The sequence below is a fragment of the Aplidium turbinatum genome, chromosome 10, assembly GCF_918807975.1.
Source record: "Aplidium turbinatum chromosome 10, kaAplTurb1.1, whole genome shotgun sequence".
In the NCBI taxonomy this organism is placed as follows: Eukaryota; Metazoa; Chordata; class Ascidiacea; order Aplousobranchia; family Polyclinidae; genus Aplidium; species Aplidium turbinatum.
Genome location: NC_137481.1, coordinates 14,017,364 through 14,089,452, shown reverse-complemented (window position 1 = coordinate 14,089,452; position 72,089 = coordinate 14,017,364). Strand labels below are relative to the sequence as shown.

Below are 72,089 nucleotides of genomic sequence, written 5' to 3'. Positions count from 1 at the left end.
ACATTTCCTGTTTGGGAAATACATTGAGCTTGGAGAACTTGAAGGTAATTGCAGTTGGTTCAAAAATTAACTGGTTAGTGTATTTCTTATGGTTATAGGCGGTCTTCTCTGCAATCTCAGATATTTAGTGTTACGTAAAATAATAGTTTTTTTTTTTTTTTTTGACACTTCCCTATAGTGAATTCTTCTCAAGAGTTCATTTGCAAAAAACCAAAGACTCGACGAAAGCCTTGCCCCGCGCTTGTCACGTGACATTTGTACAGTGATGAAAGCTCACTGCAGTCATGCAGTGAATACTCTGCGAAGAAACTACCAGTAGCCTAAAGTGATGGCTCAGTTCCCTTGGTTGCAGTTTTGAGTGTTTTTGCGGCAAAAACTTTGACAATCGTCATGTCAGCCATTGATGTAATGAATAGCCATCGAGAAAAAGTCATTTCAATGATGATTATTTTTTTGGATGCTCAGATTTGTCTTTAACTCATCAATTAAGTTTGATTTTCATCCAGCAGCATTTACAAAATTTCAGACAATGAAAAAACAATCTTGTTTATAATCTTCTCGACGACGCATTAATCTTGTTTGCAACTTGCAGATATTCAACTTTGTTGGTTCAACATCAAGCGACGGGGAAGCTTCATATCCACTTCTTAACCCATTGTTTTCATATCTTATAAATGTAACTGGAAACCTTAATAATCACGGCATATATAACATAAATCCCTACATGTTCACTTATCGAGTAGTGGCAGTATCCAGCAATTGCGAGTGGGATGTTGCAGATGGATACCTGTCTGAACTTATTACTCAAACTGTCAAACCGCAAGCTGTTGAGCATATCACAAAGCAATTTCCTTTCACACCTGACGAATGCGTTTGCGACAACGTTCCATCCGAAACATCTTTTGTCGCTTTACAATTTTCTGTTTCTCAAACACACCATCTCTCGGTATCTTACACTCCTTTGAGCGGCAGTTTTTGGCTGAAAGTTAATTGCGCGCTTTTTCCTTCACTTCCTGCCGTCGCTTTTTATATACGACCATTCAGTATCGGAATAAGTTCTTTATGCGTTTTGCCATCTTTGACGGCCGAGTGCAACGAATCGCAACACTCCACTATCAGGAAAGACATTTCATTTGACTCTGGCCTGTATGTTTATGCAAAAACCGAGTTGACCATCCCAGTGGTTGAAGAACTTCCCCAAAAATACAAACATTTTAACATTACATGGTATCCGGATCCTTCCTACGCTTTCTTTCTGGAAGCAAATGGCATTGGAGAAGTTGATAATCTTTCACTTGGGATCCATAACATTAATCGAATCGAAGGCTGGAGGACAACATCACAGAGTGGATTTAGGTTTGTGTTGTCTTGATTGTTTGGAATTTTATGTTTTTGTTAAAGTGTAAGCCTTTATATTTTCAGTTTTACAAAAACGTTTTCTTTTTTTTTTAATGAATTCAGTCAAGCTTGGCGATGCACTTTGAAACCGATGATTGGGTAAAACATTTAATTGAATTACACTTTAGGTTTTTTAACCTTTTAATAAGACATGATTCAAGTAGTAACTAGCCTATATATTTTCTAAAGATGATCTTTTTCAAATGTTTTAAGTCTCAAAGGTTTTTGCATTAAACTTGTTTTTGGCTTTTTTCAGTCAAGCCGCGCAATTTCAACTCTTCTTGGATTTGAAATCGACAAGTTTTGCGAAATTTTGTGGTCGCCCTTCACGCTTGAGAGTTACCGCTAATCTAACCGCTGGTCAGAATAAAAATGATGACTATTTGTTGATGGAAGTGACCAAACAAGCTGAAAGAAACCCAACGCTGGTGCGACTGCAGTGTCCTAGTGACGTTCTTGCTTTGTACAATTTACGCTTAACTTTGGAAATCACGGATGAAAAAACGGTTGTGATTCCCGACCGCATCAATTCAAACTTCAATATATGGATTTCACTTTACAACAACCGTTTCAATGTGCAATCTTTCGATGCATGGGCCATCAAGGATGCTTCTTATTTTCGCGTCTACTTGTCTGAAGATCAGTATTTGCAGCCGGATGAAGATTTTGTCCTTTCTCAGGAAGACAAAGTCTTTTTATCGATTTTAGGTAAAGTATTTTCAGTTGAATGTTTTCAACTGAATATTTTATCGAATAATACGTGGAAAAACGAAAATAATTTCATATTTCATTGTATTATTTTAAGATAATATTAACTGGTAGCAAGGCCTAGTTTTGAAAGCGTCGGACGAACTTCAAAAAGGCTCGCGTGACGACTAGGCTACTGGATCTTTGAAACAATCTAAAAAGAATGTAATTTGACTGGTAAACGGAAAACATGAATATTGCCTTCTTTGTACATCTACTTAATCCAAATTTTAATCACCATCCTCACGTCATAACAATAAAAATAGGCTTGCTGTGTCTCTGTAGCACCAGTATATGATAAGTACCGTAGTGAGATTTTTAACCTACAACGTGTTTTTAATGTTCGGTATATAGAAAGCAGCAGATCAGCGGAAATAACATTGAAACTTGAATTGTATCCGAACCCAATTGACATGTCTGTGTGTTGTCGAACAAATTATCTGATTGTGACATGGGTGCCATCTTTGGTTTGGAAAAGCAACAATTATCCTGACGATCTTGTGCTTGACAATGACGTCACATCAATTCCTATCTCCTGTGCTTGCACTGGATTTGACTTGTCGCTGAGAAAAGTAAATCAAGAAAGTAACGCAATCCGCATTGAGCCTGGGATTCCGTTTAGTCAAGATTTACAGGTGGGGTGTTTTTTTTATCTTAAAATTTCTGTGTGGAAATGCTGGCCTATAGTATAAAGTTATTTATAATAATGTTGTTGTCTCGGTTATTAGTTGGTTTGTGTCAGCTTGATGAGACACTGCATATTCACTAACTGTAACTTGTCTCCGATATTATCGCACCAACTGCTGAAATGCTGCATTCATCTGATGTACAGTTGCAAGAGAGACATACATGCTTACGTAAAATGGCTGAGTGGATATCTAAAGTAGGCTACACTGTAAGGACCTTTTTGAAATTTTGTTTCTTCGATGTAATGTGGCCAGGAGATTTGTCAAACGAAGATTTGTTGCATGTTTAAAAATTGCTTGATTGGGTCACAGTGTTCTTTGAATAGCCAACATTATATGCTATTTTTAAGCTTGACGTGATCACGGATTTAAAAATTGGGCACTTTAAAATATAGTTTATCTCATCGTTGTATGTTGATTTATTTTTGTTCATCACTCCAAGGTCTGTGTGAAATCTAACGCTTCTCTGCAAGCTCTCGTTGTGCCAGTCTCTATCAAAACTTCATTAGTTCGATATGGTGCCGGTTTGCGATGGTCAATGGACATAGGCGTTCATGTGATCAACTTGGATCAAATCGAGTTTTCTGCAGACGATCAAAATCGCTCGTTTGTTTCTTACACCAGTGAAATTACAATCAGTCACAGGTACATGGCGCTTCTAAGAAAATTGTGATCTGAAGTAGTTTGTTACTGAAATCAAACAATCGATTGGTCAACTTAATTTTGTCGTAATTCTATTGGAAATTGAAAACATATTTGTGTTGTTTTTGTTTTGGCGTAATGACGAACAAGTAGGCTATGATATAAATATTTACCAGAAGACTACTTCTTCATTCTTATGATGGTATAATGTCTATTGCTTTTGTTATAAACTCGAACTAAGTACCATCAGGCGACACTGAGTAGCAAAAGTAACATTTATTGTTTAATTGGGGAATATCAATTTTAAGCACCAATTGATCGTGCAAAGTAAAAGAACCAACCACACCCAAACTGCTTGACGTCAAAAATAATCTCAAAGCTTGAAGTTGAAGAACGAGATGAACTCATTTTGATCTTGTTTCATTTTTCAGTGCTATTACACCTATGACGCGTGCATGCGGAGTGGTGGGTTTGCACAATGAAATCAATTCGATAGAAGTTTATGAGGAATTCTCTAAACTCAATAACGATTTGGAAACACAGGTCGTTATGTTAAATACACTAAAACTTTGTATTATAACATTTTACTTCTCGATGACTAAAAAAAGAGAAGTCATTGCCAACTGTCATTTCTGTTTAAATAGAAATATTGATCGGTCATTTACGTTAGATGAGAAAAACATCAAATTTTTAGTACGGTACGATATTCATTGTTCATATAACATATAACTTCAGGTTTTTGTACGCTGTTCTGGCGATGTCTATGACGTATCAATGACCTATTCGAAACTAACTTTGGAGCGAGATGGGGAAAGTGATGTACTTGTGGCGGATATTCAACTGAAGGTTTGCTTAGGATGAACGAGACTAAGATTTTGTGCAAAGTTTTTCAAGCCAATGTGACTATATCGGGTTGTTTATGCAATGCACACTTGCACAGGTTATGAATGTACTGGAAGAGAGAATCAGCTCTCCTACACTAATGTTAAAGCTGTACTTGCACGATGAAAGAGATCTAGATATTTCCACCGCGATTGACATTGGAGCCAAAACCTACAGGTAGCTTTTGGCAAAGCGGAAAGTTGTTAACAATATCATAAGCTTCTTTTAAAAATTTCAAAAGTAAAGCACGTGTAAAATAGTTGCAGTAAGTATTAGAAACGTCCAGAGAAGCAAAGTGACTATTCGGGATCGGTATTGCCAATTGGACTGTAGAGGACTCTTAGCGTATTTATAAATACGTTATTGAATTAACGCTTTTTGTAATCTTTAATTAATGAGGTGAAAGTGAAATTGCACTCCGATTACAGTAATCGTATATGACTTGTATTGTCTCCGTAAATAGTGATATAAAATAACTGTCATGTCCCATTCGAAAAAAATTTGAATAAAAGTTTTTTTAATATGGCTTTCCAGTGACTTTCGTTTGACAATCAATTCAGAGAGTGAAATAACTTCTCTTTCGAGCCCTTTGGAATCTGACGACCACCGTACGTTCAATCACACGTTCAAGGTATTGCAAAGCTATTTACAAATAGAAATCAATGAGTTTTTTTTTATCATTTCTGCTCAATTATTGTGCTAATTCTAAAAAAATTGTTGTTTTTAAACGACAAAATGCTGTTTGATAATATACTACAGCGCTCATCGAATGGCAGTAGTCAATCGCTTTTGAAATTGTCTTTACAGTAGTCAATTCTCTCGACAGTCAAAAATTTTCTTTCATCAACTCGTTCCCTTGATCACCATCACTTTTTCTCAGTGTTTTTGTAACCAGCTGGTTAGGGATCTCTGCTCTATATTCAAGAAGATTTGGTGTGTTTTCTTCTAGCATGTTTATTGTTTATATGAAGAACCACCGTAAAGACATAATGCATTCACATTTTTGTAAATTATTTATCAATACTTTGTAAAACCCCAACCATAATTTTCTATCACAAAACCATTTTTTTGCATTTATGATAACAATTTAATTTTGGCAATGAAGGAATGCAATCAGTAAATTGAAGCAGCTAGTGTGAAAACTTGTTCTCAATCCCTCCTTTTATTTTGAGATGAAAGCCGATACCTTCTATCCCAACAGCTTACCAGGAAAGAAATCATGAGTTTTCTTTTCACCTTCATATAAAACAGTTACAGTTGTTGTGTTGTACCAATAATATTTTTCCCTATCTTTTATAGATATCACCGTCACGCCAATTATGTTCAAGGCAATTTGGTTTTGGCTCGGTTGTGTTGGATGATGTATCGTTATCACCTAAAGAAAGTGTCACAGAAAACAACATAGCAGTTTTTTCAATATCTTCTGAATGGTGGACGAAGCTTTGTATGAGTCTACTTGCAGACGATGACTATGGCATATGGTTTTCCATTGACAAACTGTCTATGACAGAAGACCAAGGTTCAATAGTAATAGATTGTTTTGGTAATACTTTTTGTTTTAAAAAATAAGATGCCTTGAAACGAAGTGTTCAACACTTTAACTCATCGAATGCAAAAAATCTCGTTCGCTTTATGCACGCAGAGGTGTACCCATGGATTTCCACCTTGCAAACTCGTAAACACTTCTTTTACAGCCATGAAAAAAGTTTACGTTGCTTTTGCAGACGACAAAGGAAAGTTTCTCGATTTTCACCTTGACATCGACATTGTTCGCGACGATGAAATTCTTCTTCAACTTCAAAATTTAAATCTTGAAGCTTCAAGTGCAGACATTGTGTATTATCTTTCCTCTGACCAGAGCGATGTAAAATTTGAAATATCAAGATATTCAATCGGTCTACTTGACTTTGTCTACAGTAAGTCTTCATATAGGAGAGGTTTCATTTAAAATTTATTGAAACGTATAGTGGGGTTAGGGGTATAGAACGAAAACAATTTAAATTTCATCATCTTTATTGTGAGACACATGGGACAATTGTGATTAATTATATTGATGTGACATTTTAAATCTAATCATATATACATGGCTTATAGAGGGTAATTTTAGTTAGCTAGTGCCACCCTTTAAAACGATTACTTCGTATTATTGCTCACCAATCAAAACGTGATACGTGTCAGTGAGCGTCGCAGGCATTTACAGAAGCGTGATGTTGCTTTTTTTTATTGTGAAAGGTCATGCTGAGTGAAAGAGCAATAGGGAGTAGTTCGTGTGTGTTCTTCGTTGGGAAACTGGTGCAAATTGCAACATTTTCACTCTCGTTTTAACACTCTCCCCTTTCGCAAAACAATAAAAATGATAAAGGCAAAAGAAAAACTTCCACAGAAAAAATTAAGGATGTCGAGTCACGATAATGTCGAGTCACAGTAATGTCGAGTCACAGCAATGTCGAGTCACAGTAATGTTGAGTCACAGTATTGTCGAGTCACAGTAATGTCGAATCACAGTAATGTTGAGTCACAGCAATGTCGAGTCACAGTAATGTTGAGTCACAGTATTGTCGAGTCACAATAATGTCTAATCACAGTAATGTTGAGTCACAGTATTGTCGAGTCACAGTAATGTCGAGTCACAGTAATGTTGAGTTACAGTAATGTTCGTATCAATTTGTTGTTACTACTGTTTATTTTGCGAATATTTGCTTCTACAATTTATGGCTCAAAAATAAAGTAAATGCTTCTGTGTTTCTGACTCGATTTTATCAAATAAAAGTTTTAATTTTGGTGTTTCTGGATTTGAGATTTTGTATTGTGTACCAGTACTGTATTTTTTTTTTACAGATAATCAAGAAGTTCACTACCAGAATGGGTATGACTACTTCTATTCACAGCAAACCACTTCATTCGATGGTGCCCAACAGCAGTGCAGGTGCCTGTTAACGATCTGGCTCTTTTATTTTTTTGTGCTTAAAATTGTTTTTGATACCATAGTAGAATTTGCTAAATGAAATCCACTAAATCGTTAATTTAATGTTTTTATTAAAATTTAAAAGTTTTCCCTTTTTCTTATGAGATTGTATATTGGATACATTGCCGGATGGAAAATTATTTGTCATAATCTGTTTGTTCATTTAAGGCAACTGCATTTTTAATTGAGGTTTGTTAGAAAATTGTTGTGATTTTAAAGTCATTCGACTTTTCGTTTGTTACATACATATATCATACAAAAACTTAACAATTGGTACCTACGAATTAAATTAGCATAGTTCTAAATTTCGAGGTGGTTTAATTACAATAGTTAAACAATTCTTGTAATGCTTTCATCAGTTATTGAAATATCTATCCGCGTTGCGACTTTCGAGATATAATAAGAAAAAAGAGATTTTGATTCTGAGGTCGAAGTTAAATAAAGCCACTATATAAAACACAACTGCTAGCACAGGATTTCTCAGTGAATGAGTTCTTTGTTGCAGAGAACTTGGCTATAGATTGGCTGTGTTGAAACACCCTGCGGCTAAACAGTTTCTCACAAGCATGGCCCAAGCGCAAGATTTCGAAGACCTAGTCTGGATTGGTAAAGTTAATTTTGTTTATCTACAATACTTACTAATTCTGTACAGTGCTAATCATTTAATAATACGACATAGTTTGTATTTTTATTACATTGTCCAACTAATGCAGCTAAGATACAAGAATATTATTTTTTGCACTGTGCAGTGCACACTTGTTGCTTTGTCGCAGTAAAGTTTACACGTTTAAAGGCTCACAAAGTTGCTTTCGATAGCTTATATACGATTGACCTGTAAGCCGGTGAGGGTTGAACCTCTTTTATTGAAATACAAGATTTCGGCTATATGAGCAATATCATAACAGGCATTTAGTTACTTAGGGTGATAACACATAAATTAGACGACTGATTGCTATGGCTAAAACAGCTGTAACATCAACGGTGTGAAAACAGATGTAAATTGGCAGAAAAAAATGAAGATTATTGTGTACACTCATGTTCCCAATTGCTACATATGGATGCGAAATTTGGGCATACAAATATCGTAATCTTAAAACGTTTTGAAATGTTCTGTCACATGAGTGTACTGCGGATTGGCTGGAAAGAAAGAAAAATAAACTACAGTAATTTGTTACCAAATAAAAAGATGATAACTGGGTTCCAGTTAACAGCATCTGTCGAACAAGCTAAGATACTTTGGTCACATTACAAAAATCAGCTTATTAGAAACTGAAATTTTGATTGGGTGGTGCAAAGCAAATGAACAAAACGACGACAAAAATGAAATAGTTTGACAACATTCAAGCGAGTTACGGGACTGAAAAGCATGCTTGAATTGAGAACAAAAACGAAGCATAGAACAAAACGGAGGGACTTTATACGGGAAATCAGTGATCAAGCATGATTAGTCTGTTACAGAAGAAGAAGTGAAGCATTTCAGATTTTGAATATTTCATTTACTGAATATAGTGAAGATGTTTGACTCCCGTGGGCACTTTATGTGGAGAAGTCACACTGAAGCCCATCTCGTTAAATGCCTCTTTCGATACGAATTGTTCTTTTCATTCAACTTCGCCGAAGTCAACAAAAAACCATACATTGAATGGAGCTATGATATAGCTCACTAACGTCTGAGTTGTATGACTGTAAGTTTTAAATGTTGTTTTATACATCTTTAAGCCATTTAGTTGCGCCCAGTCTGTTTTTGTTTTCTTGACTAAATGTTGCGTTTGGTTTAAGGAATGAGCGATACCACGTCAGATGGAACATGGATATGGGTGGACGGTACCGTCGCTCAACTAGCAAGACCTAAATCCCACCCACAAGGTGAAAAGAATGTGTCTATTATTCAGTGGCGTATCCTGGTTAATTTTCGTAGGCATGCAATAGAAGGAGGGTCATAGCCAGTGTAGGGGGGTCTGAGGGCATGCTCCCCCAGGAAAATTTTGCAAATTTACCGTAGGTTTTATAGCTTTTCCTGCAATTTGAGCCTTAGCCTACTTAGCTGATAATTGTTTGAGCTGTTTTGCAAAAAAATGAGGTTTGGAACGCACCATGAATCCAATGTCTTAATTTTATATCTTTATCCTGCATTGCAGGAAAGCGGACTTGAAGCGCTATGTAGCGGTGTATGGCCTTCAGCATACACTCGACCCGTTTTCTTGATGATCTTTTAAACTACTGTGTTTAGGTCTCAAGTAGGCTATGTCATACTATCTACAGTAGAAAACCGCAAGGACTTAAACTATGAGTTCCAAAAGAAAAAAGGCCAAACAAATGCCAATCGGAAAACTAAAAAAGACCAAGCGTCCAAACAAAAACAGTCCGGCCAAACACTTTTTAAAAACCCCAAATTTCTGAAATTTTGCCTTAAAAAGACCAATCTGGCAACTTTGTCTTGAGATCGTGATTTTTGTTTTGCATGCAATTTCAAATCTGCATGGCTTGGTTCCATTTGCACCACGCTGTTGTAAAAGAGCGGCGAATAGGCAAATTGTAGTATCAACGCATGGCTGAGCTCCTCTCAGCATGCAGAGTTGCCAGGTCACCAAAGTTTCCAAATTTTGAAAACGAACAGTTGTTTCGAATATTGAAATTAAGAGAGCGAGATGGTTCTGCTATTAACCTTTTCAATTTCTGCGCATAAATTCGTGGTTTCTGAAAGATTTCTGATTTCATCAGAATTGCAAGGCATGCAGTGCATGCCTTGCATGCATGGAGAATACGCCACTGCTATTAGTTCTGAAAACTTTTCTATGTTGCTGTGTTTAAATTTTTTATAAACTTGTGAGTTTTGTTTAAATCGGATGCTTTTCTTCTTACTTAGGTGATTGAGTATCGCTCTCGTTGATATCACGAAAACTGTGCGATATATTCCAATACCAGTTAATCAAAGATTTAAATCTTTTGTTTTAGAAAAATATTTTGAGGTGTGGCGAGCAACAGAACCGAGGAGTGACGGTGGCTTGTGTTGTGCAATGAATCGAATACTTGAAGAAGATGTGGAAACCATTTCTAGAGATTGCTCAAACCAATTTCGTGCGTTATGCCAAGGTCCTATGTTTGGTGAGTTGCTCTAGCTGCAGTGTTGCGTAAAAAGTTTGTGACAAGTCGTATAAAGCCAAATGTGTGCTGTCCGGACGTGTTAGTATTAACGCTTGTATTGTGGGCCGTCAAAATAAAGAAAGGTGACATTAGAGTACTTGTTACCTTGCACATTATGATACTATGCAAATGGTAGTAGCCTACATACATCTACGAATAGGATTATTTCGGTGAACAACTTGAAATGAAGTGATAAATGCACTGAGTACTTTAATCAAATATAGTTATTCCTCTCTACTAGCCTACTTATATATATATGAAGCATCAGCTTGTACACTATTCAGATAAACATGTAAACTTTTAGCGTTAACGAAGAAAACACAAGGAAAGAAGACTATTTTGTTCTTACCATTACCAAGATATTGCCATTTCCACAAATAACCATAACCACTTGATTTATGTTGTAGGAACTGTGACACATCGAGCTTATCTTTACGCTGATAAAGTTGTAGAATTTTGTGGCCACCAACAGTTTTTTGTCACTACGATCATGGAAAACAAAAATGGCAGAAAGTCAGGCCTTGTTACTTCTCAAGTCATTGAAATGGAGGGTGACGTTGGAAACTATTGCAGAAGTATTTGATTATATCATTCATTTAATGAACGAAACGTGATCTCTATTTGTAGATATGCTGATGAGGCTAATGTTCTTTTTGTGGTGAAGCACGATCAAGGACTATTGTACTCCGCAAGCCAACACATAAAAATCTAACCAGAGTTGCTGTGTTCATTTAATAAATGAGTTAGTAAAAGCAAAAACGTGTAGCCTAAGTTGTTGTGTTGCTTCACTGGCGTTTCCGCATTATAACATGGTGTCAGTGAAACAACAATAGAACTCTAATGGTTGCGAGTTTTCATATAAACATTGCAGTTCTTGCTAGAGAAGTAGCCTATATTATTCCGATAACCATTCGAACTTTTCAATGAACAAAGTTGCACAAGTTAATTTTTACCGGATTTTCTTGTTTTATTGAAGTATGAGTGATTGTAAAATGCATCGATACTTGTAAAAGTGGTGTTGTTATTATTGCTTTGAAACTGATTTATGGAATTGGGTGTTTTAGTGTTGATTGCTTGTAGTCTAACTGCTTTGCACTTTTAAGGCTTACTTCTTTATTGTTAATCGTGTATCAAAACTATCTTTTCTATCCACCTGTTGTAGATTTCTGCGACTTGAGGGTCACCAACTGGATTGTAAATACTAAGCAATTGACTCCAAAAATGTCCATAAACTTTAACCTGTTGGCTGACTTCGTGTTTACAAAAAGTGTAAGTAATGTAGTGTATGCAATGTCTGTTCCGTTCACTACTGATATTAATACTATTTGGTTTACATCATACCTAACAACTGCCTTTGGTGGTTGACCCTACCGCGTGATTACTTGGGCTACTTTCCTTTTGATACTTGGTTGTTTAACTTACATTGTTATGCATGCAATTTTGACAGGTTGGTTTTTAACTTCCAAATTTCAGATTCCGTTCAACGTCAAAGCACGCAATGTTGAACTGCAATTTTTCATTTCCGATCACGCTCCACCTATGGTCGAAGTAGCAGAACAACTCAACAACATGACGTGGCGTTCTGATCTTCCAGAAGAGATTTTAACTGGGGTGTTCTATTTGCCCGTGAATCTTGATTCAAGGTTGGATTTTTTGTTGCGGAAAGAATATACCGCTGATGTCGAAGGCGCTGCTTTTAAACGAACTATCGATCTGAGTGGAACCATCCAATTACAGGTCGGGAGTTTTCTATAGGCTGTCTGTGATATAGTAATGCACTGATTTAAGATCTTTTTGTTTTTATTTTCACCTATGTAACCACGTTCATGAAACCACCAAACATTAACTTTGAACAATTATCCCTTTGTCACAAGTGCGCACAAACCAATGATTTTTTGCTATCAGATTTCTTCTTCGATGATGTATTTATGTGGCTCAAATGTGTACCTTGGAGCCACCATTCTTCCAAACCGAGACTATCTGTTTTGGGATTCTGACATTGGAAGTAGCAGCATCATCGACAACGTTGCAACAACAAAGCTACTTCTTGTTTGTACTCAAAACGATTTTACGCTTCTGGCAAACAATTCTTCTCAAAAATTCATTGTGTCTGAGGTAAGAACAGTTCAGAAAGTTATGCTCGAACGATTTGTAGGTTGGATTTTTTTTTGCTTTAGGCAAGCCAACCGTTTTTCCTCCATTAGCATACATTTCACATTAAAAAAAACTTAAAAACAAAGAAAGGCTCATTTAATGTTGCACTTAATATGTTGCAGGAGCTTTCGCATGTTGGCTTTGCAATTACGGTTTCTAATTCTATCGACAGTGGATCCGATTTTCCTTTGTTCAGCAGCGTACGGTCTGAGTTTTCTATTGCTATGGTGATGCAGGAGGATGCAGATGTATTTAAGTAGGTTACTTGTAAAATCGATTTGATTTCTTCCCTTTTGTTGCCACAAACATACAATGACACCAGTAGAACGTATGACGTTATTTAACTAAATGGTGAACAGCCTCATTCAATTTATAGCATATGTACTATGTACGCTAACTTACTTACTGAAAGTCATAAGCCTACAACTTGTTTTTATTTTTTTGCATCTGTTTTAGAATAACGTGCAACGAGGTGACCAGAAACAGCCTTCCAGGTTTACACCCTTGCGCATATGTTGTCTTGAATCCTGACCTAAAATCCAATGAGATTCCTGTTCCAGCTGCTGATGGAACACGGTTTTATGACGTGGTTGCAAATTTTTTTGTGCACGAAAAAGAATGTCAGTCATCTACTCACTTGTGTTATCTTCCGATTCAATACGATTCTAAATCTACTTCTGTAAGATCACTGAATGAAAATCAATGCTTATCTGTGACCAACATTGACCCAGATAGCATAAATTTTAATGAGAAAGATTCTGAAATGAATTGCAAGCAATTCAACGACGGAGAGTTGTGTCTGATTAGCAAGAACGCTATGACGTCGCACGAACGTCACACTTTTCATAAACTTTGTGGCCGTAAATTACTTTTGAACAGCAAGTCTTTTCAGTGGAAGCCAAGAAAGTCAAATAAACTTTTTATTAAAGAAAGTCTCGAAATTGTGGTGAATGCTTCTTTGGTGAACGTTGGAAAACCAATGAAGTTGAAAAATGCGTCTTTTTTCTTTCAACTATTGATGATGGATGTTTTCCCAAGCAGCAGCACAAACTCGACACTCAACAAAAATGTTTTAAATGCCTCAAAGTTGGTAGAATTGGACTTTTCTGCATTTGATCAAAATGCTAAACTCGAGCCTGGAGATATTGTAAATTTGGTTAACGTTCGGTTTAAACTGTCATTGAACGATTATGGATTGTGTTCTAGTGTGCGTTATTTTTGGCTTGTGTTCTTTGATAGGTCTAATAATCTAAACACAACCTTCGACAGTTTTGACCATTCCCTATGGTTGACAGTGCAGCCTTCATCCGTTGAGTGCAATTGCATTGGCACAGATTATAACTTGGAGAGTTTTTCTGTCGATGATTATCTTGTACCTTACAATACCAGCAGTTTAATGTTTCACGCTGTCGTGACGTTTTTAACAAAAACTCCCTACTTGGAGGACGATGAATCATTCAGGAATAAGAAGTTGACAGTGATGTCTAAGTCACTGCTTCCTCCATACCGAGGTTCACAAGTTGAAATAGGCGATGCTGAAATAACAGAAGAATTTTTTGACGTGATTGAAAAAAGCCATGGCAACAAGGAATCATCGTATTTCTGCAACGAGAAGTTTGGTACTTTGCATCTGTCAGGTATTTTACATTTATCAAGTTCGGTGCCTAGCAAGGAAACAGTTTTGATTTCTGGAAAGTATGTTCTTACTGCTACTTTTGGTGGAGCAGACATCAAATATGAAATGGATGACAGTAACAATTCAAAAGAAAGCGAAGTAGTTTTTTTGGAAAATGACAATGACATCGTTCAGTTGATTTCTGCGAAAGCCTTTTTCAATCATTTGGAAGATGGTCTTGTGACAATTAATGTATTCACAGAAGCGCAATATTCCGGTTTAAACAGGATTAATAGATTGGCTGGTTACGATTTTGCTCAAATCAACGCTTATTTTGGAGATGTAAACGCTTCTTCTACTCACGTCCATGCGGGTGGCCAATTTAACTTTTCTTCTAACGTGCTAAAGTTACACTCTTCAGCTGAATGCGAAATGTCTTCTCAAAGTTTTCATAACAATGCAATTCGCCCTGGAGAAGTTATGCAACTAAAGCACAGTTTCTTTGCTTCATTAAGTGACATTTCCAGCTTGTTTTGTGACGGATATTCCAACTTAGTAGTTTATGTTACGTTGTTTGACATATATTTGCCAATTCGGGAAACATATCTTTTCAACAACATAAAAGAGGTGTCTTATACTTCAAACGTACAACTGTGTCAGGATAATTTAAGTCCACAGCAACAGCGTCTAACCGATGCACGTACTGTCCCTTTGATACTTTCTCTGGACTTCATACAACTTCCTGACTTCTTTTTAGCAGATGACTTTTACGAAAACAAAATTGCCAGCAGGTTAACCGCTAAGCGTGCAGCTCCAGTCAATCCTGAACTTTTGGATCTGTACTTGAGTACTCAACCGGACAATAATATACTGCACGTGTCAGCTGTGCTTCAACTTTCTGCTCCATGTCTTGTCAAGCCTTGCGAGGCGTATGAAATAGCCACGATCAACTTTATGTACCATTCCAACCTCCTATTAAATAACGATAAGGGGATTGAATTGTTCCGTTACTTTTCTGTTATTCTGGGGCAGAATTCGAAAGGTTTTTGCGGCTGGAGAAAGTTGTCGTGGAATTTCTCAGTTTTCTCTACCAATAGGCGAGTAATAGTATTTGAAGAGAAAAAGAGAACTTGTCCTGAACTAGAACGAGACATATTTATATATTGTCAAGAAAATGGTTTATCTGTGAAGTCGTTTCAACAAACGTTCATGGAGATACGTGCAACTGACGAAAAAGAAGAACCACTTTCACAATTCTCTGGAGTCGGTTTTCCTCAAGCAATGGTTTGCAGTTTTGAATTTTCGGCTGTAATGAGTCACTTTGTGCAGGCGAGCAACGCTGCAAGTTTATCAATCAGCATTTGCCAACATTCTGCATGTCACGAAACAACGCAAACCAACGAAGTTGCGTACACTCTTGCAGAATACTCTATCTCAAATGCCCTCTTTCCAAAATTCAGCAAACTATCAAAGAACAAACCAGGTCTTCATCAGCAGGTTAAAGTTACCGGGAAGTTAACAGTGACTCCTTTTGAAACATTGCAAAACGAACGCCTGGCAGTGCCAATTTTCATTGGTAGCGAGGAAATTCCATTTGTTTTTCTTGGTAACTTGTCCATAGATCTTGGCGAACCTTTACACAAGGACTACATTGGAACCAATTTGTTTCGTGTTAAAAAGTTTGAATTTCTTCGAGGCCCTCTTATTAAAAAGACATTGTCAAGTATGTTGATGTTCTTGCTACTTTTTAGTTCGAAATTATAATTTTCATAGAAATGAGCTTGAAAACTCTAATACAGTTGGCTATTTAAGTAGATATTGTTTATAACTAACAGCTAGATTTTGGGGCCATAAGTACTAGTTTCTAATATGTACTATCCCTTATATATTACGTTTTCTAAAAATCTTGTGACTGAACTGAAGCATTTATCTCTGTCTCAATCTTGACCATGACATAAAACTAAACGTTCAGTTACTAATGATAGAAAAATTTTTGTGCATATACAGGTGCATTATAATGCATAAAAATACTAAATCTTACAATTGCATGCCAGTCTAATAAATCTTAATGCAAGCAGAAAAGATTGAAAATGTGTGTTTTTAAACTTCTACTTGTCTGCAGGTTTTGGTTCTTTGCATCCGTTCATGTCAGAATCAGATTTTGAAACTGAATACACAAATGAACAGTACTTGCTTGAAGTAGTTTATACTGGAAACTCCTTGTCTGCTGTGCCACACGTTGCCAACATCACTAACGCTGGAATCCGTTATTTTATTGAACATAAAGACACCTTCAGCAGACAATCCGACATCTTACTAGAGTTAAAAACACTTCAACTCCCGTCATTTCAGCGGGAAAAATTACGGAATGCAATCAAAAGTGGAGATACGCTACTGCTTAGTGACCTAACAGTTGGAATGAGTAAGTGATTTTGGATGAAAAAGATGCAGTTAATTAAAGAGTGGTCAGTGCAGGTTAATTTGTATGTTTTGCACATAATCACGTTAGTGCATTCCCAAGTCTTTTATTTTGATGTTCTCGACAATAAATAGACGAAAAGCTATAGGACGTAGAAATAAATGTAGGCTACATTTTCATAATGAGCTTTAGCATAGAACTAATTGTAGCATATAAAACTATGTAAATACAAATGATAAAGTTTAGTAGAAATAATATACACATTATAGCTTGCCATCGTGAAGCAATACTGGGCTTAAGATAAGAAAAATGACTACGGTAATTCTTTATTTTCAGAAATTCCAGCAAATGTATGTGGCCAGGTTGTGATTGGGGTTATTGTTGACTATTCTCATTCGCCTGTTAATCGCCGACCATTTGTGAGAAAAAGAGAAATTGTACAAAATGCAAAGTTGACCGAAGTGAAATTTGACTGCGACTTTGACTTTGTTAGCCTGGCCGCTAATGATTACGTGATATTCCCGGAGTTGACATCGCCTTACGATCCACTTGCATCGGAAGGTTTTGTCCAAACAAGACTAGCCTTGATAAAGCCTGGACAACGTTTCCGTTTGGAAGCATGGTTAACCGTGCTTAACCAGAGCAACTTAGCTTTGAACCTAGAAAAGCAACCGGAACAATATCGATGGTTTGCTGTTACGACGTTGCTAAGTACACTGAGTAGCCTTTACGTTCCGATTGATTTGATTGATACAAAAGTGTCTGTTTTGTCCAATCGTTCCCAACTGTTTCTATCGACAAGCTTTCTCTTGCCTTATCAATCAAGGCTCCGATTTGCTTTTGACTCAAATGAATTTTCTTGCCTCGACGGGATTCATCTGCTTATAGGCTTAAATTTAGATCACCACGATAAACTTCTGTACAACAACATGGTGTCTTACCCTTTAAAGTTTGATTGTTCAGCAAGTGCCGCTATATTCCAGTTGACTAATATCGAAGTGCCCCATCTCAAGTCTTCTGAGCAGTGTGATTCAACTGAAGAACAATGCTTTCAGTTCAAAACTATCAGTTGGAATGATTTGATAGTCGGCGTGTCTTTTGAAGCGACTGTAGTTATAAGAGCACCGCTTTACGTTTCTTTTCCTGCGTTAAGCAGCGAGAATTTCAAGTTGGTCATTCAAGCTTCTAAAAGGTCCGAAGAGTCGTCTTTGGCTCCGGATGCTCTTGAACTTGAAACAAATAGCTTGAGTATAACAGGTTTGCAACTTTTGATCTTTTACCGTACACTCTTACAGAAAAATTATTGTGACAATGATAGAGTTGCTTTCAACTGCTTGTTGACAACATATTACCACAAACTTTGGTAACTCAGTTATACATTAGTTTTTCATTTCCAAACACGTGTAGTTTGTGTACTCATAGGTTGTAGGCACTTTGTGATAATGTGCTTTTAACGTAGTTATCAAGGCATTTAAAGAGTTGGTTGGTGGTACAGAACTTAAAAATAGCGAGAAGGTTGCTCGTAGCTCGAAGCTGCAGGTTTTCGTCTGGCTCTCTTCAAGAGAAAAGCTGACTTTCCGAAAATCTATGAGCAACCTTATACTCGCTAATATCAAAGCATTGTTCGTTTCAGATACTAGAAGTAGAGAAATTGTACACAACTTTGAAACGACTTACAGCGTTTCTGGCAAGTTTTCTCCAGCAAACTTGTCGCAGCATGAAACTAATTGTCACGTAAACACTCTGGTTGGATACGCAAGCTTCTCACCTGATTTGGACAAAAACCTCTATTCTTCTTTGACTGTCTTGCCACAAATCCGTTTTCTCTGTTCCAAAGATATTCTTTTTAACGTAATTGATTTAAAGGTAAATTGACATAGGTTTTAAAAAAGGTGCGACTATATTCATTTTTATGTTAAGCGTAAAGTGCTTTCAAAAGTTAGATTTGTGGTAGAATTAAAATACAACGTAATGATGACAGGTAGCAATGACAGGTGACCAACACTAGTCCCCTAGATCGTGGTGAGTGGAGACTGAGTATGTGCCTTGCTAGACCCGTCCTACCCCGACATCCGGAAAATGAGACGTAAAACAGGAAGAAGAACGTGACCTCACTATTGGTGTTTAGAATTTGTTGAAAACTATTTACTTTAACTTTCAGGTAACAACTTCTCAAGATTCCATTTGGCGTGATCGCCTCTCTCCTATGCGTATAGAGTTTACTGTTGCATGTCAGCTCTCTTCAGAAGCTTGTGCAACTTTAGTGAACACAAACTCTCTCTACGAACACTTCAGGTTTGTGAGAAACTTTAACGTTAACAAATGCTATGTGAAAAATGGTTAAAATAATTAATCAATTTGAAATTTTAGAGTTGTATAGTGTGGTACACAGGTTGATCTTGAAAATAACGTATTTCTTACCAGTGCAATGCCAGAATGAGGTATAAGCTCTCCATTGGCTGACCGGTGTCCGGTTACTGATTCTCCTATGCTTGAATCGATTCTAGGTCGGCCCATAGCCGACCAACCACTTTGAAGACAGTAGGCTACCGACCGCGGTCCTGTGAAAACAGCAGCAGCGCATGCTTAGTGATAATAATGAGTGTAGGCTGATTATTAAACTTGAATTTAGCGATGACACTAAAATAAGAAGCACAAACGAAGACTCGCCCAAAAATTTAACAAACAAATCAACCACTGAAGTTGCGATACGTTTAGTTGCGAAATCGATGTTTAGTTGTTCAATGCCTAACATTTGGATAATTTTTTTGTTTCATTAAAAAGGTTGGAAACACACATAACCTAGGTTTAATATAACGAACTGTTGCTAGTGTACGGATGTGGGCTAGTGACTCCGACAGCGCAGAAGGAAGAAAAGTACCCCTGCAACCCCATCACGTGACCTCGATTCAAATTCCTGGTAATGACGAGTCTGATACGCAAGCAGTGTGGCCTGCAGTCATGGAAAAAATGCTAATAGTGGAGCCACCAAATAAATTTGGAGCAGCATTTAGCGCACCAAATTTTGTTAATCACTACATCATGGATGGAAATGTTATCGTTAGGAATTCGTCGATTTCTTGCAGTAGCTTGAGGTATTTTCATAAATTTTTGCTTATTCTACTGAAATATTCTTGTGAAGGCTATACTATGTACAAGAAAAAACATTGGTTATTTTTTTATATAAAAATTTGTTTAACTTTTTCTCCGTGATTTGAATGTGTTTTTAACAGGACATTTGATGACGTGCTTGAAGATGGACACGGTCATTTACTTCCTTGGGTTTATGTCCACTGAATATAAATATTCTACCACAGGGCGAAGCCTTGATAGTCGCTGTTCATCAATATTTGTTTTGTTTTTCTATTCAGGCATGTTGGTATTGAAATTGTAACTGGAAATAGCGTTCCTATTGTCCAGCTTTTCGGTGGGTCTGCTAGGAACGAGTTTGGAGTTTACTGGACGAAAGCAAGTTGGTTGTGTGATCAACCCACTATGTCTGCAGGAGAAGTTGCTGCTGTTGATTTGGCAGCTATTGATTTTAGTGTCACAACCATGAAGTTAGATCTACCGTCCAATGATGACATCGCTTTCAGAGCCACAATAGGCGTATCTAGTAATTGGGAAAGTGGAGATTTATCTTTGTTGAAACTAGTTCCCAAGAATCGTTTTGATGAGCGTCGGTTTGAGTATTCGATTTGGGCTTCTCCCGATAACCATCTGTCCGATGACGACGTCAAATTACCGTTGAAAGAAGTTGATTTTCTGTTTGAATCGATTGCTTCAGAAAGTAGCGATACTGGGTAAGTGGTTTTAAACGTATCGAGTTTTTGTTCCTTAGACATGGTCAATGCGAGTGCTAACACTTTAGCTAAAAAGCGCTATAGACATAGAATACATGATCGCATCATCACAAGCGATTTCTTTCTATTCAAATAAGTACGTCTTTTTATAATATGGTTTAGCTTACAGTACTTCTATAAACTGTTTCAAGATATTCTGATTGCGTTAATTTTTTTTTCATACTCATTTTAGCCCTTTTCAAATTACCAATTAACTGATGTTCTTCATAAATTAAAATTACAAAACTGATGTAAGTTACATACGTAAAAATCGAAAAAAGAAACGCATAAGAATGAAACGGTAATGCAGAGGAGAGGCAAAATCACATGACGCTTTATTGCCTACGAAGACATTTCGCAGATAGGAGGCGCCTGCGGCAAACAAATGCCTATTGAGGCGAGGATTGCAAGATTTTATGATCATCAGTCATCATTTGCAAGAACATCAGTCAGTTGGTTATTTGAAAAGGGCTAACATGAGTATGGCCGAAAACGTTTGTAATTTTTAGTGTATTTTCATGTTATTATGTTAAATGCCGTCTGGTTGTTAGGTTTTATTTGTATATGGTTCAAAAAAATCACCTCTTTACCAAAATTGTAGTTCTGCAATAAGTTACCAAGATAGTTTTTTACAATTTTTAGAAGCATTCTGCAGCCTACGTTTTTACACAATGGACTTTTAATTGTAAACGGAATCATAACGATGAATATGAACATCACAACAAAGATATGTTGCTTGAAGGCGTCTTACAATACTTCCTTGCTTTACTTAATTCTTCACGTTGACAGCAGACATTCTGCCAATCGTGCGATTGCAGGTATTCACCATTTTTCTTGTTCAATAAGATTGTAAAAATATCGGATTAAAATAACAGCTCCATCAAGTTGGCTTTGGTTTGCACCTGGGCTCGTGAACATCTGAGCACGATTAAGTGGCTGTCTGTGAACCAATCGAAAAAATATCAAATTGATTTTTGTATTGTGCCCAATCAATGATACTTTCACCAGGCTTGATGCAGGAAGTTGTAGCCTAAGCACGTTACCTAGTTTAGTGTGTTTGGTATACACAAATTTCGTCAAGCACTTGGCAGTGGTTTGCAGGAGTAATCACATAATGGAGTCCATCGTCTTCACGAATTAACTAGGCAGTTGTATGGCTTCTAATTGTTTTTCTAGCAAAAGCTTTCTATCAAAGTAAAACTTAACTTATTGAGCGAACGCAAGCAACATGTTTTGTTGATGGAAATTCATTTGGATTGTAATTTTTTTACAGGAGATGTTGATGAAGTGGATGAAATTCGAAACAACTTCTTTTCGTTACTTCTTGAAAGTTGGTCGTGTGATCAGTCACCACGGCTGTACACAGAAATCACAGAGGCACGTTTGCTTGCAGGTTCAGTCATGGCTGTTAACAAAAAAAGACAGCTGCGCCTAACATTAAAAGAGTATTATCAATCTCAAACTTCTGAAGCAAACCAAATCACCTCTGAACTGCGACTATCCGCTGCTTTCGTGTCTCCTGATGTGAAACATTCCAACTTGAACTCTGGCTTAAAATACGTTCTGTTTGAAACAAATCTCCGACAGGATAAGCTTGCCACCACGAAGATGGTTCAATCAAAGTACGGCCAATACTTGCATAGACGAAGCCATTGTTGGCCAACTGAAATTCCGGTCTTGACTCCGGAATGTTCATGGTCATGGGATACTGTTTGGTTTCTTTATCCGTCAGATGGTTATTTGTGCAATCGCTATTGGAATTTAGAATTGCAACTTCTTACCACCTATTCAAGCAACACTGACATGACCAGTTTGTCTACATATGTGCTTCAAAGTATCTTTGTGCTCTGTTCAGACGAACATCTTGGAGTGTATGTTTTTCAACCACCTTTTTATCCGAAAATGTTGATTCCTGGGAAAGCAGATGACTTCACGTTCGAAATGTTTATTGAAGACTCTTATCCTAATCATTTGCAACTTAGTTTCGAAGATTTCTACAATGTCAAAATGCATTTTGTTGATTGTCAATTGGAATGGAACAGTGACACCAGTTCTTCCAACGCACTAAATTCAACCTCTTATTGTCAAATCACAGAGCGAAGTAAGTGGAATGTAAGAGTATTGTTTTGTTTATTAAATTTTTTTAAAGGGATACTAAAGGAAAAACCTGACTTGGTGTCTTTCCACGTTCTTTGTGTTTAACATGCTACCATGAAACGATTTTCAATAAAATTTTGCCCCATTGCGGTCTGATTAGCATTCCGCGCATGCTTTTGTCAGAACTTTCAAAACGGGAATGGGTGTGAGCAGCGAAGCGTGCGACTGTGCAGCTTCGTCACTATAGACTAGCAATCGGCTGATCGCGCAATAGTTGTTACTGCGGGCGATTTAACTGTAGGCTATGTGTGTATGTACATCAAAACATCAGATCTGATGTTAAAACATCAGATGTGGTAACGTGGCTTTTGTTATTGCTGTCGATAGTGACGTGTTCTCGAGCAGTTTTCCACTTTTTGGTCATTTTGAAAAAAATGAAAAATAAATGAAACATTGGACTTTGGGCCTTGCCAGTGCTATTGAAAACAAATTTTATTCGGTATTTTTTTGTGAAATGTATTCTTGAATGTTCAGTTTACGCACTTTAATGCTTAATTCCCGTTTGAAAGTTTCATTTAGTATGCCTTTAAGATATTGCATGTATCGCAGTGAAAGAAACTGAAGCGGAACAAAAATTGGTCATTAAAATTGAGTTCTTTCCTGTGTCGTGAGCGGATAACATTTACTCGATCTATTTCTAACTGTAAAGCATGGAAAGCACTTGTGAATTTTATATTTATTTATTTTACAGAAGTCAGCAACGTGGGGTCAAAAAATCTCTTGTTGTGTCACAGTGCTTTATCAGTTCCGCCTGACATTTGTTCACTGGAATTTCAAACTTGCTTGCAATACCTCACTGGTACAGGTCAGGGAAAGAGGACAACTTTGTGATTTTAGTTATGTTGTGTTAAATTTCATTCGAAGTTTAGGCTAATGAAAAAATACTGTGAGGTTTTTGTAGAACGTCACGAAACATCAACCAATTTTCTAAGAAATGCTAAAAACAATTTTTTCAGTATACTTTGTTCAGAAACTTAGCTTTCATAGTGTTGCAATGTTAGTTTGTTAAATGTCTTCTGCACACCAGCAATGTTGGTGCCTAATGTAGTAGTAGTAGTAGTCCAGTTTTAATTCGGTGATGTCCCCGTTACCGAAGGTGGCCGGATTCACCTCAAACTGCCGCAATCGCCTTCACACCCTGCCTCCACATCGATCTGTCTAACGCGTCCTCTCTTGTCAAGCCCACCTTGCTGCTTTCTTCCTCAACTTGCCTTTTCCACGTTTTCTTGGGTCTTCCTTGTTTTCTACGACCCTCCACTTGTAACTCCAGCGCTCTTCTCAAAACATCATTTTCATCCCTTCTCAAAACATGCCCATTCCACCTCACTCCATTCGCTTTTGCCAACTTATCAACATTCTCATTCAATCCAAGCAAGTTCATAAGTTCTTCGGTATTTCTTTTGTCCATCAGCTTCACACCATACAGTTTAATGTGTTTATTTGTAATAATGTGTAAGTTATTCACTAATAAATTATAAAATACCTTTTGGGATTTTTTGCCATAAAGCTTGAACAATTTTCACGCCGCAACCATTTTATATGAATTTTTAGGCACAAGTGTACCTGAGGTCTCAAATTATATGCGCTTTGACGAAGACGTTTTTGAGTGTGATGTGAATCGATTGGCCTATGTGGATTATTCACTGTCCCTGAGCACTTCTGGAAGCGTCATTGTTATTGAAGAAAGCAAACAAACCGAAATAACGGTCCAAATTACAACGGAGCTCTTTCATCCAGAATTAAATGTACAAAAACTTGGAAGAGATTATCGACTAAACTTCTGGCTAAGTTTGTCACCCAACTCCAGCTATCCGATGTAAGTGGCTATTTGTTAAGACATAGACCAGAACTAGCAGCAGAAAGAGTAATCTCTTAAGAGTCTCTTTTTTTGAACTTTTCTTCTTTGAAGCCAATCTAGGGTGTGCTTTCTTACAAGAATACTAATCATCGTAGTAGAAGAAAATCCACTTTTTCTTTGTAGGCTAGGCTATATATTTAAGTGCAAAATTTGTGCTTGAGACTTCATCACCGCATAAATTTGAAGTATTGAAAGACCTGTTTGTTTATCTTATGCAATGCAAGTAGCCTATCTTTTAAAAAATTCTGGTTTCAATAGAAATTCTATTGTTTTGTTTAGTCTGTACTTTTGCAATTACAGGAGAAAAGTACATGCGACCGCCGCTCGTTTGCCTGGAGTCACTCATTTCTTGTCATTTGGTGATAACTCGAGTTCTTTGCAAGTATCTTCCTCTGTGCCTTTCAACACAAGTTATGGATGGAACGGGTTGTTTTGTGGAAGGGCTTTCTTGATAATTGAAGTTGATGTCGTTGCCCCAAACACAGACGACAGTAAGCCTCTGGACAACGTGTTATCACATCCTGCACAAGTGCTTTGTGCTGGTCAGTTTGCTTTCTATTTTAACATTTTCTCAACTGTAATATTTTTCACCTTTTTCAGTTACCACCAATATTTTTTACCTAATGCTCTGAGTTCTAGGTCGGTATCTTGAATGTATAACCGTAAATCTTCCAGATTGGATAGTTTTTGTTCCATACAAACCTGGGTTAACTCGCTCTTTAGTGTGTTCATACCTAGAGCCACTCACACTCCCAAACACTGTACAGGAACACTTTGTTTATATGAAAGATACTGGAAGCAAGAGGATGTGAACTCATTCGGCTGCGATGATGACTCAAGTAATTCAATGCTTATCATTTATAGATGATTGGCTGGTTGTGGAAGGTTTTGTTTTGCAACCGATATACCCGGATACAAGGATCGTTACCGGAAGAACACAAACTGTCGCCATGACGTTTCAAGTGGCGAGCAACGATCGAAGTCGAGACATCTATAACCTTTTGTACTTCAGAAATCGTTTCATTGGAGGCGTTCAAGCTTATATATCAAACGACCCTTTGTTTACAAGTTTAGAAGACATAGAATTTCATATCATTGTTACAAAGGTGGAAACAGTAATATCAAACTCCTCAAGCAACAGGTACAAAGAAAACTTGAACAACAGGTTTCCTTTATTAGCTTACTGAAGTTCAGTGGTTTTTCTTTTTTGATGAAAATCTACACAGTGATATTTAATTTTGTCAGTAAAACTTTAAACAACTGCCTAAGAACTTACTATTACGGATTGAAAACGTGTAGACAAAATGCTCCATTGATAATAAATTTTTTTTAGTCAAGTGTTACGTGTCGAGGCAAATCTCCATGTTCCAGAGTTCGCCTGCAACCAAAAACCAAGCTATCTATTGTTCATCTTGCAAGGTATTTCAAACAGTCACAGGGTGGCTTATCATCAACAATGTGTGTTCACCAATTGTGGTGAAGTTAAAACGCGTAAGCCTATGAAAAACGTAAACGTAGCAGTCATGATGTTTTGAAATAATACGGAAACTTAATGTTTATTTTAAATGAACTGTTTTACAACAAGTTTTCTATAATTTGATCTACTACATTTCTCATGAGATTTTGTACTTTAGTCTTTAGTACATAGAGATTTTGTACGTTTCCCAATGTTTTGGCGTTTTTTTAAAAATACATACATGTATTGATTTTGCAAATATCCAGAAATGCTTTCAAAAATAGTTGCATTGCAGGATCACCATACGTAAGGCAAAGAGAGTTGCTGCTGGCTAACAACTATATGCCAATGGATGTTCGTAGCAGTCCGATGCTTCGGTGTGGTTCAGAGAATGAGATTGACCTCAAACTTCGTATTCAATCTTTCAAAGTCGAGATAGAAAATTCATTGGAATTGAAAAGGAATCACTCATTTACTGCTGCCATTTCCTGTGACAAAAACAGGTGACCTCGGAAAATGGCTGTTTAGTTACAAAATTATTTTTTGTATGATTGTATCAAATATTTTATTTTAATGCTGTGTCTTTTTATCATCATCATTATCATCCAACTTCGGTTTTGTCCCCACTGGTTTCTTGGGTTGTTTTTACCCATTTCACTAAATAAGTTATGTAGGCTATTGCATTATTTTTCTCTATCACAAAATGATCTCTCAGAAACTTGTTACTGAAAAATGAACCAATTTTAACCAGTAAAACAATATGGTTGTAGCTACAGAAGCTTCAAAATCAACTATGTAAGAAGCAAAACAGAAAAGAACAGAAATTGGAATTCTAAATCGGTCACATAGAAATATTTTGTCGTTGACATCGTTTTGTCATAAAAAACATGCCAAAAACTTTTTTGATTCTTTTCACAATAAAAACTGAAACTTATTGTTATTTCAAGTGTTAGACACTATAACAGACTTTTGACAACACCTAAAAAAAGTTAACTTTCTCATTCATTTTTTCAGTTTTGATAGCTCCTGATAGCAATAAACAGCTAAAGAAAGTGTTTTTTTGTTTATCTAATGTTATTATCTTGAACACTAAAATCTGTACGGACCTGAAGGTGGTTATGGTTGTGGTTGTTTATGTTTCCACTATCGCTGTTATGCATCAAATATGTTTTGTTATAAGTATGTTTCTTTATATTTTGCAGTGCTGCTTTAATAAATTTTGCATCTCAGCTGCAGAATTTATGGTTATCGATTTATATCAAAAGCCGCATGGATCAATCCAAAAAAGCGTTGATTTTTGAAAGTTCTATCAAAGCCCTTGCACCCGCAACAGAATCTGACTCGGACAAAAGCCGGATTGTTAACATTGGGCTAAACGGAAACTTTGTAGTGCCCGCTCGATTAGCCACAGCAGAATGGCAAGCATGTGGATTTGTTGAAGTACTGGCGTTGTTAGATGAAAAGAATGCCTTCAATGATTTTGACAGAAGAGATAACATAAAAGTTTTTTCCACGTTTCTGTCCTGTCCCGGTGACTTTATAGCAATTAGTGACACACAAATATTTTATGCGAAGTTTCTTCTTCGCTCAGTGTCGGAATATGAAAATATTAATTTTGTTAGTAATGAAGACGACACTTTCACTATCAAACCATCTGTGTCAAATCTTTTCTTGATCAAATATAACATGAAAACTGTTAGAACAGCAACAGCGAACCAAGAAGTTATTTTGGCAGTCGATCACATCAAAACAAGTGACAATGACATCATCACAAGTGACGAGATAAAATTTCTCGTTGAAACAGTTAGCTTCACCACTCAAGATATGGTCATGGCAACGGCTGCAAGAGTAGAAGTGTTGATTGATTTAAAAGTTGGAGTTGATATCTGTACGTTGCTTGCAGACAAAAAACCTTTCCTTAAGGACGATCATTTTCGCTCAGTGGCGAGAAATGTTATGTTGTATATGAAAGTGTCCAACAGTCAAGCTTTTAACGACACTGTCTCATATAACCACCACTTTGAATTTATTTGTGATGTGATATGTGGGGGAGAATTGGACGTAATTGTGCCACATTTACCAAACAATGGCGAATTATCGATTCCTTCTGGCGACAACTCTGTTTATTTGGAAAAGCCTGTATCACTACATATCCAGTTTGAAATGCACTTTCAAGACAGTTTGGCACGAAATCGTCTTTGTGATTTCACTTGGGGTAATTCGACTATTGAACAAACAAGTTATGCATTAAGTACGACAACTTACGTTGCTCCAACGGAAAGCAACGTAAGTCATGAGGACTCAGTTGCCAATCCATCAACCAACAGTAGCAATTTTGATCAATCTAATCCTGGAGGTTCTGATGAGTTCAAATCTGAAGAGAATAAACCGATAAAAGATTTAGACTTTCAACGTTTGGTTTGTGAAAGTAAACCTTTTCAGCAAAACCTTAAGTTGTTCGTGTCTGCCGCGCTTGTCATTCCTGCAAACAACGACTTCATAGAAATGCGGCCTGTTTATAATAGAGTTGCGGAGTTACATGACATTGAAGTGCATCAAGTCGCGAAAAAAGAAAGTTCAACTCGATTGGCGCTGATTTATGATCTCAAGAAAATTATTTTCGACGATGACAATGATTTGTTTTTCGTTTGTTTTTCAAACGAAGGTTTCGCAGATGTTCAGGTAAGCCTACGCAATAAGGATAGTTTTGAGGTGAACCATGGCAATTTGTATGAGTTTTTCTAGTGTACTTTTTTTCTGTTATAACTTGACTTCAATTCGCTTCGTAAGCTTTTTGTTTAGTTTTGTTTCATTTTGCAGGTTTCTTTGTACATTATAAACACAGCAAGCGGGGAGGATTACACAGTTCTGGATGAAAGCAACTTGCATGACAACACGGGACATCTAGAAACTAAATTGGTCGGCTGCCCTATTGACACGAAGTGAGTGAACTTTTTAAACGTTTTTTAAATTCGTTCTTTTCATACTGTTTGTTAAAGTGGTCGTCGTATGAGCTTCTGGCTAGGAGGGTCTATTCTTTTACTACCCCAGATACACAATGTTCCCGGACTACACTGGAATGCTACTAGAGAGCAGCTAGTGTTTGGTTTCGTCATTCAAGACACGCAGACCTTCCACTCCGCTAGGTAGGTTGAAGGTGATACAATCGTTGATGATGTGGTCTGCGGTCTGATCCTCGGGACCGCATTCACAAGAAGAGGAAGATACCATTCTCCATTGGAGCATGGTTGAGTTGGTTAAAGTGATATTACTTTAATCAGTAACATATCAATACTGACACCTATTTTGTTTAGATTGATGATTGACCACTTCAATCTTTCAAAGGAAGATGTGATTACTGGTGCAGCTTTTTCCATCCCGTATAGCTTGTCTGCAACCGTTTACAATTCCGGTTCCTTTGTTGACAATGCGCGCATCAGAATGTCGATCCACATTTGTGTCACCGATACCATGCCACGGTTACATCTTTTGAAAAAAATAGCACTTCGTGATTATCAAGCTTTAATGCTTGAGCACTCCTGCTTAGAATTAAGTTTTCCCTTAACCGAAAAGCAATTTATGGAGACGTCTTCGCCACTTCATACAAAGCTTCTCAAAGTGGATCTCAGTGATACGGAAAGTGGTATAATAAACTCTAATCTATGCATTTTAAGTACGGTAGCCAATAAAACATGTTTTCAATATAATTGTGAATATAGCGTCATCATTAGGACAACTTTTTATTGACCTAATACAATTGACTGTATTGACATAACAAAATTTGACTGAGTGAACTTTAAGTTTCTGTCCTTGGCCAGAAGTTTGTGAAGCATCAAAAACCTTTTTTTTACAGAAGCAAACGTGGGAATAAGTTGTTAAAATATCAGTTATTCTTAGCATTTTAAAGGAAATATTTGGACTGGTCCTGTCAATTAGCCTACGTAGGCTACAATTGACCAAACGATAAAAAATTGATATTTTATTGACCTATCAAATCACGATTTTGAAACTTAGGCTACTTCTTGTGTCTGGAACTCTTAAAACCACACCGCAATAACTTGTTTAAAAAAAATTGGCTTTACTTGCTCTAGTCATCATATTTGAGCGGCCTCTGACAGCTATTGTATTGTCCGCGAAAATGATTTTTCTGAAGCCCGACTAAAAGACCTTGTGCTTTATTGAGGTCATCACCTATTTTGCTGCAGGTCTTATATCAATCATTATCTCAAAGCTCATTTTAATCCCATTCAGCTTTTTTAATTATCCAAAACAACTGACGCAGTCCGTTCTAATAACATCATATGTTAAAGCAAACTTTAGAAGTGCTCACGCATGTTTGCATCTTGGTAAAACACAAATTACACACAATGGTTAGCGTGCAGAAAGTCTTTAACCATAATGGTTGAAAGTCTTTAACCATAATGGTTAAAGAAAGAAAGTCTTTATGGTTGAAGAAAGTCACCTCTTTACCAAAATTGTATTAGAAAGTCTTAGCACTTTCGTACGTTAGAAAATATCGAGATTCGTGACATTACACATAGATTAAGTTACTACATGTTTCAAAAGGGTGCGAAAGTGTGACTCTCGCAACATCTTTGCTGATGCGCTGCTGACGGGAAGCATTGGCCTACGATCATAGTAAAGAACCTACATCCATAGACTACTCAACACTCATCAGCAGTAGCCTACCGTTGATAAGGGGTCCAGGATGTACTGTCGGCCGGCATGATTTTAGGGGCCCGTGGACAAACTTTTCCAAGGGACCCAGAAACTTAAAGAAATCACCGCATATTCTTTGGATATGATGCTTTTTTTCAGAAATGTATTGATTTGGGGTCGGAGAATCTCATAGGCTACCTGGCACAAATTATCCGCTCAATAATCCTGCTCATCAGATACAAATAGTGATGGAATAGGTTAATGTACCTCTTCACCAAAATCTTAAAAATACAGCGCTGTAGTGAAAGCGGGAGATTAGTTAACACTTTTTTAAACAACCCTCCCTTTCTCAGGTAGCGTACTTACATGGGGTAGTTGTATCTACAACATGAACTCCATCCACTCCAGTCAAAGTTGCAGCATGGTCCTAGTGCAGCATAAAAATTGTGTCAGGTTTGCCTTATTAGGTAAAGCCCGTAGTCTACAGATTGTAGAGTATAGCCTAGAGGAGTCTACTGTCTGCACTAGCAAATTAATTCAAAATGTTTATGTTCTTGCACTTGGTAATATGCTAAATTTTGTGAATTTTTTACCGTAGACTACTATAGTGATGATCGACAAAAACGTAGGCTAATTGGGCTGAACAACATTATTCGTACCGGTACTGCAACAAAATCAATAAACTATTTAAGAATGAACGTTTTCGAGGCAGTAGGCTTACAGTGCTTTCCATAAAAAATATTAATCATCTACAATTAACAAAATGACAAGAATAAACAAACTGTTTTGAGAGATGTAAGCCTACATTTAAATTAAATCTTATAACAAGCTGGCCAAAACTATTAGAACCTGTATGAAAGCTTTAAAGACTTCTATATTTTTGCTTTTGTTATAGTTTGAACAATGTTAAAGCAACCCAATTACTTCGTTGTCAAACGTGTGTTTAATGTGAAGTAAAACTTCTTCAAAAACTTTCTACCCACTTGTGTCAGTTTTTCAGTAGGCTATCAGTAGTATAGAAAGTATGATCCAACAAGTAAATGTATTAACCCTCGGTATTAACCTGCCACAAGCACATTTGATTTTATACCACATTTATATAGTTATGAATATGAATGGTCTTGTAAATGTATTAACCCAAAGTGGTGACGCACATTTGATTTTATGTGAGAAACGTCAGAGTAAAAAAATACTAGAGTGATGTCATGCGATCAACAAATGATAAATCGAGTTCCAACAGCAATGATATTTTATCTGCTCACTTTTTATAGAACACAATGCTTTGTTCTGCCAACCTCTATATAAAATCTCTGTTTTATGTATGTTATGAGCATTTTTCAATTCCCAGCTTATTTCATAATATGGTGCCTTTTTATCAGTATCCTTGTAGCACATAATTCGGACTTTGTACTTTGCGATTTACCTTTCTCACATAAAATCAAATGTGCGTCACCACTTTGGGTTAATACATTTACAAGACCATTCATATTCATAACTATATAAATGTGGTATAAAATCAAATGTGGTATAAAATCAAATGTGCTTCACCACTTTGGGTTAATACATTTACAAGACCATTCATATTCATAACTATATAAATGTGGTATAAAATCAAATGTGCTTGTGGCAGGTTAATACCGAGGGTTAATACATTTACTTGTTGGATCATACTTTCTATACTACTGATATCTTCCTTTAACAAAAATTAAAAACGTTTGAAAGAATTTTCAAACTAAAAGTGAGGTTTAAGATCATATAAACTGCTGTGTGTGGCTATTTAAATTCTTGCAGCTAAACTAGTAGCCTACTAGCCTATCTCTTACCTGCGGTGCAATCTTCTTGATCTATAGCTCCAACAATTGTTGTGAAGCAAAAACCGGTTCCAGGCAAACCACCTTGGCACTGTCGCGATCGACTCTAGAACATTGATTTGTGATTATATATTTGCTGTTCCAAGTCACATAAACCAATTCGAATGTCTTTTACTTTGTAATACAAGTGCTACTTAACTGAAATCAGAGATGAGCTGATGGCTGTGGCAATTTAATTGATTAAGATTTATTTGACTATATTACGACTGTGATCATGATAATTCAAATTTTCAAAATTGTTATGATTACAAATTATTCGGAAAGAATACAATAGAAACAATATGAGCTCACATATAGGCTAAATAGTTTTTGATACAGTCTTGATCATGTGTGTTTAAAATGTGAGTGCACGAATTATGAAAGATAGCATATCACCTACAGAAACACAGATTTCTTGATTTTAAAACCGGGTTTCAGAAAGCAAAAAAGACAAAAATCAGGGTTTCGGTTCGAAGCAAACCCGGGTGGAAAACACTGTTAGGAACAACAAGGTACAATAATAGTTTTCATCGGTTTCAAGGTTGTTGTCGTTAATTGCACTATCATGTTGACGTGAGTTGATAACACAATTCATATTTTTTAGCAAAGAAAAAACATTATTCTTGGCTGACATTAAAGTTGTCAAGTGTAATGTTATCGAACGCTACATAGCCTGAGTGGTGAGAGCACTGGAACGGCACTCAAAATGGCGCCGGTTTGACAACGCTCAAGAGCATGGCAAGACACTTAAAAGCACGCTTGAAGGTGGACACGAAAAATAGCTTCCATGTCTTACCGTCCACTTAATCTTCAACCACCCGGAGTAAGCCTGGATACAACAAAAAATAATCGAACGTTTAAAATTTTATTTGTGATAATTTGGTATAAAAGACTTTTTTTCATACTCACACGTGATCCAGGTCCACATGACGTACTGCATGGGCCCCAAGTGGCCCATCCACCCCATATGGCACATGGATTAAGTCGACAACTGCGTGATTCGGTTTGTCTCTCTCCTGTGCAAGATTGAGTTCTTTCTCGAGAGTTGAAACCGTTGCCGCAGGTTGCGCTGCAATCGGACCATTGTGTGAAACGTGACCAAGAGCCTGAAAGTTGAGCAAATACAAATCAAAGATTGCTCATACAGTTCTTGTACAACTGATTCCGCTAAATTGGCCCAACGTTTAATGGCACCGCCACTTCTTCAGACCGTTTTTTTCCTGTTCCAAATTTTTAACTCCGTTGTTTGCACATTTTTCTTGTCTATCTCGACCAGTCGCATAGTCAAACCGATTTGGATAAGTCTCGATCGGAGATTGATCATTCACATGACTTCAATTGAGTTTTATTTTTACAATTAAGTTTTTTAATCGCAATTATTTCACTCTAAAAAACAAATTACGTTTGCAAATAGCCTACAATCACTATAGGGATTCTAAAGGAAAAACCTGACTAGGCGATTGTACACGTTCTTTGTGTTTAACATGCTACCATAAAACGATTTTCAATAAAATTTTGCCCCATTGCGGTCTGATCAGCATTCCGCGCGTGCTTTTGTCAGAGCTTTCAAAACGGGAATGGTCGTGAGCAGCGAAGCCTGACTGTACAGTCTACGTCACTATCGACTAGCAATCAGCTGATCGGACAATACTTTTTACTGCGGGCGAGTTAACTTTAGGCTATGTATGTATGTACATCAAAACATCAGATTTCAACATCAAAACATCAGACAGTTTGCTCAAAAAATCAGATCTGATGTTAAAACATCAGATGTGGTAACGTGGCTTTTGTTATTGCTGTCGATAGTGACGTATTGTAGAGCAGTGTTTTCACTTTTTGGTCATTTTGAAAATTTAAAATAAATGAGACATTGGACTTTGGACCTTGCCAATGCCATTGAAAACAATTTTTTTTTGGTAATTTTTTTTTAAATGTAGGCTATTCTTGAATGTTCAGTTTACGCATTTTAATGCTTAATTCCCGTTTGAAAATTTCATTTAGTACCGTATGCCTTTTAATAAATATAGGTTAGGCTGATACTTTACGAGTCCAACACGTTGTTTTTTTTTGTTTTTTTACAAAATAGCGCAACATTACATCGATATTCTAATAAGTGTAGTCATGAGTTCATCTTGTGCCTTTATTAGCCAATTGGGAGCATCATTTTCAAGTTCTTTGTGGCCATAGGTCTACTTATAGCCATGCTACGCGCATTTTTAGAGATGAATGAAAACCGTCTTTCACTTTGCTACAAATTTTTAATAAAAAAAATTTTTAAAATGTAACATGTAAAATGTATTCAAAACGACAATTGTAATTAGTAGCCTACAAGTAAACAAAATCAAAAACTTTGAATTACAATCAGGCTTACAACAAAAGATGCAATTACTGACATTTCACCAAACTACAAATTTGACAGTAGTTGGTCTCGATGTGGTTCAATTGTATTTTAATGACCTTCTTTAACGCTTTATTTGTAAAAAACTTAACCATTGTCAGTCACTGAATATTATAACGTCATTAACAAAAAAATATATTTGTAGCGATTAATCTCTATTTTCTACATTTACGTTTTAAGCTTAAAACATTCAAACGCATTCTCAGCTAATGTTTGTTTAAGTGACATTGCTATTCAAGCAGCTTGGCATTAGTTTGGTAAAGATAATTAAAAAATAGGTTATTAAAAAGTTTTTTATTTTATACTGTAGCCTTTCACCTGGATCGGTATTACAAGCTCGGGTTTCAAACTCATCATCAAGATCACAAGTGTGTGTGCGTCGTCTTGATTGCTGGCCTCCCCCACACGAGACGGGGCATGCCGTCCACTGTTCCCATTGCTCCCACTGACCAGCTTGTGTATTGCATGTAATGGTATCGCGCTGGGGTGCTGGTTCGCAGGGGTTGGTTCTTTGTCTTTAGAAATTAAAAAAAGTAATTTGCTGTCTTTTGCTACACATTCTGCCATATGCTCAGCAATTGTAGTGTAGTTTAAATTGCATAGGATTATACTGTATTTGGTCTGACGATACAATGACTATTACCATGTGGTATGAGACTCAAAGAAGTACAGTACATTTATTGAACTACATACAGACACGAATCCTGACGAACATAATGGGAAGATTTCAGCTATGGGCAGAAAAGGATAAACTTTTTTATCATAAATTATTGCAAAATGTTAGTCTACTTAAGCGTCTGACAAATTCTTTAAAAGAATGATAATTACTAAATGATAAACAAGAACAGAAAGATTTTAAACTTACCTGGTCATGAAACCTCCGCTGCAAGTTCTTGAACAAGGAGAAAATTCTGACCACTCAGACACATCACCTTGTCCTGCATCACAACTGATTTGTTCAAAAAAATCTCCTGGGCAGCCGGATGCACCTGGTCTGTCACCTTGACAGATTCTTGTGCGTGAACGGGTACCAATGCCACAGCTGACAGAGCAATCGGTGTACGGAGTCCAGGGCGTCCAAACTGGACAAACTCCCGTGCCACAGTCCTTTAAAACAATGAATTCTATTATTTGTTTTGTTGAGTTCTCCCATCAAAAATATAGTGAATGTATTTAGCAGTGAGTTTAGCCTAAGAAAACTTAATTGAACCAGGCTTGCGAATTCGTCGCCTGCTTTAAATTAAACTCAAACAATGTGGTCGATTTGCTAAACTTAAAAATGAAAGTTTATGAACTCAATAAACGTTTTATTGCCACCAATTGACAGTTCCAATACTAGGCCAATCTCTAATCAGTACAGCATATTGTTCGGCTGAACACAAACTTAAAATTGTTGAAAAATTATCGAATTTGGTTTTGCAAATACGAAATCAAAAAATTCAATTTCATCTCAGATTTGCAAATACCTAGCAAATCCGAATTTAATAATCATGCAAAAGTCTGTGAAATTGTGACGTGCATATTAGTAGGCTACTATTAGCCTACACTCAGTGTTTCAACCTTGCACGTCTCATCGCTTTGGCACTAAACAGCTAAATCCACATAAAAATCTAATGAAATGAACAAAGTAGCTTTAAGTTTAAGACCAGTTCACTCTGAATGATACGTTAACAATAGTATTCTAAGCAAAGCCTTAGACTTGCAGAGTTGAGGAGTTTTAGTTTGGGCTTGCTGTTTTATCATGTAATTTAGGCCAATTGGTCTAAGTTTCAGAAAATTTAAGGACCTTAAAAACGTTACTTAGATCAACTGACTGTTTTCGAATAAATGCCTGCAAACCACTCGGAAAGAAACTGCTGATTGCATGCTTCAGTCAGAGCTTCAATCATGTAAACTCCGATGTTGTTGACCAAGTAGATTATTGATGTTACTAAACTTATAATGCAGCTTACTTCAACTTCCTGCTGGTCTCCAAGTCCGCAAGAGTGAGTTCGGAGTCTGCTACGAGTGCTTCCGCCGCACGTTACAGAACAAGTGGTCCATTGACTCCAAAGAGAATAGCCGCCTTGGAATGTGTTACATGGCGCAGTTTCTTCTTGGTCTGGTAAACCGCAAGTATGAGTTCGTCTCTAAAATAATAAAATTGTGATATGAAATGTTTTTTAACGTTAATGATTATTACCACAGACCATCAGATTCAAAAGCATTAAAACTTTCCTCTTACAAGAATGTAAGCTAATTTGTGTTGGGTACAGCTTAAGCTTAGCCGTTGCAGAGACTCTGTGAAGGTGTTTTACATCATTTTCCTATTCAGCTAAACCTCACAGTCTTGAACCAAACGCATCAAGCATACGCTAGCAACAATCAAAACGAAATATCGCCAATGAGTTCTTGCATTGCAACAGGCGAACTAACTCGTGTGTAAGTTCCTCCTCCACAAGATCTTGTGCAAGGTGACCAGGCGCTCCATACGTTGTATTGACCAGCGAAATCATTGCACGTCTCTGCTGCGTTGTCGACAACTCCAGTGCAAGTGTGAATACGACTTCGACTTCTTGTACCTCCGCCACAACTTCTTGTACATGGTGACCATAACGCCCATGGCCCAAAGCCGCCTGAAAACGCAAACGGTCTTTATGTGGTTTTTGATACGCATGGTAGGCCTACATGTTACATACAGACAACAAAATGCAAGATTTCTCAAATCTATTTGTACAACTGTATAATTATTAACTAAAATCGGGGCTCTTTTGGTTCAAAGTCTTTTGTTATAAACATGGCAGTTACTTCACAAAAGTGGCCTGCGGGCACGTTTTACCTACAGTAGACTTGCCTTCTGGGAATAAACAATGCGCATGGCCCATGAGCATGCTGTAGCCTACATGGCAATTTTGTCTGAGGTTACATACCTAGATCTGTATTACAGGCTGCTGTTTCTTCTTCTGGGTCCAGTCCACACGAGTTGATACGTGTACGAGTATACAATCCTCCACCACAACTGACCTAAAGGCGTAAAATCACAACTTGTCAATTAAACTAGAATGTCTTTTGGCTTTAATTTTAAGCAAAAAATGAAGCAGGGCATTGGTACGTTCGTATCTACAGAAAATTGTATTTACCGAGCACAGTCCCCAAGGTCCCCAGTTTTGCCAAGTGCCATCTCCAAAGCTACATGGAAGAGTTTGCTCGGCTTCTCCAATACAATTGACTCCAACTACTCCCAAAACACATTCCCTTCTTCGGGTACGAGTGCCTGTAACAAGTACCAATAACTAAAAATAGAGATTGGCATGCAATTGCTGTAAAACTACTGAAAGAATTTTTCGCAAGCGCATAAATAAAGTCTTTCTTCAGCCTCTTATACAAGCGCATGACTAAATGAAGCATCGCAAATAAATTAGTGTGCCTCTCTTAACTTATACAAGTAGGCCTACTCTATTCTAAAAAAGAACGAGTTGGTCGCTTGCAAACACAGCCGAAATCATAAACAATTGAAGTGTCCACAGAAAATAATTTGACAAAGTTGTAAAAGTTCTTGTAGGGTACAACCATGGATGCAAATACAACGCTATCTCTTTTTAGACCTTTGCTATGTTGACATGCTTTCCGTTCGCTATGAAGGTCAGAAATAAATTGAACTGAACGCTCAAAAGAACGCCGAGATAATTAGTTGAACTAATTTATTAACTGAATGACTTATTAAATAGACTGCTAATTACCTGGAGTAAAAAGCTCGCAAACATTGGGTGTCAAAGGCTTTTTAAAACAGTAAAACAGATACAATTGTTTATTGAGCAAAAGTTTTCTCATAAATCATGTGGTGAATTGTAAATTTTCATATTTTTTTTAAATGACTTGGCACAGAATGATGTCCATATAACTTTTAACATTTAAAAATAAAAATATTTTCCTACTGCTGCGATTTACAAATTTCAAAAGCTGTTAAATACTTGGTTGCTGTAAAAATGCTTGATCCAACTATAGGAGTTGGACTAAGGACTCAACAAGACTGCAGTCTCAAGCCAAACAAAAAGCCGCATAAAACACAAAACAACACCATTCGTCATAGCACATGACTAGGGAACAGTTTTCTGAAAGCTAGTGCAATTCGCTATTACCACAGCGAACTCGCAGCATCAGGCTAAAACAGGATCATGCTGCTAAAAGAGAAACTCGATCTATTGCATAGGAGTAAAACTTGACCAAAGTTCACAAGTGGTATCGAATCTGTTGCTGACCTTCGAAGCAGCTGACACTGCAAGCAGTCCAGGCGGACCAATCCGAGAAAAATGGACATCGATTGTTATTGCAGGTTCTTGATACAATTTGAGGTTGAGAGGCGCAAGTGTTGGTTCGTCTTCGTGTTTGGTCACCACCGTTACACGTCTCAGTGCAGGTAGTCCACAACGTCCATTGCGATGTTCTTCCATCTAAATTGTTGTACTTTAGTTTAGTAAACAGTTTAGCTTTTTTAAGTGGTTGTAGGCTACTGTGTGCTTTCTTAAGTGGCTATACAAGTTGTGGCATTTGGTTTTTCTCAAATTTTCTACACACAAGGAAGGTTTTAAGTCGGAGCATATACTAATCAACCTCACTTATACAGTAGGCCTACTACAATGTTTACTATTCATCAATACAAAAAATAACACATTAAGTTTAATAATTAAATATATCCAACACTCTTCGTATCTCATTATTATTGGACACTCACTGCAAGAAAATGTAGTAGGCTACGGTCAAGTATATAAAATTTCAAAAGAAATAGTCGTCTTATTGAACACTAGTACGGAGTTATTGATATTACAGACATTATTTTAACATTCACATGAGCTAAACGTGTTTTGTATCCTTTCTTGCAACTTTACGTCTTGTTAATTTGATTACTAGTTTGTTCGGTTTATTTTCTAGGACTATTATTTGCTTACTTCCAGCATTGCAAGACCGGACTTGATTGTCAACAGGTTGGTTGAGCGAGCAGTTACTGAATCGTTGGCGACCTTGCTGTCCAATTCCGCAGCTAACTGGACATGCTGTCCATTGTGTCCAGGGTTGCACAAAGCAGCATCGTGCAGTGCCACAAGCCCGAGGCTTTGCAGAGTAACAAAAAAAAAAAAAGTTTTAAAACGTTTATAAATACCTGTTACCGTTTATCGACTGTTGCCTTGGTTTAGATCAGACAACTTCAAATAAAGTTTATTTTATCTTATTGACTGTTTTTTTTTTTGGGAAAAGTGAAATTGGTGACATAAAAGAAATCGGCTTTCTTTATGTAATCGTTGTGTATTATTCGATCAAAACATTTGTTTTATCACTGCACAAGTTTGGTTTGCAACTGAACAAAATATTTATCACTGCCCCTTAGAATTAGCTATGGCTAACGAGCCACGTTGAGCGCGTCAGACTGACACTCCCTCAACGAAAGAGTGGACTTGATCTTCGACTTTCAAAATGCTTTGAAGTATCTTAACAAGACAGTTAAAATTGGCTTCCATGCTTTTCCGTTTACTTTGATGTAAATATTTAAATGCTTTGGACTTCGATTGGCCCTCAATCACTAAATGTTTTAGAAAATTAATAATTTTATAAGCTACAAAAATTCATTAAAAAAAAGAGGCGATCACTTTAAACCCGTACCAACGTATAGTTAATCGGGGATCCGCGTAAAACAGAAAAAACAAAAAAATTCTCAAATACAAATATTCAGTTTGGGTCTTTTCAAAAAGTGTACTATCTATAGAAAAGTTTTAGCTTTGCTTACTCGCGCAGGAGGTTTTAAAGAAAACAACATATTTTAATTTTTTTTTGAATAATCACGGTGTTTAGTAGTTCTTAAAACAGCATCCACCTGAGACTGATCTTGAAATCCACAAAACCCTTGTCGTCTTCTAACTTGCGATCCTCCGCCACAGGTTTGAGAGCAGGGTCCATAAAGACCCCAGTTTCCAAAGTATCCAGTTCTTCCGCACTGTTCAGAATCGGTATTAACGTCGCGATTGCAGGAATGAATTCGTCGTCGTACTCGAGAGCCTGTTGACCAAAGTAATGTTACAACTATATCGTAACATGGGCTATACCAGTATACCTACTGTGCAACAACAAGCAAAAAGTATAAGTAAGCTTGCATTAACGGTATCAATTTTAGTGTGAGAAATTATGCTATGTTGATAAGTCACTACAACTACACTTTAGTTGATCCAGTCAGAGATCCGAGGTCTATCAGCTAAGCCGTCAAAAAAGTAGAAAAACACTCGAAAGTTACGTGGAGCGGGTACAAGTTTTTTCAAGCTAACACTTAATTTTTCACTAAAGCAAAAACAAAATAAAGAAAAAAGATACTAAAAAGCATTAGGCTACCGTGCTGCAATGTCACGCAAGGAGTAGGCTTTTTTATACTACGCTTAGCAAGTTATTTTTATAAGCATTTTTTACCACGACCTATCCTGGCGAGTTCATTTTTTAACTTTTCTATCGTACAGATACATTGGGAGTGCTAGAGTTAGATTTTGTCTTTATTGAAACAAAATTTTATTAAACTCAGATTTCTTTCCGTTTTTTTTTAAACAGTATCTTTTATGAAAGCTTTTATTGGTACCATGGCTGGGCTATCTACTGTAATGATACGGCCTGATTTGTTACATTTGGCAGACTTTTCCAAATTTTGCCAGCATTTGGTAATTGTCGTTTGAAAATTTTAAAAAGTAGTGTTTTAACGTCTTTTTTACTGTATTCTCCAGGTGACAAATTAGGTTTTGACATCATAAGGTTTTGAAAAAAAAGAAAATTTGATTCCGAAAATTTCATTGAGATTGTTAATCGCTTTTTAACTAATAAATGGTTTTTCAATTTACATTTTTTTATTTTTGACTGCTTTCTCAAGGCAACAAAAGCTTTTATATCATTACAAGTCACTAAAAAGTAAAAAGATGTTATAAAATGTCACTCAAACAATAGCAGTAGCTGTAGTCAAAATCCACAAAATGTGAAAATTCAGGCCGCATCTCCAGGCAGCCATGTTGGAAAATATGTGAGTAATATTCAAAACCTGTTTTTAGTTAAAAATAAGTTATCTGCTATGATTAGATGTATTATTTACAAAAACGTTGATCTTACCTCCTGCACACAGAGATGAACAAGTGCTCCATCGTCCCCAAGGTCCGTAACCTCCGGGGCTTCCACAAGGCTCACTATCGGTGTTAAATTCAGATGTGCATTGATGACGTTGGAAACGATTCTAGAAAGACGTAAGACGCAAGGATGTAAGACGGAAGCAAATACTGTAGATCAGCGAGAAGCATGCGTCAAAAGTTGAAAGGGTTAAACACTCAGACGAGTTTAATTTGTTACTGACATTATCTGAAGATGTTTACATGAGACATACGACGTCCAATAAATCTCTACATCATTTTTTTATTTAGAGAACTAAAAATATCTCAACAACCCCTCTTAACTATCAATAGGCTAATTAGGCCTATATCTGTGGTGATTGAATGACAGTAGGTAGCATATATGAAGTAATTTTCCACAGTTTGAGTTGTCGTGAATAAATATAGTTATGTATCATTAGAAGTAATTGTTAATGTTAAAAAGTACAATATTTTTTCCACAAACCTTTACTTTTTTGAAAAGTTTGATTTGCCAAGATTTTTACCGAAAATACTTTATGCAAATTGTTGAACTCTAAAACTTTAATGCAGAATAAGACGGTACTTACTCTTGTGCCTACGCATGTTGTTGAACATGGACCCCAGTTACCCCAAGGAAGCAAAGTTCCAGGGCTACCACACGCTTGCCTTTCTACTCGTGCTGGCATGCCGCAAGTATGTCGTGCAAAGCGTGTCTGTGTTCCTCCGAGACATGTTCGAGAACACGTGGACCACTGACTGGGCTCGAGGTACCGCCCAGGGTCAGTATTACAACTCCTAAATTGCATCCATTTTGTTGGTTAGTTTATCAAAAAAACTTTATTTTGAAAGTAAAATGGTTGAAACTAATTTCCATTTTTGTCCAAAATCAGCACATTCACAATGGTGGTCACAGCGGTAAACCATAATCTCTTCTTGGGAAAATTTTAACATAAAGTTCCCTAATCCGTTCGTCTGTATATAATGACCGAAGAAACACACACTTGAACTTCTTTTCAAACAGTGTATTCCTGTAAAATTAGCCCGAGGCTACCGAAAACGAGGGGGTGCAACGCCTACACCACTTAAACTGTCACTACACAACAGATTACTTGGATAAAAGACGGAACCTTTGTCCAGCTAGCAAGCACTAAGCCAACAGTTAAATGTGCGGCCAACTTTCAAACAATCATTTTACGAATGACCAGAATAGATATCAATATCTCAAATTCACGTAGAAAGTAACTGTGACGCAATAAATGAAAGACAATTATGAAGTCATTCCAACAGGTGTTTAAAGCTGATGTAATATTTCCTGTTTAAACAGGCCCAAACAAGTCCTAACAAGTTTGACACAAGTCTATGAACGATGGTGCAATTTTGGCACATTTTCTAGCAACTTCCATGACGTAATATTCAGTAGACTTGAACGGTTTTATATGACGTTTGATTTGTACAGAGATTGGCCGTAACAAATGGTAAGTGATCGAAAGTAACTGGCAAGCACCTCCAAATGATCCTTACCGCGATCACCAACTTGTACTGTAAATTTAATGTTTTTTACAACTACCACTATCAAAGGAATGTAGACTACTGCTGCGAAAATAGACTAATGCAAAATATTTTTTACAAACAATAAAATAGAGATAAAGTATCGCTGCGTGGCCGAGTGTTGAGAATGTCTGCGTGACGTTCAAAAGGACATCGGTGCAACGCTGCTCCGGAGCATACAGCTGTGTCTCAGCAAGTCATTTACATGGCAAAAAGCATAAAATAGGCTGACTCGATGACTGTCTGATTCTGTTGTGTGCAGGGTTATAGTGAGTAGCTGCCGGGTACTCGGGTATAGCTACCCGGGAGTGCTGCTTTTTTATTAATTTTTTTTTTTATAAAAAACCCGGGTTTTTAAAAAGGACACGGCTAGATATACAAAACTAGTGTTTGCCAGATGAGAAGATCTGCTGTAATTTGAAAAATTTCAAGAAAAAAATTTGTGGCAACATCTTTGACGGAAAAGTTTTTTCTCAAAAGTTTTATTTTCAACAACTAATCAAAATACTGCAAAGTTTGGGTGTTCATCGGGATTGTTTTAGGTTGTGTTTAAATTAAATTCTTGCATGGCTCCGATTCTTGTTATATTTAGTAGGCTTAGCAACCAGCAACTCACTGCCTGTATGTTTTTCACATGAATGCATATCGCATGCCACAAACAATAGTCAAACCAGTCCCGCAAAAAATATTTTTTGGCTATTTTTACAGGATAAAACCCATTTTTGATCATAAACCATTTTTTTACCAAAAACCTGTTTTTGTCCATAAAAACTCGGGCGAGATTGGTTTTATTTAAAAAAGCGTGTTTTTTATCACCCTGGTTGTGTAGTATCTCTAATCGCAGTATACTGCACGTTGAGCAATGAGCGCTAAATAGAACATGATTAGGCCTATAATTAAATCATTGATATTATGATAAACGTGTAAGCACAAATTTTCTTACTGAACGTCTCTTTGTGGCTCCCGTCTTTGACAGAGGTTAACGCGGCTACGCACCATAAATCCACCACCACACGTCCTAGAGCAGCGGCTGAATGGAGTATAGTCTCCATATCCTGGATCATTTCCGCAATAAATTGCTTGATCTTGTCTTACACCACTGCAAGTTTGAATTCTAGATCTGGTTCGTATTCCACCGGGGCAACTTCGACTACAATCACCCCATGAACTCCACTCAGCCCAATCCCCGTTACCAATGATGCAATACTAAACAAAGACAAGCCATTAAAAACCTACCCTTGAAGAGCACCGTTGAAACATACTGTACTTTAGCTATAATGTTAAATGCAATGTTGTTGCTTGGTAGGCTATATCTGTTTATGGTTGTTCAACAAAGTTATCTCTGATAGAGCTTCGGTAGAGAGTTATCTCTGCACCAAAAATTCAAATAATTAAATAAATTGTAAAGTTCTGACAATGACGCATTCACAGTAAAATGATGTACAGTATGGTTCTGTATTTATAGTTCACCTGATTTTCAATTCTTGGATTAACGTTGTCACAAGTATTGATTTGTTGTCTGTTGCGGATTCCATAACCACACGTTGTTGGGCAAGCTGACCATGTGCTCCACGAGCCGAAGGAACAGCAAATACGAATTCTGCAAGACTGAACCTCCCGGTTGTTATCACGTTCGTTCGCAGAAAGATTTAAAGCTAGAAGAAAAGTGTTTGTCAATTACAGAAGCACTTGCATTTCACCGTAGAGTAAGATATTTACTTGTGCAATATATAGAACCACAATTCACCACATCAATAGATATGAGTTTGACTTTCGTTTCACATGTCACATATAGCCTACCTTGCTATGCTGCAATGGATCGAGTAATTTACAAACAAAACTCCCACAAGTGAAAACTTGCAAACTTCATTCTGTAAATATCGGGGATCCCGTACTGCGTCAATGGATAATGCTTTTATAGGTATGGTAACATATGCCAAACTGCCAGGAACAAGCTTTCAAAAGCGCTTTTTAGTCTGATGATAGACTAAAGCATAGCTACATGGGTAAAGATTTCCCACAAAAACTCAATAAAGAAAAAAAGAAAAAAGTCACAAGTCACAACCACTTAATATTTTTAAAAGTATTTTTATTTTTTCGGTAAAGCAAATAATTTCATCCTTAAGCCAGTTTTATAGACCGGAGGATAGTTACCGTTAAATTGGGTGAAATGATCGCAATTTTTGTTGATGTACTGTACATTCATATCTAGATAGCTGGTAGTAGACTGTGTAAGTAGTAAAGTAGTGAGCACTCATAAAGTAGAAATGTGCCTGGTCATTAGAAATGGGTTTGGTAATAAAAAGATTTCTGTGTGATCCCAACACGAGCTAGATCAGTTATTTGTTGCCATTGTTTGCTTCTTTTATGGATTAAATTTATTTTCATGGATTAAATGTTTTTTGCTTCATGTACAGTACAGTTAAACAAGATTTTAGAGTCGAATAGTATGACGTCACGTGTGTCATACCATTCTATTAGGTAGAGTTCGCGGTGAACTATGTCAAATTACTTGGCTCCAAACGTAAATGTGCCATTTAAACTATGTGCAGTAAAAAGCAGTTTTAATAGAAATGTTGAATTCTATACGTATAGGCCATACCTCATTATACGTCAGACGTCATACGCGTCATACCATTCAGTTACGTCATACTTGGTGGAATCCGCCATCAAACCATATTAAATTACTGGCTCAAAACGTCCATATACCATTTAAGCTGTGTGCGGTTAAAAGCAGTTCTAACATATTTTTTTAATTCAACATGTAGGCCATACTTCTTTAACTTACTAAGTATAGCTAACTTTACTTAGTATAATACAGCTAAAAGCTATGCTTGGCACATGTTTGTCATGACCGTGACATTTTGTTAAATCCGATTACAATTAAAAACTAGTGCAATGTTGGTCATGGGTACACTTACGACAAGAATGGACTCTCGTTCGAAATTGTTGTCCATCACCACACGTGCGATCACACGTTGACCATGGAGAATAATCTCCCCACGATCCAAATGATCCGCATGGTCGAGTTTCCTCCTAAATTCAAAGTTAAAAGTTACCTTTTTAACATAGTTTACATAAAAAAAAGTATGAGTAGACTTAACTATAAGTTTTCCTAGTTGTATGGTGAAATATAAATCTCGAATCAAACAAAACGTGACACTCATCACGATAAGATAGTTGTTAGCATACATCAGTTTCTCCAGTACAGGGTTGGAGACGTCTTCGGACTTGTGTGCCTCCAATGCAACTTTGAGAACAAGTGCTCCATTGATCCCAATCTCCATAATCTCCTAAAATTAAAAAAAACATCCCGTTTAAAAAGCCATTAGCCTACTTTTAACACTTAAAACTTGTTACTGAATTAACACGTGCAATGTAATTACTGTAGTTAACCTCCAACAGTCTGATGATGTCTTTGATGAATTCTGACTGTTTTTACAGATCAGACTACTTCAAACGTTATCAGTAGGCTCTTTATCTTGATCATGAATTGATAATACTGCCTGTTTTGTTTTTGTTTGGTTACTCTAGTAATAAGTATCACTGAAATTGTGCAACTTAGGCACTCAGCATTGGATAAACCTTGCAGAAGATAGAGATCCGTGGAGGCTCACTGTGCATGAAACCGTCTCCAAAATGCATACCACTAACCAAGTAGAAAAGCGTTGCAATAGACAAAACTGTCGGAATTTTTCATCATCACCAGTGACAGGCTTTACATGTTATCCTTACAACCGCGCCTGCCAGTCACGCATTGGACTTTTTAGCCACAGGAGGGCTTGTAAGTGACGTGTTTTTAAACTGCTATCTTCGTTTCGAAGTACTGCCATATGTACTATGGACACAGTTATATCTGCAATAAAATTACAATAATGTACCTATAGTTCCACAAGGTTGCGTATCCCGTCGAGGTGCTCTTCCACAAGGGTTAAATTGTCGTCTTGATCTTGTTCCTACGCAAGTGGAGCTGCAAGAGTCAAAATCTCCCCAAGGACTATAATCTGCCTCCTCCCCACATGCAATTGATTCCCTTTCTACAGCATTTGTGCAAGGATTGCGACGCGTGCGCTCAGCCTGGCCACCAGGACAAGTTGCTGAACATGGACCGTAGCCAGACCTTAAAAATTACCATAGCTTACTTTTAGTATAATTGATATTGCGTGATATAACGTTTTACCACTAATTGCTTTTTCATAGCTGCTACATATCAATGCTTTTTAAATCTTGCTTAAATTGCCGTTAGTTTTGATTACGCTATAGGTCTACTCTACACTGCATTGCAGTAAAAGGGTAATTCAATAATGAATTGTATTTCTAGAAACAACATTGTAGCCTAAATCATATATGGTAACCTTGAAATTACGGAATTAATAATGATCAAATGAATAAAAACCAAATAAAAATAAAAAAAAATACAAAACATTTTTTATTGTAAAAAAGTAGCTTCACTTAGAATCATACAAAATAGTGTGAAGTCCTAATCGGTACTATTCGCTTGTTTTCGGATCATTTAAGCTAAATTAGTTACACTGGTCGACACTATTTTTCTTGCATAAACTTAAAAAGTTAATTTAGAATAATTTTGGTGTTTGTAGGCCATGTTATCTATTAACAGGCCTTTGACTACTTGTTGAGAACCTTTGAAAACCCAAAATGGAGATCGTTAGGTTGCCTTACCACAACGAGAACCCTCCAATTCCTCCACAGGCACGAGTATCTGTTTCTATGGTCCCGTAGCAAGAGTGAGCTCTTCTCCTTGTCTGAGACCCTCCACCGCAAGATGAACTGCATACTCCCCATGGCGCCCAATCCCCAAAGTTTCCATTCCCTGCGCATATATGAATAAATTACGTTGTCATTTGTATAGTTAGTAACTCGGCTGCCGAGAAACATATTGTATAGTTGATTGGATGGTCTAGCGTGGAAACTACACCGTTATGGTTAGTGAATCGCAATTGCTCGGTGTTCTAGACTTCTAGAGAATGCTCAGCCATTTGCTGATAGCCAGAAAAACGCTCCTTTCTAAACACTGCAAAGTCAGTTCACAAAACAAGTGGTTAACAATTCCGAAAGAAGTTGGAGCGTAAAATTACGGCTTTGTAATGATGTATGCAAACGCACCTCTATTGCAGATTACAGATTCAACATCATCCGGAAATTCTGGACATCTATCTATTCTTCTTCTGGTTCTAGTTCCCTGTTAAATACAATTGTGTGTGAATAACAGAATAAAAAATTCACCACAGTGACTACTATTATCTTGTAGTCTACACAGTTAGGGCATTTAACTAACAGCAATCTATAATTTTTGCTTGGTTTGACTTGCGCTTGGAAAATTCTTCGGTGAATTTTAAGACGATGTTGACCTATCTGTGTTTTTGAACCAGCACTATTATCAATCAAAATATAGAGCAACCAAAACAGCTCGACTTACTCGTCCACAAGTGGTGCTGCAGCCACTCCAATCAGTCCAGGCTGATTTTCCACAACAGCTTTCGATATTACAGTTTCTTGATTCCGTATTAGTGGGTTCATAGCACGTATGTCGCTAAAATAAATAAAAATTGAAGCATGTGCAACTTACAATAAATAACACAAGTTTTCTCACATTGAGTTTAGCATGACTAGGCATTGGTTTTGAAAACACAACGCATCATATTCTAACGATACCTGTAAAACTACAAATAAATCACTGTTAGTGGAAAACTATTAAACACAATTCCATTCATATAATTACTTGTGTGCGGCTCTGAGTTCCACCTCCACATGTTAAAGAGCACACTGTCCACAACGACCACTGATCATACACTCCATACGAAGAACGGCCGGTGTTACATCGAATGGATTCAGTGTCAATACCAATGCAACCTACACGAAACATACCAGTAAACAAGAAGTTGTCGAGCTACAAGAGTAGGCTAAGTATGTAGGCTACAAAAAGACCCTTTTACTCAATAACTGAGCAACACAAAACTAATATAAAATTTGATAGGCTTATAAATTTATAAATAATTTCCAATTCGTTCGCTCTTTAATTCATTTTAGCTTTTCTTTATTTCAACTATGAAATAGTTGGAATGAAAATCATGATTTTTTGCACCTGGTTGTCCTCGTTCTCCACCAAGACACCGGCGGTTTCTAGTCTGAGTTCCAGCACCACACGAAAGACTGCATGAACTGTAACCTGACCATGGACCCCAGTATCCGCAAATCTGTCCCACTGGATTTGGGCAGCCCCTTTGAAAATAAGTATGTTATGCATATTTACTTTTATGTGATACAGTTTTCATGGTATGTAGTTTTTGATCATATTAATCTTGTTTGATTTTCAATTCGTAGGCCCACGTATCTATTTCAAAAATTTATTATTTGTCATTGGTTATAACGTAGCAAACAACAATAACATATTCAAAATTTTTTACAACTAATAACTTATTCCAGATGAGATAAAAGTAATTGTTTTGTCAGACAATTTCTACAGTGATTGGGCTTGTCACCAAAGTGTCCAGCGCACTTACAAAGAACATGAACAAGTGACATCAGAAGGGCTGTAGCCCACTTTTGTAAAAACAGTCAACGACAGTAATATGCCTACCTTTTCTCGGTACAAGCTCCTTGACAAGCACCTGTTCCTGGAACACAACCTTGACAACGACGAATACGCATTTGCACACCAACACCGCACACTCCCTGGCAGTTGCTCCATCCACCCCATGGGTACCAAAAACAGCCTTAATCAAAAGTTTAAAAGGTTTAACCAACCAAATGAAAGACTTTAATGTAGTCATACAAAAAAACTGTATTAACTAAATTTACATTTTGTCTTGAGTATGATGTTTAGTACATCTGTTCTACACGCAAGAAAAAATATAAAAACCTATTAGTGTGATGAAATTGCGTAGGTTTCATGGAGAATAATAATTTCCAACCTGTGGCTTAAAGACTTTTAAGGAGTCCGTAAAAGTTTTTGAGAGCATTTGTAAATACATGATTTTTAAAAAGTTGTTAATAATTGACATATTTAAAAAAAAATCTGCAAAATTTTGATTCAGGTTTTTTCTTGGAAAATTCTTGCGTTTGTAGGCTCGGTATTCTTTTAAAGGGCTCGGTAACTGCAAAAAGGTTGGGAACCACTGCATAGAGCATTGCCTGGATAAAAAGTTTGTTTTTTACATTTTAGTTTTGAGATAGAACAAGAGCGAATGAAAAAATTTGATTTCATACATTGCTTGCCAGAAGCCAAAATATACAGTGCACCATAATTTATATCCGACATCTAAAACGTACATTTCAAGGCCATCGGTTAAAGGTTTGCGTCACTAAATTGCATGGCGAATAACAAGACGTGTTAAATGGTTTTATATTAACAGTATACTGTTTAATGCGTAGTGTTGAAATAATATCCATAATAATACTATGCAGTGTAATTATTTATTCTTCTGTGTCAAAGAATTGATTAACGATCGCCAATAGTGCAAAAATATTTTATATATCACTTACGTGGGCTTGGTGCAATTGTGGGAACCACTTGCCCACTTGAAATTATCCCACGCAACGCATTAAATTCATTGATACTGATAAAACCAGCTGTGCTAAGGGCACGAATAAAAGTCAAGCCTCCTTGTCTGATTATGGCAACTGCCCCAGCATCCCCACGAGTGGCATCAAATACGAGGTTGTCGATATCTTGCTGCGAGTACCCAACTGCAGAATCTGATATCAAAATAGGCAGCGTAAACGAATCAAATTAAATTCCGGATGCTAAATCCACTGTGCAGGTGCACGTTAACATAAAGTTAGAAATTATTGGCAGGATTATAAGCTGTGATAAAAGGATTTCAAATTTTTGCAACGCGAAACTTTGATCAAGAGAGTTAATTTCAAAAGCAGCCAAGTAGGCTAAGAAGAATGTCAAATTTTAACATACAAAATTGTCGTCTTTAAAATTTACAACTATCCGGTATCCCATCATGGATCGTATTGATACAGACTTAGATTTTGCAATTGCTGTCAAGGAGGTATTGTAAATTCATGGTGAAAAAATAATTTTGTCATTTAACAAAGTTGTGTTTAACACAAATTAGGCTATTATTATTTTTAAGCAGCGCTTATCATAGTTGAAGAATAGACGCAATTTAGGAAAGGTTTAGGTAAATGCTGGTTTAAACAGTTTTAATAGTTTTTTTTTTTTGAGAAGTAACACAGTTTGTAATAGCTTTATGTCAGCATACTTCTGCAATCCGGTTCTCTTGATAGTACGCATTGGATCAAAGATTCTATGAATTGTTGTATGTCGGCTTGTTTTAAACTTGAGCTGCTACCGGTGTCAAAATTCAGCTCATCAACTTTAGAATAAATATAAATTGCAGGTTGTCCTTTCAAGCAAATTGGACCGTCATCCTAAGAAAGAAATGTAAAGTATGATTGACTTTGATCTGAAAGTATCTAAAAAAATAACCAAGGCAACTACGGAAGTTACCTGTCACACATGGTAACTTAGCAAGTTAGCAACATAAACAAAGCTTGATTTCAGATAGCTTTTGGTAGCAAAGTAATTTCGTTCGATACGAAATATCTCTTAGAAACTGTTATAAGTTACCAGATCAGTTTACCAAAGGCCTGAATGCTATGTTAATGCTCTACCAGTTTTCACACTTCAAAATTATTGCTGCAGTTTTTCTGCTCATAATAAGTGTAGCACAAATAAAATGTGATAATGGCTGAAATAAAATTTGGAATTTTCACGTACAAGGCTGGCACGTCCTTTAAGCGAACTATTAGGCTGTCGCCTAGGGCAGGGGTCCGCAAATAGTGGGTCGCGTCGCGAGACCATCCACCGTGGGTCGCAAAACATTTTAAACTTACTATCAATATAACTTGTTTGGCAAAAATAAATCAGTTCAGTTCAGTTTGTTTTTATAACTGACCATCACAATGAAAACAGAATATGTGCCTGTCACAATCAATGTGCAAGGCCTCGCGACGGGCTGCTTTGTATCTTGACCGAACGTGCTGTTTTGATTGTGGAATTCTTGAACGATGTGATATTATCTGTTACTGTTTTGTAGTAACCTCTGATTGCAAAATCTTTATTATGTAACGTATTTCCAGAACATTCTGTAAACGTGCAAACCTGGAATAGTTTCATACAATTCTGTAGCCTACAAGAAAATTTATACTTCAATAGTAGTAGCCTAGTCTAGTCCCCGCTTATTAAGCCCAATTTAGTCCATTTCGGAATTACTGAAAGTATAGGAATGGCAGAGAATCGTCCCTCGCTTAACAAGCCCAAAATTGTACGGTCCGGATGTGGGCTTAGGCCTAATACGAAGAGACTACCAAACTGATATTGAATTGCAAAGTATTTTGAGCAATATCATATGGTTCTGAAACGTTTGGGTCGCAAAGAATTAAAGTATTGTTTTTGTTGGATCTCGCCAACAAGTATTTGCGGACCCCTTGCCTAGGGTGTAGACCCTGAGGAGACACAGAAGTTTCTTTTTCTTGCGGTTTTTTAACTTTTAATTTTTTTTTATGAATAAAAATGATATGCGTTTCGAATATTGTCGCACAAACTGTAGGTCTAAGTTATACCGATACTCCGAAGGATACAAATTGGTAAAAAACGCTGATGTTTTAAAATCATCGAGATAAGCTACCGCCTACCGCAGTGCCCGTCTTTGGGGTGTGCAAACCGTGCGATCGCACAGGAACCGCAAATTAGGGGGCCTTCAATTTACTCAAAAAATGCAGTGATTTTGTCATTTCCAATGGAAAAATTCAACAAGTGAATTCAACTAAGAAATTAGCAACAAGAAAACATGAAGACTCAATGTGTGCAACCTATTTCGTCACCTGAATATTTCGTACCCTAAAAAATCGAGAAAAAAACAACAGACCCGAAGTCACTGATAGGAGTTGCCGCAAACATTTCAAAATTTGTCTCGATCTTTTCAGGGGACGAAATAGGTCGAAATGTGATTTTGTTACTCCGATTTCAGGGTACGAAATCGGGGTACGAATTTTTCACGGGGCGAAATAGGTTGCATCCAGACTCAACATAGAGACATAGTTTTATTTCCGAAAAATGCCAAAGAAAGCATGATCTTATCCTTTTGCTATGCCACCGGACAGCACCATTTTACAGTAATATTCATACCCAAATTTTTGTTGAACATGCTCTCAGAATGCCCCAAATTCAAAGTAATTTTTCAAAATTTTTTGGGAGAGGCCCCCCAGACCCCCTGCCGCTGGGTGTCGCCTTGGGCGATCACGCCGTCAAGCTTTGATCGCCGACCGTCAAACCACCCCCTCCCCTTTTAAAAATACCTAGCTACGTTACTGAATTGGATCATTGTCATTGGGGCCCGCAAAGCATCTTCCGCACAGGGCCCGAAATACCCTAAGACCGACACTGGCTACCGCATAATCTTTCAGTAATGGCTAGTGTATATAATAGCCCTAGGATAAAGATTTTCGAAGATGCAAATTTAGTGAGCTCATCTGAATATACAGACTTGCAATTGTAGGCTAATCATCAAATTCAAATTGTTGTGTGCTTCCTTCATGGTAGGCCTACAATATTTGTTTTAAAATAAACTTAACAAGTAAAATGCTCCAGAAAAGTGATATTGATTTGAATTGAAGGGATGTAGCCAACAATGCAGGTCAGCATACAAGCCATACATAGCCTATAACGACGAATATCACTGAGCAATGCAGCTACGATGAAGAAGTTTAGCAAAGTTTAGTAAATATCGGTAGTACTAGGCCTAAATTGTCAAGAAACTGGACATTCTTTCATTATTTGAACAAGAACTATACGGAAGCAAATACAAAAGGCATTAGATAAGAAGAAAGATGATGCCGCAAAAGAAAACCGAAAACCTACTGAAAGAAAGTTAAGCTACAAAAACCGGAAAAACTCACAAAATTTATCGTTCACTTGTTACAGTTAAATGTTGAGTTGGCCTGATGGGACGCAGAAACTGAATCTTGCCTGAGGTGCAAAATTGCTTTGTGTCGGCCCTGCCCACGCAGCAACAAACAAGGGTGACAAGTTGCGCTAACATTCTACAAAAACAAACTATTGTGTGCAGCCTCTTATTAACAGCAGCAAAGTTTAAAAACAAAACTGGAGTGAATTTAAAAATTGATTAAATTGTAGATTTCTGCAAGTTTCCAAACTTAGCACTTTCTATGTGCTACGTCAAATAAAAGAAACGTTTTTGCAAAAAGTTTTTGAAACGAAAAGAAACAGCACCTCTGGGTCGTCCAAAAAGCAACACTTCTTTTGTCGGCATGCTGTTTCAGTTATGTTTTCAGCAAGACATTCTGTGGGCTGTACAAAGTTCTCATTTCCGTCATTGACTACTTGACAAGACATCCCTGCGATATTTACAAAATTTTGTTGAAAGTATTGCAACAAAATAATTTGAACGAAAGCTGTATTACAACACTAAACAAGCTTATTTCATCGAAATATACAGTAATTAATTTTAACAAATTTTGGAAATTAAACAAGGTCCGGCAGAAGCGATATAAAGTGAATAAATGAATTCATGTGGACATGAACTCAATGAAATAACTAAACCATTTGCTGAACATACAGTTATTTCAATATCTACAGTAAATTATAAAACTATATTTCTTTGTTCAATGTAGTGTGAGAGTTAGGCTTAATTGCTGTAGATTCTTTATCATTTTTGCAAAGTCTTGCATGCATTCTAAGGTTACAAACGAAATATTATAAATTCTTTACTATAGAAAAGGAATAAGGACATAAAAATTTCAAGGCGTTTTTCTCAAAGGTTTAAAATTGTTTCATAAAGTTGTTTAATTCTGAAGTTACTCGATCAAAGAGGATTTTTTAACTTTATTGAGCAGAAATATTATACCGAAAAAAAGCAATGTGTAACATTATAGAAACGTATCTAGGTTTCTTACACATTTTTATTTACAATGCAAGTACAACAGCAGAAAGAGATTCAGTTTTATTTATGTTCAAAGATTCAACATAAACTTACTTTGTACAACTTCTAACATTTGTCTTCGGAGGAGAAACTTTTCCTTATATGACCTGTCTCTTTCATCTGAAGGACTTGTTGCATTGTCTTTGATTGAAGAAGCCGTTGTTTCGGCATTTATTAACATATCAGTAGCATTTTCTAAACTGGGTGTAATCGTACCCGGAACAGTTTGCGCTGTGGCACAGCTCACCAATAAAAGACTAACCAACAATGGTGAGGCCAAGAAGGACAACCGCATGGTGTCGTATTTGAGCAATCTGTGTATGTATATAAACAACCCATTAGACCATTATTCAGCATTCGCTGTATGTTTACAAATTAATTATTGAAAACACGTGTTTATTATTTTTTTAGCTTGTAAAACTTGTAAAACTAGAAGTTGAAATAGTCTACAGCATAAACATGATATTTTTTTTTCGAAATGTAAAGCATCTACAGCTATGTTTTTTAAGCTGACAAAAACAATAAATCAAACATTTTTTTTTAAATTACTGCAAACAATGAACATACAGAAGATGTTTTGATTCAACTAACATTTGTTACGTTTGTACCAATTAACTTGCTACCATTAAAAATGATGCAAACTAGTTTGATATTTGCTAACTAGGTTAGTTTGAAGCACACAGTCACTTCACCCCCCACTTAGTACAACACAACGCATGCAAACGAAACTTGAGTGGAATTGCACGCAAAATGAGATGATTTACCTCTAAAGTTACCTATATTAAAAATTACTGTTTTGATAGCCTTGTATGAGCACCTATTACACTAATGCAACTTTTTGCAGCATGTACAACTTCGCTAAAATATTAGAACTTCAAACTTATCGTGATCTCATCATATCGGCTTGATAGGCTAATCTAGTGACAAGAACACTGGTACGACGCTTGAAAGGTCGCTGGTTTGACACCCCTTCAAAGTATGCGCTTGTGTATTTAGTAAGATGTTTCATGACATGCCTGAAAGAAAGCAAGAAGATTGACTTCCTTGCCGTCCTCGAAATTTAAATTTTCAACCACGGGGCTTATGCCTGGATACGACAACCTCGTTTTAGCCAGTTGGCTATGGGATAGACTATAATCAATGGCTTACAGATGTTATACTGGTTTGACTGCAATATTCATTTTGCTTGTTTCAAGACATTTGTCTTTAATCACCGTCATGTCTTCGTTAAAACACACCAGCAACCACTCGGCAGCCGTGGCCGAGTGGTTAGCGCGTTGGGCTCGCAGTCGAGAGCCTGCATGTTCGACTCCAGCCACCCGCACTTGCTGTTGTTTCTCTGGGCAAGAAACTTTACGATAATTGCCTCTGCCTAGTGATCGATTTCGAGTAATGGGTAGTACCAAATTTAAGTCATAAGTAGAGTAGACAACCGGAAACAGACATTGCCGTCGGTTGCAGCGTGGGTCAGGTGTATGTCGGAAGGCGTACACCGATGCATAGCGCTCAAGTCCGCTTTCCCGCAATGCAGGATAAAGATAAACAAACAAACAAACAACGTATGTTTGTAAAGATATAGGCTACTCATATAATATGTCAACCAAACGAAAATGGTTTTGTATAGCCCTTGCAAAATAAAGACCACAAACAAACCCTAATTGTTATAGACCTACATAAATACAGGGTATGGACGGAAGGAAATGAAAGACATTTTTCAACCTTCCATCCTGAGATTTTCTTCCATTCCATCTTTAAAAATTTCTTCCATCTTTCATTTCATCTTCCATCAGCAAATTTTGTCATTTCTGTATCGTATGTGTCACAAGTAACCCCACGAACTTTAGGATATATTTGGGCAAAACATTTAACAGTAGTATTTTTCTACAGATTAGGCAACGTACAGTCTGGTGTTAGAATACTGGAAGACCTGCAGCATATATGTAGTCTTGTTTCGGTGCAACTTGAACACTTGTACAAGGACCGCAACGAGATGGAATGCGCTGGAGTGGCTGTTTTCCGTGTTTTGTCAATTCATGTGAAACATCAGGGGTATCTCACTTAGATGACGGTTTGTTTTTTCGATGCCTCCAAGTGTTTCGTCAATATGTTTTTGCGGGTTGGTGAAACGTAGGATCGATTGCGTTTATGCGTTCTGTTTTTGGGGTGATTTCTGTCTAGTGTATGTTTAGAGTTTGTAGCGAGGCAAGCTAACTCTTTACTCTATAGTTTAAGTTTTATTTATATTGTGGTGACACCTTGTCTGAAGTAAGCGCATGTTTTTTTTTCGATACCTCCAAGGTATAGCTTCGATATGAATAAAATTTTGGCTATGTGTTTGATATAACCTATTTTTTTTGTCTCGGTTTTTGTCAAATGTACCGTAGTCATGCCGGTATGTGAAGCTATACTAAAAATAAATTTGATTGATGTATAATTATTATCACAGTTAGCGCTTTAGTTTTCAAAGGGCTCTGCTTGCTGCTACATAATGTTATTGTTTCTCAAACTATTTGATTGACTGTTCACGTTTTCATACAAATAGAATGATTCAAGAGCGATTTAGTGCATTTAAACGACTGAAGTGAAAGTATGATACTTACGAGGATGCTTGTTTCAACTTGAATGTTGTCGACTTCTCGTTCTCGAACAATCGTCCGAGCAACAGTCGCGTTGATTCAATACGAAACGCAAATCGAATTAAGCTTAACTCAAGAAACATCATCAAACGGCAACTTTTACTCAAGTTACAGTATTTTAACAATTTGTTAATGTCTTAAAGTTTTAAACCGTGTTGGGCTAAAAAGTTAATGATGGAATTGAGATGGAATGATGGAAGACTGTTTTCCATCCCATCATCCAAATCTTCCATCTCATTCCATCTTTGGCATTTTCCATCTTCCGTGAACTATGCCTTCTATTCCATTCCATCTGTCATTTCATCCCATCCCATCCCATCCCATTCCCTGCATAGATGGGAACTTGACTTAGTTTTATCCACTGTAGTTCAATTGAGTGGGTAACAATTGTTATCAAAAAGAATAAACAGAGAGTCGAATTTCAACACAACTGCAAACTATCGGTAAATTTCGTATTTCCTAAAATTTGTAACCTGCCCTTGAGCCATTTTAAAATCTTGACTTTACAGGATTACTACTTTGCAATGTGACCATGTAGGTTGATAGAATGGTCGAAACGCAAAACGTTAGGTAGAAGTTTTCTAATTAGTTGCCTTTATATTGTTTGCTCTCTCTTTGGATAGTAAAATATTCATTCTTTTTCGTGCATCAATCTTATAAGCACGAAGCTTGTAAGCTAGTTTACTCTTTACGAAATAAAAGCACTGGCCATAGCATTTGCCACCATGATACACAAATAAAAACAAATCATAAAGATTCAATCCCACGCCTCTTGTTTGTCAAAAAGTTGTTCTGGCAACTTGAAATAAACAACTACATGGACGTTGGTAGAAATTACTATTTAAGTTAACCAAAGTAAAGGTAATTTAATTTCTCTGGAAAAGTCGTATTTGAACATTCACTCTTGTTGCCTACATTTAATCAATTGAAATTTTAACACGTAAGATTTCTTGGTACCAAGCCTACTGGCAAAAACATATTCAGCACAGTGCAAGCAATCCTTTCTGATACTGGTTGGTGTGTAAGAGTTCTTTCTCCTAACTAAAGCACTTCATGATCCTGCTAACATCAATATCAAACTGCGTCTCAGGAAACCCTTACTTGTTCATGAGAACTGCATTTCCAATGAATGTAACTTTGTGAGTAAAAACTAAATTGTTATGGTGATCGTCTGCAAACACCAATTGAATCTTTTTTTTAGTCAAGACAAAGGACAACAACATTTTCACCGTGCAAGATTATGTTAACGTATACCGGCGATTACATACTCTCTGCTTGGCTATCTTTGGCTCAGAAATCTCTTTTTGTGAAGACATTGAATTGCTTTTAGGCTACTACATGTTTCACCTAAGAAAATATTAATACGTCTTAATATACCAGGTGATGTTGCTTGCCCTTAGGGGTCTTTGGATGATTACGATTTTCAACCACGCCTGTAATGGATTTCATTTTTATTGACCATTTGCTTGTATAGTCAGTGATTTCATGACACTAAAACAATTTTAAACTTTTTAATTTAAAATTTCCTTGAAAATGAGCGATGTATTCTCGAAACTTGTAGTAAATTGTATATTAGTTTTAATTCACAAACCCAATAGCACAGAAGCATTTGTTAATTCTTTATCCTAGACTCAAATAGATTGCCCAAGGCCGTCGGGTAAGGGTGCTCTGGCTCATTTTTCGAAATATGATCGCAATAAGATAATTTGTTGATCGCAATGCTGGACTGGCAGTGATGGTATAAGCTTGGCGCTTGCGGCGAGAGCTGCGCCCGTCGTGTCAAGGTACGCAACCACGCCTGCAGTGCACAACCACATTCCAACGTTAGCAGATGGGGCACGGACAGTTGCGACCCGCCGGCAATAACGTACTGTCGAAGTAAGGTCCACGAACAATGAACATGGAAGTCTTTCTCTTCGCTTATTTCTGCCATTACGATTATTCAAGCCGTGTCAATCAAAATTTAGCTTCTTTTTTCGAAATATTGCAACTTGATTTAATGTTTTTTGAAGGTTGTTTATCAAATATTACCTTTTTCTGCAACGATGGCTTGTTCCTTATGTGGCAACCTTTTTATTACCCAACTATAAGAGTTAAACTTAAAATTTGAATAGGCTTACAGCAGCCTATATTGAATGATCGCAACTAAGTAACCGTTATGGAGTTGCTGAAAGCAAGCAAATGATCTACCCCTAATAAGTTGCATAGCCTACGTTTTGTATAAAGTAAAATACTAGGTTTGTACAATGTAAGTGAAGTTTCTATTGCCTAGTACAGTTTGTGTCACCCCGTAGTCTGATTTCAGAAGGTTCTTATTTAAACTGTGCCATTATTTGATCTTTTATTCCGAAACGTATTGTTTTGAGAAAATTTGTCACTCATATAGCGCTTTTGAAGCAAATAAATTTACTTGTAGCCTATTTCTACACAAGTTACACACGCCTTTTCAAAGATTAGTTGATCGTTATCACAATTATTGGTAACGTCTGACCGCAACAGTTGCAAGTGAGTACTGCCGTTTACTGCAGGCCTACAGTATTTAGCGGCGTGAAAATCATTTATTTTTATGAGTAATGTTTTTATATAAAATCAAATACACCGCATGCAACCGTACAAGTATTTGGTGTAAATGACACAATGAATGAATAGCTTTACCAGTATTATTTGGTAGCCTATCATTCAAGAACCTATAAACGCTCAGCATCTTTTTAAAGATTTTCTCGATAATATTCCAGACAAATCGACGATTCCAGCGTCAAATTGTTTCCCACAAAATGAAGGGTAATTTTCCTTAATTTAAAAGTTGAATTGTCTGCAAGCAGTTTTGGTTCTTACAGAAGACATCTCTGACACACACTTCAATAGTAGGCGTGCTGCAGCTAAACCAGGGAAGCACTTTGACCAGGTGTTCCTTCAAACCTTCAAATTTTCATACGAGCTTCCCTCAAAACAGCAAGGAAAAATAACTGCAGCTTTCTCAGCAAGCGAAAATGTACAAGTAGATTATGTTACGTGTTCATAGTCTTCTTCTGTTCAAACTATGCTCACCCTTCCTAATTAACCCAAAGGCTACTCAAAAATTCATCACAAATAAGTTATTGAAATCTTTCAGTGGTCATCAAAAATACGATTTTAAAATAAACTTCAACTTTAAGTTATACAAAAACGTAACTCTGACGCTTTCAGAAATCTTAGCTTTAAATTTGATGATTACAACAAAATAATACAAAGCGGGTATCTAAAACATAAACAAAATATTTGGCCACAAAATACACGAAAAATGACCAAAACAACAATAAATTGTCAAAATTTAAATCTAAAACCCTTGAACTAACTTTTTTAGATCACCACCTTTGCGTTTTCCGCTCTCTTTTAGCATTTTTACTTTGTTGGAAATATTTTGCCACCCCAAAGTTTTTTTTAGATCTTCTTCTGCTTATCAGTCTTCTACTTCATCGTGTGTCACACGGCCGTAGCCCAGAGCATCACGCAGGCTCTTGCTCTATCGTTGAACTCGGCCAAATCCTGTGCAGAGCACCTTGCTTTTAGGTCAGGGCATTCGAGTAGATGTTGCATCGTTCCCAACTTGTGCTCTTGTGCTCCCCAACTTGTGCTCTTGTGCAACTTGTGCTCCCCATGGAATACCCCCAGTGTCTCATCAAGGTTTTACACCTGCCAATACCAGTTCTTAAGCGGTTGAGGCATCGCCACTACATCGCCGGTTCATGTTTTCCGGAAGGAAGGCTCTCCATGGGTGTGAGCTCCATATTGGCCAATGTCGGTCCGGCTGCCAGTCTCTCCTGCCATAGTTGAACCCGCACATTGGCGGCAACATCGTCATGACCTAATGGAACAACTGAAGCAAGGAAACTTTTTCTTGACTTCAGACGCTTATCAGTGAAGTTGTGTCGTAGGCAAATTAGGAAAATAAACTGATCCCTTTTTGTTTTATAGCCTGCTGCTCTCAGTCTAATTTTGTTGCGTTACAAAACTACAACAAAAAGCCTCTGTGTGTTATGTTTTACGTATGGATCGTCTACTTGAACTAAATTTACCTTCACTCAGAACTAATCTCATTTTATTGAACATTAAAAAAAATTAAAATCTTCTGTTTATACTGATCTTCGTCTGTCTTCGTCGATCTCATATTTACACACTATTTGCAATAACAATGAACCATTAACGATACGTGTTTGCAATTGCTTGTTCCTGCCCCCGGCTGGTACCGAAAGATCCTTGGACTGTCACATTCTCTCAACTTTAAACAAACTTGAACTCACTCAATGGAGCATTAGAAACATTTTTCTGATGACCAGTCTATGTCCGCACTGTCATCGAATGTAATATTTCAACGCAATACTTAACGTAATTAGTACGTAAAGATTGTAGCCTAAAAGGCTTGCTTGTAGCTGCTAGGCATTGCTGCAGGATAAGCTACAGTAGTCTACGTACCTCCCAGTAGCATGGTAACCAACCTAAAGTCAGGGTGCTCTTTTCGAAAGCGTTTCATTTCATTTATTTTAAAGCACAAAAGTATGGTTAGTTTTCTGGACATGTGATTCAAATTACTTTGAACTTTTTTATCAAGTAATCATCATCTAGCAATCTGTATCATTTTAAACAATTCCCGATTGTGGTTTATCGTGCACCATACAAAGCGTTGCATGAACGCTGCGTAGCCAAATAGTTTAAACGCCTGCGAGACGCTCAAACGAAAGTTGGTTCAACACCGACCGGTGGACGTGAAAGTTGGCTTCCTTGCCACCTCGTCTGCTAATTCAAATCCTTAAACACCTTGACTGAGACTGAACAAACAATGGATAGAAATATGGAATTATTATTCGCAACGGAATTCTTGCTCATTGAAGGAAATTTTTTGCATTTTTTTTTTATACCAAAGTGTAATCAGACAACTTGAGTTACCTTGCAGTAATTTCTTGTTGTTGCATTAATTTAGGCTCTGTAAATTGTGAACTGAAAATGCTTTTAGAGCATTTAAAATTCGAAAAAAGTTTGTTGCACAAAAAATTACCCCACTCGGTGAGATAAATTCATTTTTATTTTTACGATGGAAATTTTGTGCGAATGCATTAAAACCACTCCTGTTGTTTGCCGCTGTTTTTTTTTTTTATCAAAAGGAAGTTAATCGATATTCTTCACAAAAAGAACGATAATGCAAAACGAAATCAACAGAACATTTTTTCGGCATAAACAAAATTTTTTTACGTTTTAAAACGTTTCCGAAATCCTTTTGTTTTATCCACTCATAAGCCTGAATAATTGGTAGTCTGTTGTAATTCTTTGAAGAATATAGCTCAAGGCCACCTGTCGCAAATTGTGTTCTACTTTCTGCTTTTGTAGATGTTTGGTTTTGTGTCGAGTTGAGGCGAAACAAAATTGATGCTATTAAAAAAAAAACAACTTTGAAACGTTTATTCCTATACCTTGAAATAAAACTAAATAAAAATACACTTAAACAAAACGTTCCAAAAGGCGGAAATCTTTTTCGCTTCAAACAGCTTTAATAGTCACTGAAATGAAAGTTACGACTTTGTGCAAAATGAGGGTTATATAAAATGATGAAAGCTACGTTAACCTATAACCTGCGTACTGCTCCTGACCTGGTGGCTACTGTGAGGTTGCGGACACCATCGAAGCTATACATTGTTGAATACGTGAACATAAAAATTTGAGAAATAAATTCCAAATGTCAAATAAATCAATTTTCATCAAGTTATTTGAAGTTCTACAAAGTTGCTTGTTGCGCTTAAGTAAAAGATAAACAAAAACTACAACAAACAAACGACTATTTATTCTCTTCTTTAGTCCTATCTTGTTTTACAGATACTCATGCAACAAAGCATATCATTTGCCTTATTATGCAAACACAAAAAATCCTTAAACCCAATAAAAAATAAAATGCCTACGTTCAACTTAACAAGTCGTCCAACCACAAATATTCAGCCAATGTCTTGTAATAGTAAGAAAAAGAAAATCTGTATATGCTTGCCTGCAAATGGCAGCTTAAACTTATGAGTTCACTTTTGAACCGAACGTGCGTATTACCAAAACAAATAATTTAAAAGCAGCAAGCTATTGTACCGTATGAAATTAATCTTTTTAGTTTCTGTTACTATCTATTCTCGGCAACAAAATATCACATCGTTTCGATAAAGTGAAACGTTTCTGGTGCTTTTTGGTATCAACCTTATATTTACTTCCTCCTTTTTCTTTTTTCAGACACAGACTTGCACGCCAACTTCACAAAATTAATAAGATTCGATGCACTTCTTCTTAGAAAATACTTTTTTTTGAGCTCCACAGATGATGAACTACTTTGCATGGGAAAATGATTTAAATTCATATGCACTATTAAGTTTTAAATGTAGGCTACATTTTTGTTTATTCTGCTATGGTGCATGTCTTTACAATGAAGGAATTTTAAATGCCAGATATATATTTGAAAATAGAATACAGATTCAAGAAAGAAAGTACGGTATTAGTAATTAGCGGCGAGTTACGCGAAAAAAATATATATAGCAGCGTCTTGTCCATGAGGACTGCAAGAACTATGACTCCCCAATTATTATCGTAGAAGGAATCAGTTTAACCTTTGTTTAATTTTGACCTCAGTTTAATTTTGACCTCAGTTTAATTTTGACCTCAGTTTAATTTTGAGTTAGATGGCTTGCGAATCATAACAAAGAGTATGAAGAGAGTAAAAGAAAGAGACTGAATTTAACAGTTCGCTTTCACTTTGGCAGTGAACATTTTTCAATGATTTATAGTGTGCATTGTCATTGATTTTGTTTACAACAAATATGTAAACAACACAGAAAAAAATTGTTCAACCCAACTACACATTACGTTTTTTCACGTTGTAACATCAACCGATTACACCAAGGCAATTTCTCTCACCAGCTCTCCTAATAAGAGAACCGCTCATTATTGCGATGACAATTTTGTTTTATTTAAATTTTAACAGGTACCGGTAGTACCGGTAGTAAAGGCTTTACAAAAAAGTTTTTAGAATGACACTAACTACTGTGAAAGTCGTTTGGATTGTTTCCGTGGTTCAATTTTCTGTGTTGTTAATACGATAATTTAAATAGCCTGCAATTTACAGATAATTTTGTAGAAAATGTTTTCACTACATGGCTATTTCTATGCAATACAAAATTGATATCTATAAGCGTGAATTTTAACATTGACCGTGAGGTTTTATTTGGCTGAATTTAGACCAATGATGAAACTGACCAAGTAACAACTGAGCAAGCCGCAGCTTGGCATGTCACAAGTCAGTAAAATCAATTTAACAAGCATTCAAGCAATGACCAAGCAAGTCCGAACTGATGAGCAACCAAATCTCATTTGCTGACATGGCAGTAGTTGAAATCTACTTGCTGAGAGCTGAGTTGTCGCATACGAAGTAGTCTGATGACCGTTTTGTAAGCACGTAGCCTACAATGCAAGTGGATTTTTAGGTTTGAACAATTTTCACATCTCCTTAGATAATTGTTGGAGTAGGACTGTGCAGCAAAAGCGACAAATAAAAACAAAAAATATTTATTTGTCGGATTCAGTCGTTGAACAATTTGTTATTCCTTAAACTTTTTTCAATAAAGAATGATGAGCTCGAGATTATAAAAAATTTTACACGAAATATGATAGAGGAAATGCTAAAAACGGACTCAACTAAAAGCTGTTGTCTCTTTTCTTGCGCCATTGCGGCTGTATCATAAAAAAATGCGCTCCATGGTCTATATTTCCACGATTCTGTAATACTTAAACTATTCTGTTTATTTTTCATTTGCTTTCATTTCAAAATAAGCAAATGTATCAGTTTTAGGATGCCTTTGCTTAAATTTGCACCAGCTTTGGATCAGATTGAACAGTTTAGCCTTTATCAATGCCAAAGTATTTCTCTGCCAGATAGGCTACTTCACACATAGCTGAATGGTATCAGGATTCTTTGATTTTGGACAGAAGCATGCAATCAAACTATTTGAATTCGCCACAAGAGTCTTACAAATACAACAAAAATACTGTTACATCTGATATAGTCATTGAGGCTCACACTGCCTTTGTTTGCCTCGGAAACAATGTAGGCTAATATATCCACAAAGCAATGCATTTAATTTCAAGTCGATAAGTTCCTTTCCTTAAGCAAAGATAAGGGAGGTCGGTGACCAGTGGGACACTACCGTTTTCTTGAACGTAAATGACCGAAACTTAAAGGGGACCTGAAATGAAAAATGAAAATTTTTTTGTTAATTCTTTGGTGTTAAAGTATTACCTTTTTTGAAAAAATTTTTTGATAAACTTTTTTGTTTGGCAAATATAATAAAAATAAAATCAGCCACCGGATGGCGCTATGTGCCTTATGACGTAGTTGGTTGTTCACTCAGTTGGTAGCTTCATACAATAACAGTTCAGTTGAGTTGTTTTTATTTCTGACCATCATATCAAAACAATACACGTCAGCATAGCAAAGGTCGAGAAAGGGGTAGAAGCGACAAAACGCGAACGTTAAAACGTGCTTGCACAATTCGTAATCTTTAAAGATGTCTGAATTCAAAAAAGGATTTTTGTTTGAACCAAAAAGACAGCGCCTTGACAGAGATGACTGTGATTAGGATTGGAGCTACGACAGTGCCAGCTCCGACAGCAGTCGGATGAAGAATTGAAATGGTGTAGGTGTGGAAATTGTGCCATCATGCCAACAATAATGGAAAATGAATGTTGCCAGTAGCCAGATAAAAATTTTAATTTTATAAATTTAGAAAAAGAGAAAAAAGGCTAGTGAGTTTATTTCTTTAAAAAAATTCTAAATTTATAAAAATTTATTAAGGTGTTGCGACCGTGCCATATTTTAAACTGATTGTCCTGCTTTTGTATCATGTACGCTGTAATGTCCGCGTTTTGTCGCTTCTACTTTTTTCTAGACCTCTGCTATGTTTGTCATATACTGGTTTTACGTTGTGATGGTCAGAAATAAAAGCAAACTAAACACGGCCACAAAAAATGCGCAGTCTAACGATTGAGTCACTTGGGGTTAGAATTTACTTTAAAAGAAAAACACCTCCTGGTGGTATCGAACTCATATCCTTGGTAGTATGAGCCAGACAAAGATCGAACGCGCCACTGATGCACTTAGCCAAAACAGTTGAATTTAGAAGTTATAAATGCACTTTTTTTCATTTGTTCGTCTTTTACTTTGAAGAGAATTAAGGTAAAAGAAAAATGTGCAGCAACAGCGCGCATGCGCAGTGAAAGTGACGTAAAGATTAAAAAAGGCATAGAACGGCTATATCTACGGCACCGTAAGCATAGCCACTTCCGGCCAGAAAATGGTCGCTGCACATACGGCAGTGCTTGTTGACTGGTGGGTTTTTGAGTTTCATCGCAGAGATCCATTTCTTAAGCTTGTCTTGATTATTCAGAGGTAAACGATGAAATAGTACCCCTTTCACGTTTCTTCCATTACTACAACCGGGAGCCATACAAAAAACCATCTCAACGCGTAAAACTTAAGTATAAAATTGTTCTTTGTATATGTAGCCCACTTGTTTATAGTTTATTTGTATGCAAACTAGTGGTTCTGAATTCTGCCTGAACAACCAAGTACGTCATCAAAGATTTTGACCAATCAGAATCCTTTAAATCAATATCCCTTTTATTAGATTTTTGAGCTAATGACAAACCCCAAAAAAATTTTATTGTTACAAATCGCTTTTTCTCATAAAGATCTATGAATACAAAAGCTATATATTTTCGTTGCAGTGCACCTTTAACATGTGGAAGCGAGATATTGATCAATGTCGTTCAATGTAGTTTGATGGCAAAATGTTTTGTAACTCAAGCATGACATCAAAAAGAGTTTTTTTCACTTGTTGAAGTAAACATGAGTGGTCAGATTTATTTTGTGTTTTTGATTTGACAATGACTTAGTAGAAAGTAGTTTTTAGGTGGAGTTAATCCTTATAACTTGCACTTCCATGAATCAAAAACTGCAAACTTAATTTTTTTCAAGTTTTAGACTAAGAGGCAAAATATTTCAAAATGAGTAAACGTAAACAATAAACGTATACAATATACAATATACAAATATTTTTTTGCAAAAAAGTAATGGGACGTTTAAACAACTCCATTGTGTATTCTATTTTGTTTTCAATAGTGTTTGTTTTGTAAGTTTGAGAGGTTTGTTGAGTCAATCCAATAAAACTATTTATATCAAGGTTTCTTTGATGTAAACTGGCGCTACAATGCCTTGTAGTACACATATGCATGCATGAAAGCAATGTAAAATCTCTACTTCTTATTTGCAACTATTTTTTTGTTGTTGCACTAAATGCATTTTTAAAGTGTCCCACTTCTTTCTTTAGTTAGGCACCAGTGGAACAGTTTAGTGCGGCATTTAAAACTTGAAAATAAGCATCAAAACATCAAAAATTTTTGTTGAGATGTTTTAAAGATGTGAGCAAAAGATAAAACTTTATGAAAAATGTGTCTGGAACATAATGTTTGTAAATTATTTGAGTTATTAATGATAAAGCTATTTTTGTCCCACTGGTCCCTGATCTCTCCTACTTCAGTCACACCTCACAGAAACAGACTTTTCCTTTTTTGGTATTATTGCTTACCCTAAGAACCTTTTACCTTTACACAGATTGCATTTTTCAGTTAGTTTTTTCCACTTTTGGTTACCTTTATTTAGCTTTTGCCAAGTCACATAAAAATAAAATACTGTTGAAAATATAAGCAAGAAAATCAAAAACGCTAAAAAAGAGGACATTTGACCATTTTGAAGTGTCCTCGGAGGACATTTTTTTTTTAGAAAAGAGGACATACATAGCCAGTGGCGTAGCCAGAAAAAAAATTTGGGGGGGTCAAATATTTGATGATTTGAAGAGAACCACAAAGTGTTTGGTTTAAGCCATCGCCACTTTGATGTGCAGTGGCGTATCCTGGTGGGTTGAGCAAGGGAAGCAATAAAAGTGGTGGGGGGTTAGGGGGGTCCACTCTAAGGGGGTCCGGGGCATGCTCCCCCAGAAAATTGTTGCAAAATTACACTCAAATAATGGATTATAGCGCTTCTGGAAACACTTTTAGGGTAATATTTGTATGAAGTTTTTTTTAGCAGATAAACAGCTATTAACTTATTAAAGGTAGCTCTTACACACGAACGGGCAAAAACTGCGGCTAAAACTAGAGAACACCAAAAACTCAGCTGCACAAAAACTCAATAACTACACAAAAACGCAACAGAGTAAGCCATTCTGAAATTGCTTCCACAAATAAGTTCAAAGAAACGTAAATCGCGTAAACTTTGCGCGATTTACGATTTGCAAAATTTATTGGTGTCTTTCTGTGTGTCTAAAACAAGTCCTGGGGGGTGTTAATGGCCAGATGTCTTGGAAAACGTTATAAATTTCTACAAATTTTATTACATTTTCAACAAAGGGTTCAACTTCGGAATCCAAACTGGAAAATTTTGGGAGGGGCATGGCCCTTGACTACGCCTATGTACAATATAGCCCTACGATATGGATTTTGACGTCACATGCTAAGAATTCGATGGAGTGTTACAGTTTTCAGAAGTTATCATATACTTCGTTGAAAACAGTTAAATGAAATATACCTATCTCAATGGCCTGAACCAAAACTGTAAGAAAGAGCATAAAACTTGCAATAATATTTCATTTAATTTCGAAATCCGGCAGAAATTAAACTATGTTTACAATATTGTAAAGCTTTTTCTAAGTTCCAAGAAAAAAATGAGAACACTTTGGCCCTTTGGGACACTGCACAACAACGGAAGCACTGGTAAGATTTCCAAGCTCAAGCACGAGCTTGCCAAGGTCAGCATCGGTTGCGATTGCCTACACAGCTTCTAAAGATATTAGCTAAATAGTAGAATACCTAGTTAGAAAGTTTGATCCTTTTTACAGTCTGCAGACTAATTTTAATTTGAATAACTTGGAAAGTGCTATAGGCCTATATGCGGCATCACAAGTTTTAACAATGCGTTTATTAAAAAATGTTTTTCCGATGATTAGATGTAGAATTCATTGCATTTTGATTTTAAAGCAAGTAAACATATTTGCTTACAACCCCATGTAAATGTTTGTTGGTTGAAAAAAGAGTATCCAGTTCATTAGTAGGCATTAAACTGACGTTTTTCAACTAACCCCAGGCATGGGGTTAGTTGAAAAATCAATTGTATGTTTGTTTATTTTAAATTTTCATTAAAAGCTGAATTGATTCAATACTTATTTTTGGTTGTATGATAGAGGACATCATAGATGATAATTTAAGCCGCTTCAAGTTGTCAGGTTATGCACCAATTGTTTTAAATTTCACTTTAAAAAAAAACTTACCGACTAGCCCCACTCTCCCCTACATCTTTTGCTATGTACATCTTTTTCGCAGCAGCTAATAAACATCTATTTATCTAATTCAGCAGATTGAAATCGATATTTTAATCACTGTAGACTAGCTTACAGGTTTTTGGCTAAGACTCAAGCGAAAATAAATTGACCAAGATTTTGATACCATTATTTTTTTATTTGACACCTGTGCCTTTGACCAGGGTCGTTGAGAGGATAACTTGGGCCCAGTACTAATGAGATTTTTGGGCCATAAATCAAGACACTTCTAAAAAACGGACTACATCCAAAAAATAAGTGGGAGATTCTTAAAGTTTCCGAATTCCTAAAATCATTTCTGGCCCGGACCCAAACGTACTCTCTGGACTCCATTGTCAACGTTATTCCCTTTAACACTGAGACAACGTTTTTCTTTTTTTTCCTTAGATCAGTGGTTCCCAACCTTTTTCATCCGGTGGAACCTTTTAGTCAATATTCAAATCTAAATTCCTCCCCTATAAATTTAGTTTGTTAAAAACTCGTTTACATTAATATTTTAATTTAAGTCTTGTAAGATAAACTAAACTTTCACTAGTAATAAGCTTTTTAGCCTGTAATATTCCTTTTCATACTAAAATAATTTAATTACGGTAATGAAGAACGTTGCTGAAAAGTATTTTATTCAAAGAAAAAAAAAAAGAGATACAAAGACCAGCTGAAAGTCTCCCTCAACCATGCAAACATCGCTCTGGATTCATGGGAACAACTTGCTAGTGACAGATCAACTCTGGAGAAAAAAAAACAAACTAAGCACAAAATTTTTCGAAAAAAGCAAGATACAAAAGGGTCATGAAAAGTGAAACACTAGAAAAGAAAAGCTAAAACTACCACGTCCCCCACCATCCATACAATATGATTTTTCCCACGTCCTTCCCATCATAGACTGGGCCTCCAAAGCTACATATGACATCACCGTCCAAAGCCAAATTCGATAGGACACGAGCTGGAGCTAACGACATTCAAAATATAAGAGTCAATGCATAACAGTCTGTGCGAAACTTATGGTTTTTTGTTTCGACAACTCGGCAATAACAAAATGTAACTTAGCGGAAGAGTAGGCTATTCGAAAGAGCATCCTAACGAATATCATTCTCCACGTCTAATCTGTTTCTCTGTTTTCTTTTCATCTGCAAGAGTTAAAAAACCTGATTCGCATAGATAAGTGAAAGCAAAAGGGAGGATACTTCAAATAGCTTTCTCTGCCACTTTGGGATAGGAATTAGGCCTACACGTTAATGGCCAAAATCCAGTGATTGAATTAATTTTCTGAATAAGTCTCTTGTGCAAGAATCCGTTTTGAGTTCTAAAAATTCATTCTGCAATTTATCGGGAAGTTTTTCCATCAACAATATGAATGAATTTCGTATTAAATCAAGCTCATCGTCATAAATTTCAGGAAAATATCGAATGAATTCCAATTCTAATGCTGTGAGATGTTGCAAAATCAATTCTTTTTCCAACTCTGGAAGAACCTGTTCTTTGCCGTCAACAACCAACACCAATGAT

General features: G+C 36.6%; 3 protein-coding genes across 5 annotated transcripts; 2 read left to right on the top strand and 1 right to left on the bottom strand.

The window, feature by feature from the left end:
• Positions 1-16,501: 16,501 nt before the first annotated feature.
• On the bottom strand, positions 16,502-55,823 carry LOC145777889 (uncharacterized). Of its 3 annotated transcripts, none has more exons than XR_014290392.1 (32): positions 55,574-55,823; positions 54,811-54,935; positions 51,779-51,947; positions 51,048-51,260; positions 50,143-50,278; positions 49,648-49,784; positions 49,285-49,415; positions 48,982-49,095; positions 48,669-48,744; positions 48,225-48,375; positions 47,426-47,664; positions 46,737-46,837; positions 46,466-46,580; positions 45,015-45,199; positions 44,488-44,750; positions 42,584-42,791; positions 41,983-42,103; positions 40,718-40,899; positions 39,798-39,960; positions 39,111-39,302; positions 37,992-38,125; positions 37,782-37,875; positions 37,288-37,487; positions 36,825-37,001; positions 35,738-35,979; positions 35,191-35,387; positions 33,384-33,580; positions 32,448-32,541; positions 30,991-31,051; positions 19,074-19,213; positions 18,421-18,478; positions 16,502-17,881 (listed from the first exon to the last, which is right to left on the bottom strand). XR_014290392.1 is itself a non-coding variant. In XM_082589244.1 (30 exons), the coding sequence occupies exons 1-30, from the start codon at positions 55,812-55,814 to the stop codon at positions 28,282-28,284; spliced, it is 4,716 nt and encodes a 1,571-aa protein (XP_082445370.1). In that variant the 5' UTR covers positions 55,815-55,823; the 3' UTR covers positions 28,267-28,281. The 3 variants fall into 3 exon arrangements, 1 of the variants encoding a protein (XP_082445370.1); XR_014290393.1 differs by having other exon boundaries at positions 16,502-17,687; XM_082589244.1 differs by lacking the exons at positions 16,502-17,881; positions 18,421-18,478; positions 19,074-19,213 and adding an exon at positions 28,267-28,339.
• Positions 19,491-28,255, top strand: LOC145778289 (uncharacterized). Its single transcript, XM_082589752.1, has 12 exons — positions 19,491-19,747; positions 20,024-20,455; positions 21,137-21,312; positions 21,768-22,595; positions 23,343-23,456; positions 24,203-24,467; positions 24,810-25,051; positions 25,374-25,650; positions 25,843-25,928; positions 26,261-26,468; positions 27,168-28,204; positions 28,248-28,255. Exons 1-12 carry the CDS (start codon positions 19,491-19,493, stop codon positions 28,253-28,255), a joined length of 3,930 nt encoding a protein of 1,309 aa, XP_082445878.1.
• LOC145778287 (uncharacterized) lies at positions 28,321-30,225 on the top strand. Its single transcript, XM_082589749.1, has 4 exons — positions 28,321-28,647; positions 28,786-28,907; positions 29,280-29,444; positions 30,171-30,225. Exons 1-4 carry the CDS (start codon positions 28,471-28,473, stop codon positions 30,223-30,225), a joined length of 519 nt encoding a protein of 172 aa, XP_082445875.1. The 5' UTR covers positions 28,321-28,470.
• Positions 55,824-72,089: the final 16,266 nt, after the last annotated feature.

What these genes read in the sequence shown, in the direction of transcription:
- LOC145778289 (XM_082589752.1), top strand. Translation starts at nt 19,491, where the DNA reads ATGTGGGCTAGTGACTCCGACAGCGCAGAAGGAAGAAAAGTACCCCTG. An exon ending in TGCCAATCGTGCGATTGCAG is followed by an intron (nt 21,313 to 21,767) that starts GTATTCACCATT and finishes ATTTTTTTACAG; the next exon opens with GAGATGTTGATGAAGTGGAT. An exon ending in TCTATTGTTCATCTTGCAAG is followed by an intron (nt 25,929 to 26,260) that starts GTATTTCAAACA and finishes GTTGCATTGCAG; the next exon opens with GATCACCATACGTAAGGCAA.
- LOC145778287 (XM_082589749.1), top strand. Translation starts at nt 28,471, where the DNA reads ATGCGGCCTGTTTATAATAGAGTTGCGGAGTTACATGACATTGAAGTG. An exon ending in AAGGTTTCGCAGATGTTCAG is followed by an intron (nt 28,648 to 28,785) that starts GTAAGCCTACGC and finishes TTCATTTTGCAG; the next exon opens with GTTTCTTTGTACATTATAAA. An exon ending in GTCACCGATACCATGCCACG is followed by an intron (nt 29,445 to 30,170) that starts GTTACATCTTTT and finishes ATTTTGCTGCAG; the next exon opens with GTCTTATATCAATCATTATC.
- LOC145777889 (XM_082589244.1), bottom strand. Translation starts at nt 55,814, where the DNA reads ATGCGGTTGTCCTTCTTGGCCTCACCATTGTTGGTTAGTCTTTTATTG. An exon ending in GATTTCAAGATCAGTCTCAG is followed by an intron (nt 39,961 to 40,717) that starts GTGGATGCTGTT and finishes TACTCTGCAAAG; the next exon opens with CCTCGGGCTTGTGGCACTGC. An exon ending in AGCCTGTAATACAGATCTAG is followed by an intron (nt 37,488 to 37,781) that starts GTATGTAACCTC and finishes TTGCGTTTTCAG; the next exon opens with GCGGCTTTGGGCCATGGGCG.